The 60,948-nt window shown below is 40.8% G+C and overlaps 1 protein-coding gene across 2 annotated transcripts; it reads right to left on the reverse strand.

Annotated features, from left to right (window-relative positions):
• Positions 1 to 10,339: 10,339 nt before the first annotated feature.
• RALB (RAS like proto-oncogene B) lies at positions 10,340 to 60,165 on the reverse strand. Of its 2 annotated transcripts, none has more exons than XM_064451250.1 (5): positions 60,025 to 60,165; positions 18,643 to 18,799; positions 17,278 to 17,486; positions 14,306 to 14,483; positions 10,340 to 12,233 (listed from the first exon to the last, which is right to left on the reverse strand). In XM_064451250.1, exons 2-5 carry the CDS (start codon positions 18,754 to 18,756, stop codon positions 12,114 to 12,116), a joined length of 621 nt encoding a protein of 206 aa, XP_064307320.1. In that variant the 5' UTR covers positions 18,757 to 18,799; positions 60,025 to 60,165; the 3' UTR covers positions 10,340 to 12,113. The 2 variants fall into 2 exon arrangements, with proteins under 2 accessions (XP_064307320.1, XP_064307319.1); XM_064451249.1 differs by lacking the exon at positions 60,025 to 60,165 and adding an exon at positions 36,091 to 36,265.
• Positions 60,166 to 60,948: the final 783 nt, after the last annotated feature.

Genomic DNA, 60,948 nt, shown 5'->3' on the forward strand with positions numbered 1-60,948 from the left:
GCATGGGTACTAAAGCATCCTGATGCAGACCCAATTAGTTGTTTTATTCTCCACAGCTCCTCTTTACTGGAGGTTATTGTAAAGTGGTACTTGCTCTGAATCATGCACAAATTTTCCTTCCAGCAGAGGCTGTATTTGGCTGTTGCACATCCTTTGGGACCCTCTTCTGCAGGGCCACCTCTCCAAGAGCAGCGAAGGGCACTGAGACAGAGGAAATGCAAGGCTTGCAGCCACTTGGTCCCATCACACCCCAAAACAGGCCTCACTTTCCCTTTAGGGGAGCATAAGGCAGCAGCTGCTATCACGCAGCTGGACTTCTCTAAGACAACCTCATTTACTGTGGCCTTTTGGGGGAATGGGAAGGTAGTCATGGTCGAGAGTTCAAGGGGTCTCATCCTTCAGGGTGAGAGGTGCTAGGGCTGTATAAAGAATTAGCAATACATGGTATTTTAACAGCCACAGCTCTTTCCAGATGTCAGGGTTCAGGAAAATTTAAGATAATTATTTAGGCATCATAGTACTCCTATAACGGGGGCAGGAGTGTCTCATCATGACAAAAAACATTAGGTATGATGGCTCACACTGCATTTCTAAGGGTTCTTGCTTTGTTTTCTTAGGTGTCGCTTGGGTCAAAGCATTTCCCCTACCACAAAATGGACACTAGAGATGCCAATGGTGTACAGTCACAATGGAAAAGAATATTTTGTTTAATATCAACAGTATGATTGCATGCTATTTACTTGTATTTGTTGCTGGTTGGCAACAAAGTAAATCGACCACAGCATGATGAACTACTTAGACAAATCTCATGAGAAACGAGGCTGTCACTCAGTTTCCACTTTGGGGAAATGTTTGTTGTACGTCCACTCCCTGGCACTCCCAGTACAAACAGCGTTGTGCACACAGGTCAGGAAAAAGCTCAAAGAGACATAAGACACTGCTTTGCCTTATTCAACTTCTGCTAGTGCAACTTTAAATCTGTGAAATCTCTGGGTTTAACTGATGCTGAATTCCTCCTCCCATTAATTGACTTTATATGTTAAAATCACTTATGCCATAACAAAGTGCAAAGAAACCTCAGGCATCTGATGTGGTAGAGACTCGCACGATGATATATTCAAGATGCCCAGGTGCCTGTCACTGGCTCTAGTGGCAAGCCAAAAGCCTCTGAGCCTTGTAAAGCCTGAAGCATCCATCTCGGACTTCAGCCCCTTACAATGACTAGATGAACATCTCTGAGTTTCTTCCCTAAGGATGCAGTGCAGCAGGTGTTTTCAGTCTGCCCACCTTCCAGATCAGGTGTCCAAAAATGCAGCAATATATATAATTTTTTTCTTCCCTTTTTCTAAAAGAGCTCAAGGTGGGTGGAGAGGATGGGCATAGGCTATTTTTATTCATACCTTAATTTAGCCAGTAGTCCAACATTTCATGAAATAAGAGCTGGGCTCAGCCCACTTCCCTGCCTGACAGGAGTCCTGGGGAGCATGAGAGACAGGTCAGGTCTTCTCAGAAGGAGCAATGGGGCAATGCCAGGACAGGAGCACTTTCCAAGCCTCCAGCTGAGTCAGTGTGTGACTGACAGGAACATGATCCCACAGCTCTCGAGGTAGACAGTTCAGAGGCACAAGGCCAGGCCTCCCTGCTTCCCAAAACATCTGAAACTACCCAATTCATGAGACCAGCTTTAAGAGGACAGAGGCAGTACCCTCCCTGGCACAGAGCACACCCTGGTAAGTGCACTCTGCTGGGAGAAGAGACATACACACTCCCTGGGGCAGAAGGGAATTGAGCCATGTGAAATTCCCCATGTTCGGCACTAGCCTTTTGAGCGCCAAGCGTAGTGTATACAAAACACCGCCGTGTTGCCAACCACCCTGCCTTTCCCTTGCAAGAATGGACCCACACTCTATTCCAGGAAATGAGCCAAGAGAATGCCTAAATTGTGAAGCCTAAGGGATCCTCAGCCCCCAGGGAAGGCAGATTTAAGAGGCTGTGTTCCCCATCACTTCTGCAGGCAGCAAAGCAGCCTCTTGGTTTTGGTGGCTGCCATTTTGAGGTGGTACATGCCACAGGAACCTTTGCTATGAAAGGTAAAGGTCCAGAGTTTGTGGTGGCTTCTGAGAACAGGCGTTCCAACGCTCCGTGGTGATGCCCAAGAACTTTGTCTGCTTCCCACAAACTGAAACATCACTGCCATTGCCATACTAGCAGTCCACAAAGCAACAGCAGATGGAGCTCGCCCAGAGTCCAAACCATTGTGTGATAAACACTGTACAGATCCAGGTCTGCCCAGAGAGTGGGCATTACCGGAGAGCAGAGAGATGACAAGTTAAAGTTGCCAAGTGACTCTTCCCCCTCTCTAAGTGATAGGGCACAAACTTGCAGGATTCAGCCTGTAGCAAAATCGGTCCTGCTGTAACTTATGTTCTGCCTAGGCAACAGGGCTGAATTTAACAGTAGCCGTTAAAGAACAATAAAATAATACAGGTGTAAGTAAGGGTGGATTTAGACAAGGCAAACAACTGTATGTATTAAGACTTGAAAGTAAACACGTGAGTGATAGCAGTCAATAGAGACTGTTCTTACAGCAGAAGTGGAAGAGCTGCATGAATAGAAAAGTAAATGGATAGAAGCAGAGTATTTACCTGTAATATGACTGCAGCGGTGAGCTATTACTGGCATGAAACACAATGAGTAAACGGGTTCTCATCCCTATGGCTGGGATATTTTGTTATTCAGCAGAGACCACTCAGTACACAGAGAAGACTCTTCTCACTGTGGACTTCCAGGCTTTAGCGGTTATATTCTCGTTTGGGGCTTCTGACACACAAATACATGTAAAAGGCCTTCCTAAGAGGAAATGCCTAGCACCTTTAACTGGGAAGCCAAAATTAACAGTCTTGCTAAGACACCTTTCCTACCCTCACCCCTTGGGTTAGCTTTCAAAACAACAGGAGACACAAAGGAGCCCATGACAACCAGAAAGGAGAACCTGCCAGCAGCAGAAGGAAGCAGGGGTTGCTCCATGCATGCGTCACTTGCTGCAGCCTGTCTGGGGTGATGGTGTTAGCAGCAGCAAAGGGTTACAAGGAAAGTTGGGGCAGGTGGAAGTGGGCCTGGATGCTCCAGAGCTTTTCGCCTTTTGCTTCCTTAGCTTTTCCACAGCTAGGAAAAAGCCGAGAGCCCATTCCAATTTCTGTATTCAGGATAGGTCTTCATCAACTTGTTTAACTGAAAGTCCTGTTGTGTGGTGGGTGGTTCTTTTTTGGTGTTTTGTTGTGTGTTTTTTTGAAGAAAGGAAGGAAACAAAGTAAAGCATGTGTCCCTTTGTCATAGATTCACATTTCAAATGCTCCAAAGTTATTTAATACCTTGGACTTTTTGTCTTATAGGGATTTTTGTCTTATGGGGAAGACTGTTCCCCCGGAACCTATATTCCCATCTCTTTCCAAAAAATGAAGAACAAAAGATAAGTTTTAACTTGGTGTTGATGCAATATTCACCCCACCCAGAACACTGTAACCAACTTTGAAAGCTCATGTAAAAAACATGAAGAGTAATTTTTACTTAGCTCTTGTTATGAACAATCCAGAGATAAGAAACAAGGCAAGACACGTCTCAGCTGCAAGTGTGAACATGATCTCAACACTGCAACATTTTCCTTGCCTGGCTAGAGATGGGTTGGCAGCATGAGGTATATGAAGGTAGGTTACAGGTGACAACAATGTAAAAAGCCTGTTATTAAACTAGGTGTAAGCAGTCTTGAAGCTTCATTAGGGCCAGGAAATTCAGCCCTGGACATCGCACCTGATTATTCACTAGAAATTAACATTAAACAAATGCTGTAATTTTGAAGCTAAGTTGGAGAGAATTCAGGTGCAGCTTTTCCTGCCTTCTGACTGGGCAGCGGATGGAAAGCAGTCTGTATCATGGACAAATTCCACATGCTTTCCTCTTTCAGGAGGAAAGTGAAGTCTTCATGACAAGTTTTCACCAGGTGCAGAGGACAGGTCATTTGCTGTCCTTTAACTACAACTATAGATGAGGAGTGAACTGCCGAATGCACTGTGTTAAAGGTGCATTTGAGCACTGACCTATTTTTGTTCATCTGCCATGGGAGAGACATGTGGAAACATTGTGGTTTGATGGGTTTGATTAAAAATATGCTAATGAATAAAGAAAATTAAGTGTATCCCTTGGGCTCCTGGCAAGCTGCCAAGACAGACACTGGGACCACCAGCAGGGGGTCCTTATGCTTTAGCTTTTGCAATCCTTCAGATTCCTACTGAGGAAGATGGTGACCCAGTGGAAACAGGGTTTTGAGTGTTTTGTATGTCCTGCCTCCATTCCTCTACAAATGCCACAATATTTGTAAATTTATGCCCCAGGTGCTAGAATCAGCAAGCATAAGAACATCTTTGTTTTCACTGAAAAAAATACTTCTACCCATCATTGTTGAAGGAAAAGCTTGCAAACATGATGCAAGTGCACTCAAAAGGCTTGGAAACAAAGAGGCTGTGAAAGAGAACTCCAAGTTCATTTTCTAAAGCATCTCATTATTTCTAAACCAAATGTAGTTTTGGAGGCCTGACTTATGGTTTTCAAGCTCCTGAGGCAAAGCTGCAAATGTGGCCTTTATTCCCACGCAGGAGAAGCTCTGCCTGCCCTCCTCCCTCCATACTGTTCAGGGAGGGGAAGAAGGGAAAGGCAAATCAAAACAACTCTGAACAGGCACAGTGTTACCCTCTGCTCCACAACTGTATGCTACACTACCGTCATCACTTAAATGAATTTACTCAAGGTACCACATTAGAAAGCTCTAACCTGGCTGCTGGAATAGGTGAATCACTTGCTCTGCTGCTGTTCCTCAGGTAGGAAGCAGCTCTCATTAGCTAAGTCTGAAGTGTCCAGCTCTCCTAGTACTCATAACCCTTCCGTGGGTAGTTGTTTTTCCCATAGTCTGATTCACTCTCCATTGTCCTGCAGTCTTCAGAGCTGGAGTGGGGCTGCTGACCATAACTGGGAATGCAAGTGCCTGTCATCCAGTGGCACTGCTCAGTACTTAACTGGAGTACAGTCACCAGGAGTGAAAGGAAGGAAGGGCCTATGTTTACTTAAGCTGTCTGAACCTGAGTAGAACTGGGAAGATTTGAAACCCTAGGGGGAAAGATGAACATCTAAGTACAAAGAACTAAGCAGGCCTATAAAGAAATGAAAAAAGACCCCAGAGTGAAAGAGGATTTCCACAGCCATGTCCAGGGCACTAACTAGAAGAATAGCCATATTTAAAACCAAACACACAGTCCATCCACCCTGCAGGCATTTTTTCAGCAACCTAGCAGATTCTGGTTTTCATAGCTCCAACTCCCAAGCAGGAAACAAAGTTTTAACTTCTGATTTCTGAATCCTGTCACTCTGGGTAAGGATTGCTCTGTCAGGGAGGTCTGTGTCTGACCCGGACCATCTCTCCCAGGTTCTCATCTGGCTCTTCCATTTTAGAAGAGCTAACTTTTAGGAGCGAAACTGCAGGCTATATTGGGCAACGTTGCCATGATGGCTTTCATTTAGAAGCAAAACTGAGCTTGGCTATTTTTCAGATAATTACTCCTTCCCCCAGTCCACAGTTGTTTTCCTTGTTTACACCTATAGAAGCGTAATACCATTATTTTGTGGGGAGGGTAATCATGTTACAGAGCGCTCTTACAGACCACAGGTTGAGAAACACTCATCCAAACAGCAAGTTCAGTTTGTTGTATGTGTTTTCCTTTTAAAACCAAAACAGAACACTATTAAACAGTAGGGAGTAGCTTTCCTTGTCTCTCAATGCTACATGTATGCACAAGTTTGTCCTTGAATTCTGGTATTTGGCCTATGAAGCCAACATGCATAAAGCCTCCAATACCCTGAACACTAAGCTTTAAAAAACAAACTCTATAAACTCTGATTATATCAAAAACATGATTCTGCCTCAAAGCCAAGTAACAAAGCCCATTGAAAGGAACTTACTGTAAACTCTGAAGATTAATCAGCTTTATCAGGAAGGCAACTGCAGAACATATGGTCCCAGTCTCACCTCAGCACTTTACCTCCAACCCCTTTGGAGTTACAAGGCTTAAGAGGCCATTTGCTGGTATTTCCCTGGTATTCCCACAATAGACACTAACTAGTTTGTAGTTTGTGGGGGAAGAGAGACTGAGGGGCAGGGAAAAAAGATTTTTAAATAGGATATCCTCCCCCTCCCCCCATTAAGGCTTTATACTGCAAAGGAAAAACAGCATCTTTAGTCACCCTTAGAAACAAAATGTTTTGTGAAGTACTGCACAGTCCCATGGAACAATAAGTATTCTTTCTGGCATGCAAATCAGTGCTCAGTGAGCAGAACAAACTTACTCTTGCAGTGCAAACTGGTTTAATGCCATAGAAATCCTAAAGCCACCATCCTCATGAGAAATTGGGTGTTCTGCTGCACACTGGAATGTTTAAACAAGAATTAACATTAGCATTTGCATGCAAAAGGAAGATTTTAATTTAGAATGAGGTCTCCTACTGCATGAGAATCATACAGCAGAGCAACGAGACCAGAAGAATCCAGTTAGCACAGATTTCCGCATGTAATTCAGGTAAATTAATAGCAGCTACTTGCATACTCATCTGAGCATGTTGAACAGCCCCTCTCCATGGTAGAGCTTCTAACTCTTAAAGCCACAAGATGGAGCCAACAGTTCTCAGGAAGAGGTGCCTGTACCATCCCAGGAACCCGCAGAGCACTTAGCACACAGAAGAAACCATGCTAGTTTAGTGTTCTGGTTGGGGCAGAACACAGGCAAGTATGAAGGCAGAAGCCAAGCTACGTATGTACAATCATTCTCCAGTTTGATCCTGCCGCACCTTAAGGCAGGCATGTTCCTCACAAGCATCCACAGAGCATCTGAAGAAAAAGGTACCATTCTGGGCTTTGGGTACAGCTATATAGTACAGCTGTGCTCAGAACCCTCTTCCAGCTTCCTACACAACACTTTTCACATTACCCTTTCTCTGCTGCAGAACATTTTAAGAAATACTTCACTGGAAAGGAGAGCTACCTAAGACACCATGGCAATCTGAAACACAGGGCAAACACCAGGCATGCACTATGTAAACAAGATTATGTAAATTGCCGTAATCCTTGGCTATAAACCATCAGCAAGGAGATGTTCTGCTTCTAATTTGTATGGCAGTAGCAGCAGAAACCACACCCAAAGTTTACTGTGAATCCCATTTCTATGCCACTTGAAATTAAGTGGTATAACAGTGCAGCGAGTCTGTCCTGAACCATCCTGCCTCAGAGGCATCTCAGCTTCTCTGCTGCAGTTTCTTCATCGCGAACCAACACAGCATATGGACTCTGGCACACTCAGGAAACTAAGGATCAATATTTCCACATGATATTGCTTGTTCTATTATGTGAGCCACAAAACAGACTGAAGAAAGAAAGCAACTCTGTCATTTATACAGTTGATATAAGCTGTCTGATCCAGTTTGGTTGTAGAAAATTAACTACGAATTAATCAAACTACCATACCAGTTCAGTCCTGAAACTTATGCAGACCATTTCAAGAAAACAGATGATGTGGTCCTCAGTCACTCCTCCTCCCCTCCCTTCCCACAGTCTGTAACATAATCACATTACAGATTTGATACAAAGGTTAGCTCCAGACACTGGAAGTCAGCGGTTGCCTGGTTCAAGTATTTGGGGATCAGACATGCTTTTAGAATGCTGTAAGAACCAATAACAAATATTATGCCTGTTTTTCTTTTTATTATCAATAGTAATACAAATCAGTTGTATTAGCATGATAATGAAAAGTGACCAGTTTTATAGACATTAAAAATGTTTGTGCAAGTTAGAGACAAAGCTCTAAGGCTATAAGAAAAAATTTACATTGTATAGTGTAGCATACATAGTTTAGAGGCAATTATTAAATCTTGCAATCACAATCACTTCCTCTACACTAAGCCTTTTTCTTTGTGTTAGAGATAACACCTTCCCCTCTCAAGAGGAACACCTGCCATTCCCATGAAGTGTGGAGATTACAGTGAAAGTCATAGCTTTTTTGTTCCTCTTCCCTCCCTCTCCCAACTATAAAGTCAACAAGAGGTGAACATTGCAACATATGCTTTTAGCAATTAAAGCTTCTGTCTACACAGGCTTTGAGTTGAATTAATAAACAGTATCCTCTTTTTGAGCCAGAATTTATAGACCTGTCAGCCCCAAGGACTGGGTTAACGCTTTGGAAAGCTTTAAGAAACAACCTTTGTGAGCACTGAGTTAGACTCATTTCCCCCCACCTCATACTACATTCCAGACTGTAGCTTTGTGCCTGAATACAATGAAGTATTCTTAAGTGGAATTAGCCAGATAGGATTCAACTGGAACTTCAGAAGGCCATTAATATCTTACTGAAGTTTAATGTCCAGTAAATGTATGCATACATCTTTCTCTTCATCAATTGTTCACATAGAAATTGCAGTAAAGGTGTATTAGTCTGTATAGAACAGATGGCACAAGTCATTGAAGATGCATTTTGTGCTGCACCTGTACTCTCACTTAGAGAGATGCTCCTCTGAAAAAGTCAAGTCTGCCTCTCCACAGCTGGAGTGTAACCTGCTTTTTGAAGTGGCATTTCATATACTGACTTAGCCCCCATTATAATGGGGGCTTCTCATACATGTTTGCTCAAACCAGAAGGAAGACTGGAGCACTTGAACACCCACAACTAAGCCACATATGGAAGATTGCATACTGCAGTAAACAGCTCCCTGGTTATATTAAGCCATTACACAAGAATAATATTTGAATGCTTAAGTGCAAGTGCATAGTCAAGTCTTGCATGACCTCCAGCTTCAAATATTAGTTACTTGCCTAGAGCCATGCTCCAGAAAGATTTAAGAGCACATTACACTGTAGAAGAGAAGTCTTGGTCTTTAATTACCTAACATGCAAAGGCTGCCAGAATATATCAGCTTCAAGACAGCCTGCAGTTGCCTCAGCTGCACAGCATGGCTAGCAGGCAGCCACACCCCCCGCATCTTGTCAAAGTCCTCCTTGTTTGATGGACCTGATCTGCACCTACTCATTTAGAGTAGAAGCCAAAGCTCCTTTTACTCTGCTCACAGGAAACTCTCAAGTCCAAAGGAAGCATTTTTCTGTGCCTTTTTAATTCACTCTAGTCAACCCACCTGATGTTGATATCCACTGATGTCCAGTGAAGCACACCTGAAAGTCATTTAGGGAACTTCTAATTGTATCACCCCTATTTAAGAAGGGCATGCATTCAGACACTTCCACCATGAGGTGGGGGCAACAGGATTCCAAGCTGGGGAACAGTGTTATTGTCTTCCTGGTACAAGTTGGAATGCTTGTTGCCCACTGTTATGAAGTAAACAAGGCAGCTACCTTGGCTGTCATGTTTTCAGCTGTAACTGGAAAGTTAAACTGAAGTTTGCCACAAGTACAGAAGAGGAATACTGAAAAGCCGCTGTACTTAGTGTCCAGGCCTAGTCTTTCTAGAAAAGGTGACAAGCACAGAACACTAAAGAGATGCGGTATCAAACCATGAAACAGCAAGCACCTTCTTCCAAGTAAGTCCACCTCAGTGGCGGAGCTTTATCTGTTGAAAAAATAACCTGAGAACAGCACATGGACTGTAAGAACACCAGTGGCAGACTCACTGTTCTAAGCAGAAATTAATCTGTCCTATTGAATACTGTCAGGTACTTTAAAGAGATCAAAGGTCAAAGCATGCAAGTCTCTTGAGCCAATACAGCCGAGGTGCTCATTGTGAGCTTTGCCGAGTTCATCATATAGCAGGGAAAGCTCAGTTTTGTTAGACACATTTTACAGTCCACCTCAGAGGGGCTTGACCTAGATAAACAATAGCTGAGTTCACATTACAAGCTTATCCTTTAGGTTAATTCAGGACTTAACCTTAGGTTTGGTTTTAGTTGAGACCTAAAGTGAGTTGCCTTCCTCCAGAAGCAGACATTAATTTGCCATGTTCACAGTGTGCACTCAAAAGAGGACTTTATCCATGGAAGCTTAAGAGGAAACTTTGTTAGTGAAGCATTATAGCTCCAAGTGTCCCATTAGGTGCTTAGGCTTTAGTCACAGGCAATACAGCTCAAATGACAAGTTCTGTAAGCCAGCAGGCTCCCAGCCTCTGCTTCAAAATTGTATTGTCAAGTTGGCTTTGTAATACTAATTACACTGTTCAGAGATAAATATTGCCAGAACTGGTTATCCTTTCTTTCTGTTCATACAAGATAACATTAACAAAGAAGGAATTTAACTTGACAAGAATGAAGATTACAGCACCTTTTATTTAGTACAGTTTCCCCAATCCAATGAGTTGCCTGACAAGTTGAACTAGTTATGGAAGACAATGAGTTTGCAATAAGTCCCTGTGAAACCTCAGACCAACAGAGGTTTTAATATCTAACACATCTTTTTTTCAAAGTTCAGAAGTGGAATGCACAAGAGCAATCTAGTACATGTTAAAAAATGTTTTTCAACCTCAAATCACAATATTAAGTACTGAACAGTATTCCCTACTCCTTCACCTCAAAAAGAAACACTATGTTAACTTAGTGCTGCAGCGTGCTTCACTGAACAGCCACATAGCCTATTCCTTTCACCAAGTTTTAAGCATCCAGCTCACAAGCAAGATACAGTCACTAAGTGTCTCTACTCCTTCAAAATAGAAGATAGCCATAATTCATTAAGAGACTCCACAATCAGAAGAGTTACTTTCCACAACAGTGACAGAAGTATTTTTTGGCAACTGCACTTAAACCGCATCAGAAAGCTCAGTTCAGTAGGCTGACAAGAGGACTTGCTAAATACTGACTTTTCTTTCATTTCTAGGCTGTTTTTTGTTGATCAATGTGCCTACCATTGCATAACTGACAGGAAAACTCAACATGCATCTCCATGTGCTAGGTTGCTGTGCATCAGAAACAGTACATATAAAATTAGCAGTGACTAACAGACATGGCAACTGCTTAATTTTGTTTGCTTTTTGACACCATACAACTCACTAGCCAGCTAATCATTGAGAGGTAGCATGTATGCCTCACCTATACCAAGTCATGATTGTGCGATGTGACCCATCCTTACTCAAAGTTCTCATCTTTAGCAAGACAAGAGATACAGACGTTCCCACTTTTCCAACGTGATCACAAGTGTTCCAATATAAACAAAACTGATGAAGTCAACACTTTGATTTTCACTATTCCAGTACCAGGGAGGGGAAGGATGATGGATGTAGAGTGAGTGTAATTGAGTCTAACCACAATACATGGAAGAAACTCAGGACAGCCTTTCAAGGATATGTCAATACTACTATTCCTTTTGAAGAAAGGCTTACAGTCATTTTCTCACCCCCATACCACTAATTTAAGGATGAGAAGACAGACCAGTGGGGAATGCATCTAGCCAGTATTTAAATATAAATTTTTGCATTGCCTAAATAAGTTTGAATTGAGTCCACAGGCTTGATTCATGAATGCTGTATTGACTAAACAGAATATGGAAGAAAGTTTTTGAATTGACTCTCAAGTGTCAGTTGCTATTTCTTACATGGAGAGTGGGGAGAAAGCCAGCATATTTCATTGTAAGAAATATCAGTGACAACTAACAGAAGATGGAGACTCAAACCCTTTGCCAGATGTCATCTACCTTTCTGCAGTTTGCAACATCAAGGAGGGCAGTAACAGTGGAAAAAAATGTTTGAACCTGAACAGCTATGCTTGTTAAGGCCAGTAGAGGTTCAAGAGAAACATTGGAGTACACTAGGAAGTTAATATGAAAGTACTTTGTGTAACCAAGCAGGATTGTAGTTCTGAAACTGTTTCTAGTTTTGAAAGAAACTGGGAAGGCAGAGCCCGTTTAAGTAGGCGTAGGTTTTGTTGGATACCAGAAATGGTTTCAGAGTTCTGTTTTCACATTTTGAAGGTGTGATATGCAAAGCAAAAGATAAGGGAGTCAATACAGACTTCCTTTCATGAATCCAGCCCTATATCCTTAGTGGTATCTTATCCATGCCCCCTGTAGAGAGATATTTACAGTTCAAGCATCACAGTAAGCAGCATCTTTCTTTAAAGCTTTTCTTGTTCTTGCCACTTTTCTTGCCATTCTTGTCTTTGTTTTCTGACATTTTCTTTGCTCTGATTTCTCTCATTAAATCAAAGAATACCTAGGAGAGAAAAATAAAGATTGATTAAACAAGATCTGACACCAGAAAGCAGATAAAAACAACCATATTAAGCAGCAAATAAAGATGTACCACACTGTACCTAACACAGCAGAACTGAGTCTAGACATAGATCCCAGTGACACATTCAACATCAGAATTATGTAACATGTCAAAAGCAGTGGCAAGAAGTAGGACAATCTTACGTGGCCACCAAATCATTCAACAGCCCTGTTCTAAGAGCTTTTTATTGCATATAAGTCTTGCACAAGAGTAGTATTCAGACTTCATAACATTTGTCTGTGCTTAGCAAACATTTCCAGGCAAATCACTCTTGTTAATTAGGCAAAGCATTTAGTCCAGTCCCTTCCATGTAGTTACAAGCGCACTCTCTGCTGGGTAGTTGCTGTTTTATAATGAAAAAGCTGTGGCATTCAAGTAAGTGTCAGGCACAGAAAATTCTCAGAATGTGTTATAAGATCCAGATAAAGTTGTTACTCTCATGTCTTCTCCAGAATTCTGATTTCACCCCTGTAGACCTGATGTCTAGATACATACCACTTAAGATGCAACAACTGTTTTACTGTAGAGTTACTGGGAAAAGTGATTTTTTTTAGGATTACAGAACAAGAGCTTAGTGTCACTATAGTTAGGCTTCTTTTTAAAAAGGGAGGACTACACAGGTCTTCAATACTCAAAAACAGGACTATGCTGCTGATCAGAAATAGAATAGTTTCATTCAAAATTTTCAAGGGTTTTTCTGCTACAGTGTCAATGCACACAGTGGCTGATAACTTGCCTTAACATACACAAAACAGTGCTTATAGAGAGAATAACCAGTATGTCACACAAGCTAGCTAGAGAACACATATGAGAGCAATTCTAGAACACCATGCTAGTACATCCCAGACACAACTACACTGCTATTAATCCCAACTGGTCAGGAAACTAGTCTAAGTATAATAAGATCAGGCATTTGCTAGTCACATGAGACAGCTCATAGACAAAAGCAAGTCTAGGTATTCATGTTTTACTACATCACCCAGTTTACAAAGCTGACAGCCTGACTTTTAGTAACATTCCACAAGTCACAATGGTTCTTTACCAAATTACACCATATCCTTTACAACTAAACATTCTCAATTCAAGAGTTTCATATACACTGTTTTAACCAAGAATAAGAGAAACAGAGCTCCTACTGCACCAACAGCATTTCCATTAGTAAACTAATATAGACTGGAAGAACAGAAAGCTGTCTACACAAACTTGGAGTACAGCTAGCTGCAAGTGTTCTTTGTCCAAAGAAAACTGCTTACAATTTGTAATCTTTAAGGAAATACAAATTACCAAGTCACACATTTGGAGTCCTTATGGGCCCAACAGTAATTTCAGACCATCTTCTGTGGACTGATGAAATAAAGGCACCCTCTTCTTCAAGAAACCCCCACTATACACAGAGCAAAGGGGAGGCTTGAAACCGATTTTTTCCTTACTGGGCAAATGCCATAGCCATAATTCACCTCTTCTGGAAAAACCCACTACCAGTGTTTATTAAAAAAGCCAGCTGCAGAAACATGCTGAGAACAACTGCCCTAGACCAGCATTGACAAGTCAAAACAGGACAGGGACACAGCAAGAAGAGTTCTTATCACAATTCAGAGTGGTCTTGGCAGAAAACAAGAATGAGATCTTTAACAGTAGCCACACCATATTTAGCTTTTTAGAGAAGGGAGAACAATTTATAAGTGTCTATAGCTATTTATTGCTTTTATAATAAAGACCACAGCCTATAAACAAAACAGCATGTTTCAGGGCATCCTTAAACCCATTTACCCAATGTACTATGGGAAAGATATTGGTTCAGGTACAAACAGTTAAAACAATGGCATTAACTTGTACCAGGCCCCTGAATCCCCTAAGTATGTATATATTCTAGTAAGTGAATTTATTTTTGATAATCTAGGCTTTCAGAAGCCCAACTGTTTTTGATTTTGTCCCAGTAAGAGTCAAGGGTTAGTCACTTGGCTACTAAACAAGTAGTAACAATCTAATTGAGCAGACGTCATTTGTCTTACCTTATCTACATTCGCTCTAGTTTTGGCAGAGGTTTCTACGTACTGCACACCCCACTCCTCTGCCTTACTTCTAGCCTCTTCTACAGGCACTTGTCTGCGCTCTTCCAAGTCAGATTTGTTTCCCACTACCAGTAAAGGGATTTTATCCTCTTCAGCCTTCACACGCAGGATCTGCTCCCTAATGCATCAGGTTTTGAAAATAAAGATATCTGTGTTAGTAGTAGCAGCAAAACTCCACCTTTACCAGGAGTGGATCAAGTGGTCTGCATATTGCTAGTGTTTACAACAGTACACAGCCGAACAGTTGAATACACACTTCAAAATTATTCCAAGTTTAACATTTATACTAATAGATGCCTCATACTTCCAGGAGGGCAGTTGTACTATTTAGTTAGTAAGTTTACTATCTAGGCTCTGATAAAGAGGAACTGTGTGGCAGAAGGGCAACTCCCAACAGGAGTTCACATCTGAATCAGAAAAGGAGTACAAGTGCCATGTTCGCCAAGTTTCACCTCAGCATTCAGTCACCATCTTACCATCTTCAATTTCCAATCTACCTCCCACTTCAATACAGGTTGGGCAACATCAAGGCTTTGGCAAGACTGTAGGTTGGGAACAGCATAAGTAGCTGGCAGAGTTCATTCTTAATGGCTACCTAAGCTTTACACAGAGGCAAGAGTTACTAAATAGTGCTGAACTGAAATGCTAGTCACCTTCCTCCTTCAACGATTCCAGGAAAACATATGAACCATCAGCATTAACCTAGCTGTCTTTTGTCATCCTAGAAGGACCTATCAGCATCCAGGACAGGAGATGGAGCAATGCTGCAGGTCAGCCTCGAAGTCTGTGCTATTATTGGAGTAAAACATGGGTTGAAACCAGGCTGACACACACTGCTGTCCATCTAGGACTCTGAAGAACTGTACCAATCTACATTTATTTTTAGATTGCTTTATTTTGTTACAAGCGAGAGCCAAACTGGGCATGAGCAGGGTGCCTACAACCCCTCATCTCACTGAGCTACCATGCTACTTCAGATGCTTGCACTTTCCATCCACAAAATAACTAAATGTACGTAGAGTTCATGAGAACTGAAAATAGCATTAACACTGAAGTAGGCATTCCACTGTTGCATTCAACCATACCTTCACACATTTTCAGATTACTGAGGCACTTGAAGCAAACACTGAATGCATAGCATCAGCAGGAGAGCTAGGTTTTAAAGACAAGCCCATAGTTGATTCAGTATTCAACCTTCTCATAGTTTAAGAATTCTAGAAGTTACAGGATCAATAATACTAGTCTGGTTTAGCTTGTGATGCTGGTGATTCATACTACCCATTCTCCCCTCCCTCCTCCCAGGGAGGAGTTTTCCAAGGAGCTGGTTCTTACACATCAGCCTAACTAAATACTCCATTTAACTAGTTCCACCATTTATTTACTTCTGACCCATTGAAAATCAGAAGATTCTCCATCTCAGAGCTTTAGGTCCTTCTTACTCATCTTTAGGGCTAGCATTACTTTTTCATTGTTTTGTTGTGCTAAAATCTTGAACCAACACACAGTTAACCTAGTTACAGGAGTCTGACAAAAAACAAACTGCCAGGATAAACATTCCTACTCCTTTTCATCCAAAGCCTTAAGCCTTGGGTTTAACCTTGTATTTCACTTAGGCACACAAGCCAAAACCCAGGCTGGGTGCTTCCAAGTGCCTCATTTTCCTCCTGTTTTTTTTTTACTAGTATCTGACTTTTTGCTCCATCTTATACTAGGAACAGTCCAAGTACTCAGTTTTGCAATCCTGCAACAGTTCAACTGTTTAGGTCCTTTAGGTGCTCCAGTTAGAGCAAACTGAGTAGAACAGCTCTGCTTGTCTGCCCTGCAACTGTCAGCCTTCTGAAGTCTAGCAGAGTCACAGAATTATTGAGGAACAATATTTTTATATCTCTTAAAAGATTATGCAGTCTCCTACTACTGTTGGAACAGCATAATACGTTAAGAACCTGGACCAATGTCCTAGAGTGCAAGGGGCATTTGCCATAGCCTTAATAAAAGCCTAGAAGTAAGTGTCTGCCTTAGCACTAGCACTTGCGTTACCTATTAGTATCTGTTAACCCTGTACCACTGAAGCAAAGTGAACATAAGCCAGACTGAAAGAGCTTTTGTTCTGGCCAACATAAAGAACTCCTACACTTTCCCTACATTTTTGCAAGTTTTACTTCAAGTTGTACAGCTGTCCTAGGGAGTCCCTGGATTACCTTCTATACGGAGGCAACAACTATTATCAAATAAGAATTAGAAAATTTGCTCTGAAGAACCTGGCTAGATGAGTTCTGAGACCAGAACAATGGACTAAACTTCATTTTTCCTTTACACTACACAAGTGGTTTTGTGCTTGGTCTGGTGCTGATTTTCTACATTAAAACTGCTAATCCCAAGGACAAAAATGGAAGCGTTTATTACTATGGTGTCTCTTTCTAGGAATACATCTGCCTACAATGGTACTGCTCGGCTGCCAACCCTTGTTTGGCACCAATCCATACCTGAGAGTGGAGGCTAATCCTTCCTTTCCTTAGAGCACCTGCTTATAGCAGTAAGCAATACAGTATCTGAAACCTGGCCAAAAGGCAGACTTAATTCCAGAAGTACTGCTCTAAGATAATTAAACTTCACATCCACAAAGACTGAAAACTGGCTTTGATATGCATGTTTTATGAGTCCAAGAATCTGTTACTTGCCTGAAGTTGCTGCTGGCATAATGTGCTCATAAGCTGAGGGCACAAAGACAACTAGAGCCAGAGGCTGGATACTATGGTTTAAGTTACCAGTTACTGAGAGCAAAATGGTTGGGTTGCCACTTTCATTGACCTAATGATAATGGACAAAAGCGCTACAGCTCTTTATTCTAAGAGCAGCTGTCAGAGCAACATGGGAACCAGATACTTCCCCCTGCCTGGGAGAAAAATACTTACCGAAACTCTGCTGTTGCTGTAAAGGATTCATGCTCTGTTATTGAGAAGACTAGAAGAAACCCTTCCCCACTGCGGAAATAGTTATCTCTGATAGCTGCATAATCCTCCTGTCCTGCTGTGTCCAGAATGTCTATCTGAACTTCTTCACCATCCAACACTACTTTTTTTCTGTAGCTGTCAGCCTTGGTAGGTTCATAGTCTTCTACAAACTGAAGATAAGACAGGGATTAGTGTTTGGAATTACTGTCAAATGGTCTCAGAATTTGTACATATCCATGCTCTTTCACTTTAGTGACGTTTAAATTCCTAAAAACCTTCTCATAATTCAGTCAACTACTAAGTTCCACCACTTTTTAGTTTTTTTACAAAAAGCAAATTACTTAAGCACTTAATACAAAGAGCCAGTCTGCCTGGTCAAGAAGAAACAGTCTTGCTACATGAAACACTGTTCAGCAATTTCGGCACAATTTAAGGGTCAAAGATACAGTATAAACTACCAGCAACCTGGTAGCATTATATAGATGTCCCACTACAAGAAAAGTCATTTGAGTGTACTTCAGGTACAGCTATCTGAAGCTTCAACAGGTGTAGAGGACAGCATCCAGCTGCTGAACATGAAAAGCTGCTCCATAATTACACAGGCACATACTTTAGTCCATTCAATATTGATCAGACCCACAAAGCCATTGCCAGTTCAACTTGTAGTTTTGTGCTGACAGCACATGTCCCAACATCAGCTCTTTACTGTTCCACCTCATTTCTCTCAGCCTCGAAGTACAACAAAAGGCTGCACCATGAGCCTGATAAGCTAAGCTGACTGGCCTTCACTAATGCCTATGCCACCTGTTCAGATAGCCACATCACTACGGTTTTTGTGGACACCTGTAGATAAATGCTATCTTCTTAACTACAGGATCGTGTATTCCTTCACATACTAGTCTGGATTGTCTGATCTAGCTTCCCGTATACCAGTATGGAAGTATTCATGCTTTGAACAAGCCTACTTCATCATCCAGCTCAGAATGAGCTAGAATGCTTACTTCTGACTTCAACCTTAACTGGCCTGAAAGAAACTGCAACAAGTTTAAAGTTCAATGCCAATTGGTAACAGCCTCTGAACACTCAGACAAGCACATTCACATTGTACGGGTCTTTTGAAGACTGTTCTTTCACTAATAAGCTTTAATTTTGTCACCCTTAGCCAAAGATGTTCCCAGAGGGCAGCCTTCCCAGATTCCTACATTATTCTCCTGCCAATCAGGTCATCAGGTCTTTTGTTACTCTTTAGTTTCCCTGGCCCACTAGAGAAGTTTAGTAAGCTGTATCCATTGGTACTTTAGAGAAGCTGAACCAAACACTACTTACCTCATCATACATAAACTGAAGAGTGAGTGCAGATTTGCCCACACCTCCACTGCCAACCATAATTACTTTATGGAGGGCCAAGGAACTCTGGTTCTTGCTCTTGCTGGCAGCCATTGTCCTGCTTGCCACAGATGACGTGCCAGGCAACCAATCAGATCTGCAGGCAGAAGAAACACAGTCACCATCCACAGCCATGGTGACATCATGGTAGCATGCAGGTAAAGCATCTCACTAGTGCTGAAAGACCAGATTAAAACCCTGCCCAGCAAGCCTGAAGAATGGGCCATTTCAATGCACTGGCAAGCAAACCATGTCACTGATGTCTAAAGTATGAGCAGGAATGAGGTATTAGAATAAATACCCTTTATTAATGGTACTATTGTCACAAGTAGAAGTGCCAAAAGTTTCTCAGATCAGGTACTAGCTGAACAAGCTGTTATTTGTAAAGCCGTCCTACATGACTATCTAAAGCAGTTGCCAAAGGAAAAAAACACGCTAACAACATGAAGTTAAGTGTTTTTGTTGTTCTTGTTATTAGGTTTTACACTGTTCTAAAATATTCCTTTAATGTTGATGCAACTTAGTTTCAACCTGGAAGCAGAGCTATACTTTAGAACTGGTTATAGGTAGAAAGATGACTTTTGATCTCCTCTCTATGTAGGCTAAGAAAAAAAAAAAAAGAGATACGCAGTAAATTCTGGCAGGAAAAAGTTGTAAAAGTTTCCAGCAGAAAGTCTTATGACACGACATCAACATTTATTTTATATTCTTCCTGCCTTTTGATGCTGCAAATCTAATTTGCTTTTGGAAAAAAAAAGTTAAGACCTGCTTTACTGCAAGAAATTCTTGGTTCCTTTTCTTCGCCTGATGTTGCAAAGCCATGAAAGAGTAAGCTTCAGTAAACGAGTACTAGTTAATAAGCCTTTGTGTGCCACGCAAACTGAGTAATTGTTGGAGACCTCTTAAAAATAATACTTCCTTAAGAGTAGCTGGACGCAGTAGTTGTGACAGAAACACAAGCATCAGCTGCCACACACTGATCAGCACAGATCAGCAGCTCTAAGAACAGCACTCTAGGGACAAAAGCAGAAGTGACTGATACAGAGAGACATGTGTCACCAGTCAGGATACCCACAATGAAAAAAATTAAGAGATGTGTACTCTAGGTGCCTAATGGCTAAAGGGAGACACTAGCATAGTGACACTCGTGTCCTCACAGCAAGACAGCTAAGGTTCCCAGACATTCATATCCCAGCAGAGTGCTGCAAGGATATCAGCAGACCACTCAGGAAATTCTGCTATAGGAAGTGGCTGTACCAGCCTTGATTTATAGCAGCACCCATTATTCCAGAAGCACCAGGCCTACCAGAAGTCTCAAATTTGCCTACCACAGCTACTCCAGAGAGATACTGGAAGTGTCACACCAAGTTCTACTGGATGGAAATAAAAGACCTACAGTAGAAGTTAGAGCACTATATTGGAAAAAAACTTCAGTATCACTAGCTGCCCTAAACAAAGTTAACTTTACAGTTAACTAAGCTATACTATACTAAGTGTAACTAACAATAAGGGATTGTCAACCTACAAACACACCATAGGATTATTTAGCCTGGAAAGAACCTTTGGATGTTGTCCAGTCCAAGCTTCTCCCTTGAAGCAGTTTGCCCCAAGCAATCCAGTTTGAGCCCTGCGTTTTGAGGTTGACAATTCCGTGACTAGTCTGGGCAACCTGCCCTGGGGTATGCCCATTGTGAAGATTTTCCCCCGTCATGACTTGATGTTCTGAAAAGCAACAAATTAAACTAAGTTCTCATTGACTACTGCATACAAGAACAAACATGCCAACAATCAAGAATTTTCAAACATTTTCAAACATCTGAGCAGTAGTATTTTCCTATGCAGAGTATTTTACTCACACCTGTTTGCTATACACATTTGGTACAGTAATGCAAGTTAATAGTCTTTAAGCATTCATTCTGGGATAAACACTGGTAAGTGAAGACAGATATTTTCCTCTGGTAATCTATGTTATACATCAGCTCCCTCATCCAGGACACTCCTTAGTACAGACATGGCATGTGATAACTCCTACTTCTCAGATATTCTCCCCATAGAGCACAAATACATGTTTGTGTTGGGGACAGTAAATTCAGCCATTACCCCAAAGATTCCAAACCAGAAGAGGACTAGAAGCTTGATTTTTAATTCTTAGTCACCAGAGAGGCAAGAGGGGAAGAGAACAGAGCTTCCTGCCGGTGGAAAAACACAACAGGTAGCATCTGAACTCCAGAAATTGTTGCTGAAAGGCTTTCTTTGCTTGTAGTCCACACATTCTACAAGTTATAAAATAGAATTCAGCTTGCTTGGACATAGACATCCATTGCATAAGAGCTACACACTGACTACACAATGAGATAGCTTGGGGACTTTAAGTGTTCCAATAATACAGCTTGCTCAAGCTGTGGAGAAGCTTATTTTGTCCTAGTTCAAGAGTAGTCTGGATTTGACAGTCAGATAAGCTGCTTTCCGCAGAAGCCAAGTGGCCTGTAGCAACTTTTCAGCGTAATTGTGACTGGTTTTAATCTTTGAGCACTCCTTTAACAAGCATCTTAAGATTGTTGTAACTGGCAAGACAAACTTAATGCTGCTGCCTATTAAGTTGACATAAGTTCACTGTGCTATGGAACTGCAATAAAAAGATCATTTACTAACAGCTGATGGAGAAGATAGCAACTTTCTCCCTCCTGTCAATACAGATACCACCTCTTTCCCTGGTCATATTAAAGGAATAGCTGCCTTTTAGGCAAAAATACTGATCACCATCACCTTGATTCAGGACAAGCTCTTCATAGAGGTAAGTGGAAAGAATATTCAAGTCCTTCCCTCTCCATCCCACCTCAACACCAGCCAGCAGAAACTGCAAGGTCAGCCTTCATACACAGTATATTACCTGACTTGTAACCATAATATTAAACAAAACCCATCCAATAGCCTACAAATTTACAGTTTGATTGCACCTAAGGCTAGCCGAGCTCTTAATGGCCACAGTACTTTATTTTCCTGCAGAGCTGTTACAATTGCCGCTTGAATCTTTTAGAGTATCAACACTACATGAGCCCCCCCCCAAATACTGTGTTCAGTTTTGGGCCCCTCACTACAAGACAGACATGGAGCATGGCCAGAAGGGCAACGAAGCTGGTGAAGGGTCTAGAACACAAGTTTTATGAGGAGCAGCTGAGGGAACTGGGGTTGTTCAGGCTGGAGAAGAGAAGGCTGAGGGGAGACCTTATCACTTTCTACAACTACCTGAAGAGAGGTTGTAGCAAGGTGGGTGTTGGTCTCTTCTCCCAAGTAACAAGCAATAGGACAAGAGGAAATGGCCTCAAGTTGCACCAGGGGAGGTTTAGATTTAATACTAGGAAAAATTTCTTCACTGAAAGGACTGTCAAGCACTGGAACAGGCTGTCCAGGGAAGCAGTTGAGTCACCATCCTTGGAGGTATTTAAAAGGCATGTAGATGTGGCACTTGGGGACATCGTTTAGTGGTGGACTTGGCAGTTCTAGGTTGGTGGTTGGACTTGATCTTAAAGGTCTTTTCCAACCTAAACAATTCCATGAATGTGGGAGTCTTCTCACAACACAATCCCTACGTTGTACACCCTCAATGAAATACCAGAAGCTCCACACAAGGCATCTCTTCTTTGGTGGCAAAGGAGGAAGCATAGCCCCATCCAGCCCCAGAAGAGTCAGGCACTACAGAACAAGGCAAGGCTGAAGCAGTATGGCATAGGATTGACACAGGGCAGCATCAGTGCAGAAGTACCAGTGTTTACAAAACAGGCTAATAGCACCTCACTGGTTCAGAAAGGGGCATGGTGAGATTTTAATAGGAATACTCTAACAGAACAGGTGAAGCCACTGGAGCTATTTGTTTACTTGCATTTCCACCTCTGCAGCCCAAGAAACAGTTTACATACAATGGTTCTAAGCTCACATCTAGCAGTTCCTTGAGGTTAAAAAAATAATCAATTAACACAAGTGAAAGCTCTCTCCTCAGTCATCTCTGAGTAGGCAAGGCTGAATTTTCATTCTATTCTGTAGATTAAGCAACCCTGATGCAGTCAAGACACTGACATTAACTCATCTGTTCCTTATGGAAAAGTCAGTCTTGGGAAATCCAACTACTTCTCAAAAAAGTAGCAGTGTCTAGAAGAACCTGTGATGACTGCAGTTGCTTTTAAACTAACTGGAATTGAATGATGTTTTAAGGGAAACTTAAGGCAAGAGTCTTAACAGATCTGCTGAAAAGCCCACTCTGCATAAATGTCCAGACAAGTCACCTAATTCTGTGTAAGTATTCCCTCCTCTCCCACATTATTCTTTACTTGGTGGAAAGTAAACTACCCAAACAAGCAAGATTCACCCTCTTCTGACTGGGGAGGGGGGAGGAATGATCCAGTCAATGGCAGTCACTTCAAGAAAGGAACCCATTTTGCTACAGCCCATGTGTCATGGTTTTAGCTAAAACCATGACACCATGCAAATACATAGAAGAAAAAACACACAAGAAATTTCACTAAGTCTACCTGTTTTCCAGTAACTATTCTGTTACTGTAATTAAAAAAAAATTTAGACCCCTCCAAAGGCTTTAATTGGAACTGCTTCTAGTTCCCCCTATTCAGTTTGATATTTAAAACCAAACTAAGCTCTTAGCTCAAAATTGCTGAGATCAGCCCTTGTTTTCTCACTGTGCAGCTGATATCTTTGGACATTTCTTTTCATTGCTATCCTGCCACTGAAAGCAGCCATTCTTTGGATTTTAAAACAGGATTCTAGAAACCCTTAGCCCAATAGCTTCACAGAGGAGCTTTGTTAAACCTTTCATATACCTACTTTTAAAGTAAAATCTGGGTATTCAACTTAGACTTAACTATGATTTCATCAAAAGCAAGCACAGAAAGGACAAGGTTTTGCAACAGTATTTTAGTGATCCTCATTTATCAGAGTATGAATTAGATGATTTGAGGTTCTGAGATATGCCCGAAGAACATAATCACAGGAATTCCCTGGATCACAAAACTAATTAACAACCTCACTGAGCTATGAACTGTAAGAGCTCCTTAGCCGTTCTGAGGTTATCCAGAAAATATTTAAGTACTGAAATTCCATTAGCTTTCAATGGACTGTAAATGCTCCAACTGGTAATTCAACTATAAAAAATGGGTTCATTTAAGATTAAGTGGCATATTTAATGCTACTGAAAATTTTAGGATATGCAGGCTAAAAAAAAAAATGCTACTTTATCTTCTTTTGCTGTGCTAATATCTTACCTCTTGGCATGTCTCCAGTTATTGGTTTTCAGGCTAAACAGAAATTATGATGTGTTTGGCAGAAATTCCTGCTTGGGATATCCTTGTATCCTTCCCTATTGCTGAGTGTTTCTACCTTTCAGTTGTGGCTAAAGATTTTTCTGGGCTGTGCTTAATCAGATAGGAGAATTCATTCAGCTTGAGACATCTTGCAGAGCAGGCTCAGGCAGCAGTTTCACAGCCCCCATTTATATCACCCAATACTGCTATCATCACCCTCTCTCCCTCGCCCCTGGCTGTTCAAACACATCTCCTGCTCTAGGACAGACATTCAGCACAGCTGACTGGGGCTGCCAGTCAGATCAGCAAGGCCACATGCCTCAGTGCCAGTGCTGATGTGAGGGGAAAAAAAATAGTTTATACAACTGAGGCCAAAGAAGGTAGAACTACAGCAGCCAAAAGGTTATTATATTGCTCCAGAAACCAGGGATTTCCCTCATCCTGTTCACACTACGCTCCTTAGACATGTGTGCTGGTGCAGCCAGCACCCGCTGCAGAGTCCAGCCTGAGCACTAAGTGGAAATGAAGCCTGAGATTTGCTTCTGGTAATCAAGCATTTTTTCTGTGCAAGAGTAGACTTGTAGTTGCAAAGATAAGAGCACTAGACAAGAAACTAGAAATGCATTTTGAAAATGTAATGCTTTAACATCAGGAAGAAAAAAATTTAGGGCGAGGAACTACCTTACGGTGTACACACAAAGGTTATACTCTTTATAGACGAGATCCTTGTTGGGAAAAGTGGCAGCCATAACCCTCAATGTTACAAGAAAAACCACAGAATGAATACCTTTACTTGATACACTGAAAGTTACAAGCTTACATTACACTAGTTTCAATCAATAAGAATTAGTTACTAATCCCACCCAAAACCCAGACTTATATCTACATTTAAAGACACTGGCTGTCACATCTACTCTCCAGCAGCAGCTATAAATACACTGCTAGTTAAATGGACACAAGAAGTAAGCCCAAGACAAGTAAGTTCAATGTAGCAGCAGTTTAAGGTTAAACCAGAACCTAAAGCCAGACCATAATTATTCCCTGTCTTCTACAAGGCTGGGGGAAAGATAAGCACAGGTTGAGGAACAGTTTTAATTCAGCGAGTTATATTTCAAATTAATCTGATTGGAGTATTAGCTTCAGAAGAAGACTGCAGCCTGCATGATAAGGATTCTTTCCTGCAGCACAGGTTTAAGACTTGCTCTTCTGAAGCATACCATATGCAGTATAAAAACAGTATGTTTAGTTTACTTGTAATCAAGAGTCTTCCCTACATGCATGCACGAGGAAGCAAGAATTCCACACTAAGACCCAGAAATGACACTAAAAATATTCTAACACTATCAATAGCTTCAGACATCCAGCTGCTGAATGCTAGCCAGTTAAGATTAAGAATTCCTATTAGTGATCTTAAGTCTTCATACCATATCTTATTTTTCACTGTTCCACACATTTGCATGCAAAGTCATCTTCAGCTCTCCTCTTAGCTTAAAGCTGTTAAATAGGATAAAGTGATCTTTAGAAGTGGCCTTATTATACAAAGACTTCCAGTGCTATTCTATGAAACAGCACGTGTCAGAAGGTCACTAAGAACAGGAGACTCCCTGATGCACTGCTACTTTAACTGACCATTACCCTAGCAACCTACAAAGTCTAGCACACTGTTCTTTGCAACAGGTTATAGCTAGACTTGGACAACCCCACCTTTTAAGGCTATCTTCAGATCTGGGTCACCAGGCTAGTGATCTATTTTAAATATAAAACACCTGTATATACTCAGCACATTGCCCCCCACCACCCTTGCCAAGCACAGCCCAACTTCCCTTAGGAGTTTTCAGAGATATGCATCATTATAGCTTAGAAAGTAATTTACTTGCTAGATGTATTAAGAATAATCACTCAGTAGAGGACCATTCTAGATTACAAACACATAGACAGTATCTTACATGTTAGCAGTAATTTCAAGGTAATACTCTTGCTTAGAATAATCCTGATATCCAACAAAAACTGTAACTAAGTCCTATCCAAGTCTGCAGCAAGGTTACTTATATCCCTGTTCCTAAGGAGTTTAAATATCTGGGGGTTTTAGTTTTTTGAAATTGTGGGTTGGTTTTGGTTTGGTTTTTTTAACACAATTCCCTTAGAGTACAAGAAAAATAGCCAAGTAACTTATTTCTGATCAGTATCTAACTGAAGACTACCCTTAAATAGTATTTTAAAAACACTAGAGCACTCCAGAAAAATCACTTATATCTATGTTTGACTAAATAAGGTTGCAAAGGTCATGATAAAGTTAATACTCAACAGCCAGGCAACAATTGCATCAAGATATTATCATTGCATGTAAGCATCCCAACACAGTACTGTTTTGCAATACTGCAGTCACATGCAGGCCATAAGGCCTTGCAAATCACCTCAATTAGAGCTTGAATAAAGACACTAGAATGCAAGCCTTATTTCTGCTCCTTCATTTTGGTCTTGGGGCATCTTTACACATCTGTATAAAATGCCCATTTCATTACAATTACTCTATTTTTGTCACAGGCACAGAGTATTTAGGTAGGCATCTCCATTTCCCAGCCCAATAAATCAGTGCCTGTTTTTCTCCCCCTCTTAGTCTTTATAAATACAAAGATCATTCAACCAAAGAGGAATCATGGAAGGCAGCATTAAACAGACTATTACAATAAGAAGGCAGAGTTACACAAAAGCCTTTCTAATTTACTACCAGGCTAAGACTATGCTATGATACCAAGTTGATTCCTGCTTAAAAAACCACACAGCTCATCTCAAAATGGAGCCCAGCGGGTGGAAAGGCAGCTACTTGGTTGTGCAGTAATGCATTTGTACAACCACAAACCGCTAGTCACCTATGTATGTGGTTCTAAGTGGATAGATGACACTAATCCAAGTATATTTGTACTAAATTCATGTATACTGAATGCATACAAAGCACTGTAAATACATGTAAGAACAGAAGCTAATGGTTGTCTCCACTGCTGTTCTATTTCATCTGCTGAACCATACTATTCACAATGTGAACTCCCCTAGGATATGATGCATGAAAATAGCCTACAGAGTGCTATACCCTACAGTCATTAGGCAAGTCATCTCTACCCAGACTTACTCACAGAGGAAGGAGATAAACTGGTAGTTTCCCCTGCAGGACTCTTTAGATCCTAATGGGGATCACACAAAAAAAAAGAGACAATGTAACAGTGAGAAAACTGCCAATACTCCAGCATGCATCAACTTCCCAGGGAAGAGCACCATAAAAATATGTGTCAAGTAGTCAACTGTGAGATTGCTCAATTTATATTCATGCTGCTACAATGTCAGAAAATGCAACTTATGACTCTACCAAGGCACAGAGACCTAACATGATAGTGTGCCTCTGCCTTCAGATCATCACTATCTGGAAGCTGGAATTTCTGTCCTGGATGCAGCATCAGCTCCAGTGACAGATAAACACATGAGGGAGATGACAATAACAAGGCAGAGAGATCTAGAATTAACCCCCTTGATAAGTACCCAAGCCATTTGGTCCCCATGACATTGCTGATAACAGTCATCCTTTTAGAGCAGTGAGAAACTTGCACAACAGGCATCTTTGATGATTAAGAGGCTACCACACTGGAGAATCTTTGCAAAACAACTTAAAGCACTGTTTATAGAATACTCTGCCTTTTAGAGCTGGGTTACTCCATTTACTTTTGCACTCTGAATTAATCAATGTTAAAGTGTCTTTAAGTCCACAGAAGATGTGCAGCAGCTAGGGCCATGTTTAGTAGGTTGCTTACCTGTTTCAGTCTTTAAAGGCTTCTGACTTTTTTTTTTCTTTTTACACACAGATGGTGTGCTCCTTTGATATTAGCAGTATGGTAGAATTGCAGTTGTAATGTTATACCCATCCTTCTAGATGCTAATAGTAGCTTTGCACCCTGCTTGCTTCATTGGGTGCAATCTACCAGCTCTGCCATATTACTGTAGCATCCTGTCACACAGGTATCAGTCCCATGTCAGTGATGAACTCAACCAGCCACAGAACATGCTGCTTCCCCTCCCTAATTAGCAGCATCACTTCTCTTCACCAGAAGAGATATCAAGTGCATCAGGATCACAAGCATTACACACCCTCCCACTGGGGGCAGTGAAGTTCCTCCTGAGAAGTGAGGTCCCTCAGCAAAGGACTCACAGTGCCCTTAAACTCTTGCACAAAAGGTTTATTATTTAGATAAAGGTAGTTACAGGTCAATGCAATAGTTATTAATACTTTACATTGCCTGTCTCACAGACAGCATACAGAAGCATCATAGTTTATAGAGAGCTTGGGGGAGGTGGGGGTGGGAATAAGAAGCCACAATCCCATTTCCATATTACTCAGTGGTGAGCAACAAGCAGATTGCACACAGCACCAGTGGAATATACTCTGTTTCAACAAGATAGTGTTACCTGAAGTGGATGTCATAAGACACCAGTGCCATTACAGCTAAATAAACCCACTTCTGTAGTTAGATACCCAGCCAGAACTCTCCAGGTACTTTCAAGGAAGCCTCCACAACTAGTGTTAATACCCAGAAGACACACTGCAGACAGACTATAGGAGAAAAGTATCTCCACACTGCTCTTATCCTCCCAAAAACTTGGTAGAAAACCTGACAGAAATCTTCTACCTGCACAAAGACTGAGTCAATACCATTAATCAGTATTACTAGGCTAACACTTTGTCACTGTGGTGGTAGCTATCTAGTTGTCTAATTACTCATTGTGAACTATGACACCATTTCTCACACTAGTCAATTAGGCTTATACCAGGAAAAATTACACTCAGGCAGAGTTGTACAACAGCCTCACTCCCACTGACTTGCGAAGCATATCTCAACTATGTTTTCTTTGAAAACTCATGCATGCAGCACCATGCTTGCCTTCAATACACATATACAGATATGATGCTTCCAATGGTTAATCTAATACAAATTTTTAATCAGATCTCTGGGAGTATAACAAATACAGACAAGTCAAGTATCTCAGCTTATACAATGTCTCAAGTGGCACACTAGACTTCAAAATAACCTAAGATTCAAATCCTACATCAGTACAAGGTTACAACGTGGTTGCTGTTCTTACTTCAGTGGATAACCTGCAGCTGTAAAATCCACAAGGAAATTGCTACCAACATCACTCTAACAAATTCCAATAAATACCAATTCAGCCATAAGCATGCTATGGAGTTGCAGGATTTAATTCTTCAGCTCTCATGACAAGTTTCCTCCCATCATCCCCCAGAGTCCTTGAGCTGTCAGAGCTAGCCCACCAGTCTTGCAAATATGGCACAAAACACTGCAGACAGACAGGCCACTAGCTGCTACTGGTGCTCCCACAGAAGATGAGTCTCAATAGCTCATGCTGTCTTCAGTTTCCCCAGTGAACTGGATGTCTGGAATAAGTTAGAAGCCCAAACAGTGTTTAGTTTGGCCTAGGTACTAGCAGCAGAAGCAACTGTCTCTGCCCATACAATTACACTCCTTGCTCTTAAACTGAAGTTACTATCTCACATTCATATCTCCATTTGCACAAATGTAAGCCACTGTTGTGATCACATTTGATGCAGGCAGGTAACTAAAACCCCTACTCTGACCTTGCTCCTAGCCATGGAGTCCCAGCTCCCCAGGGGCACTGGGGAATCATCTCCCTGTAGCCCCTGAAACTCCCTCCACTATTTTATGCACTTAACTGAAGGGTTCACAGATGTATACTATGAGTCACCAAGCTCCCTCAACCAGGCCCACCACAAAAGTGCCAAGCACCAAACCTTTTCCCCATCTTTCAATCAATTCACTTGCATTACTTTGCATCAAAGCAACAATAGTGCCATTTAGCACTTCATATAATTACTAGTTATCCATAATTCAGCTCCTGCATTAAGTCACCTTTAAACAGATTTCTTCATTCTGGCTTCCCCAGCCAGCAAGAGTGAATACCACACCAAGGTATTGAGCACATACAAGAAGCTACCTTTCTACAGGACTAAGAACAGATGTTTTACATAACAGAAAGGCATGTGGTTTTCCAGTCTGCTATATTCATATACTTTATCTCACAGCCAAAAGCAGTATTTCTGTCTTTAAATATAAACTGGATTACTACACCAGTACAGGGGTCACATGCAATTTTGGTATCCCTACTCTAAGTGTAAAATAAAACTAATAAACACTAAAAAGCTGTGGAGAGCTTCCCTTATGGGAGAAGTGTTAATCCTTGGTCTCCCTCATGGCAAATGCTCTGCCTACCATTACAAAAGCATTTGCAGCCAAACCTGTGCTCTCCAACCACAGAACCACCAGAGTGCTGTAGAAGGAAGAGTGGCACAATATAACATGCTTGTTGATAACTCTGGTTTTGGGTGGCAGACTTAACTCAGAACCACTTGACTTCAACATAGAGAAATTAGGACACATTTAGTTTGGGACACTTCCCTTTATGACCTAGCAAGCAGCAGATCACATGAAAACACAGAACCAATGCAGAATATAAAGTACACGTTTATTCTTGCGTGCTCTTTTGAGACATTTCCTCTCTCCACAGAGCACATTACCAGAATAAAAAGCCCGCTATTATTCTGAGACACAGCCAGCTTGTCTCATAGCTCTCATGCTTTTCCAGGGAAGTCAGGGTGTTTCTATACACTAATGAATGCAGCACTGGGAGCAAACAGGAGACGTCTGGTGTCTGTGCTTAGCTGCAAGGATCATAACTTCACTGGGATCTCAGGGATAAATTGGGATAGCTCTCATGGCTAGAATGCTGCAGTGGATGGCTACAGGCTTTTTAGGACAAACAGGCCAGGACAGCAAAGCAGGAGAGTTGCCCTTCCAATGAGAATAGGAGGAATGCATGAAGTTCTACCTAGGGATAGATGAGCCAGTTTATGTGTGAGGATTAATGCAGTTAGCAGGAGGGCTGGACAAGACAGTCTCCAGGAGTGCCCTCCAACCTCAGTAACTCTATAATTCAAGTCTGTGCCCCAGCAATAGAGTTGCTATAAATCTTATTTGTGGGGAGTGTTGGAAGTGGAAGGCCTATTTGACAACTTACACAAGTTGTCAAGCAGCAGAGCTAAAAAAAAGCCACTTACAGCAAGTCCTTCATGACCAACTCTTAATTAGAAATCTTAGCTCATATTTACATGATTATAACAGAAGACATGTTCAGAGGACAGCTACTGTTAAAAGACAGTTGTGAATACTTAAGGAACGGGAGTTGGGCAAGATCACTGCTTGATCCCTATTTTTTTTACAAACTAAATTAAGATAAAGATGTACTGTACCACCAGTCAGCCTACTTATGCCTAATAATTTTTTGAATTAGTTTCCTTCCATTATAGCTTCAGAGCAGATTCAACCCATAAAGCCTACTTTGATTTTGGTTTGCCTTTAAGACAAACTTAAAAGTTCTCAATGCACTTGCAGAATCGTTTAAAAATTAAATTGCTTCCTAAAATTGTGTTTTGAAAATGAGAAAGTAGAATGAGAAATAGCACCACTTTCAAGCACACATTCCTGTCTTTTGAAAGACCATTTCCTTAAATTGCTTGGCTAGTCTATTTTATGATATGGTAGATGGAAGCAGAGGGCTGCCATAAAAGTCAGTGAGACTTCTTGGTGACTACACTAATGAGAATTCCTTACCTACCCAAAATGGGACCTCACAGTAAGCCAAGAACACTGAATAGCAGAAGAGTACCATCATGGGGAAGAGTTTCTTACCGCAGCAAATGGAAAGGCTGTATGGGAGATCACTACATACTGTAGAATTAGTTCATTCTAATCAGGGAGCAGCTTCCCCAATTAGCAAAACCGCCTCTTTTCTGGAAGGCTGAGGCAACTGGCATGCAGCTTGATCTAAAAAACATTTCACTTGTTAAATGTCTGCTTTAGAGCTGTACCCAAGACAGTACCCTACTGAGCAGGGTAGCACTAACCTTATAAACCAACTCCTTTAAAAAAGCCACTTAAGCCACTTTAGTGTTCCACAACATGTGACCCAGAGTACAGGTAGCTCCTACAGTTGAATGTTTAAAGTGCTTTGGCATGTTTTGGGTATAATCCTGTAATGCAGTACTCTAATAAACTTACCCACAAAATGGGTTTTCTTTTTTTTAAACCTGTGATTTAAGCCATTAGCTTGCAAAAATTTGTCATCATTATTAAATCTATATTGGAAATATTCTTTAACATGGCCACCTACAGGAACAAAACCATGCCCAAAGCTGGGGCTAAGTCTAGGTCTCTAATACTCTTCTGAAGATTTATCTTTTTCACTACAGGTAAGGTACATACAGTAAGAGCTAGAAACCAGAGAAATCACAGCACCTGCTTAGCTCAGCGTGTTTTCAGCTTTCCAGTTCTATACTTTGACTTCAGATTAGTTCTGCCACATTCCAAATTTAGTAAGAACACATTCAAAACTCCAGTTTCATTGCACTTTTAGTGGCCTGAAATATTTCATACTAATCACACCAACTGACAGCAACACTAATTCACAAAGTAACAGTTGACAGGATTAAGGCTTTAACAAATGCTTGTAATCCCAGGACCGATTTTTCAGTCTTCAACTTGTGATCATGCAAAGATTCTTAGTCAGGACTGCATTTGCATTAAGTCTCATATTCCTGTAATCAACCATTATTTGCTCCTTTCTCAATCACTTCAGCAAGCATTGGGAAGGCTATGGGATCTTGAGTGTTTGAATTTGAGTTGAATGTACTAGCTTAGAGCAGTCACTTTGTCACCGTAAAGATTCAAGCAGCTACTTACACAGCAGCCTGAATAACATTCTCACATTACATGACTTCATGACTCTCATTTTGACAGGTCTTGAAAAACACATTTGCACATCTCAAGCACAAGAGACAAAACAGATCCTCTAATATTACTATTAAAGCAGCATTTGGAAGAACATGAAGAGACAAAGCATGAGTTATATAGACTTATCTTGTTTAAATGACAAGACAACTTGATATTTCTGGGGCAGGAATGGATGAAAGTTGCTTAGTCCTGTTTAATGGGCTAAAAGGAGCTATCAGTGTGATTGCTTTTTGGCAGCTATTAACAAGTACTTTTAAAACATCTGCTCCATAGCCTCTTATCAAGGGGCAAGTACCAGTTGTATCATAGAACAAAAGCAAGAAAATTTATTATCACTAGGAGAGTGAAACAGCCAAGATTGTTTGCTGACCTTGCCACTCCATGCAATAGAGGGTAACAGGCAATGGAACCTTATCACCACTGCTTGACAGTGGTGCAGAAGTTAGACACATAGGGGTGGAAGAAGAGAGAAAACCTAAAGAATTAAAGGTTTTTATCAGCAGGATAGTACTTCCAAGTCAAGACAGAGAGTTTGAGAATACAGTTGTTATCTAACCTGGTTGATAATTAGGATCAGCACCTTTCATAAGTCAATTGTTACTTGAAGTCAGGCACACAGGGTGTGAAAAGCAGCAAGCACAAGACCCACGTTCATCTACTTCTGTGGCCTCCCCAGCCACAGCCTTTCCCTCAAATCCCAGAAACCACTACTCCTATCAAGTTGGTTGCTCCAGGCACAAGATAGCAACCAGCTTTAGGCACTGTTTGTCTTGACACCACTATGCACTTGCATCCCCATGAGTGCTTACTGCCTGCACAGCTGTCATGAGTAACAGGCTCCTTCAGTGCCTCTGCTAAGAGAGGCCATTCAGATTAATTCACTGTGTCATAGAAAGCAATTCACTTACATTTCTAGTAAGTCACATGCCATTTGAGCCTAGTTAATACAAAAATTATCAAGTTAACTTGCATTTTAAGGTATCTACTGCATGGAACGTGAACAGATTTTACAAAGCAACAGGACATGAACAAACTACAAACCAGATTCCCAAATCATGATGTTAGGGCATGTTCTGCTATATCACTTGGTCATTTCTGCTCTGTCCACAGGACAGAGCTGTTGCTTGTGAAGCCTGGACCCCAACACTTCCCAGGGAAGCAAGCCGTTTTATCCAGTATTTGGTCAAATAACAGTTGGTGCTTAATCAATTAAGTTGCAGCTGAAAAAACTTAAAGCCTGAAAGAGGCATTAGATTGCAGAATCTATATAACATTCAGAATTTCAGTGTACACACCTGAGCTGTCTAGGCAGCATCCCATCATTACTGCCTTGATTTGATCAAAGTGCCTCCACTGTTGTTCTATCCAGGTACCCAGTACCACTGCACTGACAATTAGAGCAAGTTTGAGAGTTTTAAAGGCTGACCAAGACATGGTATTGTCTGGTCAAATTAAGCTTTCAGTTAAGAGGTTTTTTGTAAAGCATTACAGCTAAATCTTTAAACTAGACATTTCTCTGCAGCATATACATAACACCAGTGAAAATAGGTCAGCTTCACTTTTCTCCAGGCATGCAAAACAGAACCAAGTTGGCCTACTCCAAAAGATGTGCACAACAGACAATTTACTACTAAAAATCTAATACAGGAAACTTATTTACAGGAGTAGTCTGAAAGTTTTTCTATTCTTTAAATAAAATATTTAATGCAGGAAGTAAATGCAAAAGCTTCTACCGTGGTAAGTTGATATTACCCAATCATAAGCAAAAATCTAAGTTCAGTGTACAGGGGACGAAAGTGATTAAAGCAGTAGATAAGATTACTTTAACAAGTCTGCTATAAGTGAATAGCTGTAGAGATGCTCTTACCAAGTAAGATTGAGCTGTTGCTATTGAATTATCTACAATAAAGTTATTTTCAGCCTTCAAGCTTGCAAGAGCCACAAGTCTGTTTCTCAGTTGTTAGTTCCTTCTCTCAGATTTGATAACTTCAGCCTGGAGTGGGGGGAGTGTAAGGCATCAAAAAAAGGACAGCTTTTCCTAAAAATCACAGCCTTTGAACTGATGGGCTCTTTCCTCCCCCTCACAAGAGAAACAAGGATCTCAGAACTAGAGAAGTAATGTTTGGACAGTTCAACAAGCAAAAAGCTACCTAGACCACAGACTTAAACTTTGAAAAAGGCAAGGCTGGTCCTACTGCACATAGTCTCCCTGCTCCCTTTCCCCCATGAAAATACCCAGGGCAGTGAAGACTAAGTCTCCTGCCCTAGGATCACAATTGATTCAAGACGACTCCAGCAGTAAGACCAATTCAGGCCTCCAGCAACTGTTCAAGAAGCATGACCCGGTTGCTTTGTCTCAGAACCACTCTCCCTGCCCTTCTCCAGGTAAGGGCATCTCAGGCACCACCTTTCTCCTCCTCCAAGGTCTGCACCAGTAAGGCTGAAGGGAGAATAAACAACAGCAGAGAGAGAACCTGGCCAGATAAAACAACATTCCTCCCAAACTTCTGGTTCAGCTGAGAGCAAGAGCATATCAAACCCTCCATTTATCTCGCACAGATGAAACGTTATCACTTATCCCAGGGCAACCAAGGGAAGACAGAGAAGCCTGCACAGCAGGAAGCCGCCAGAGAAACTAAGGCTTAAGGCCAGCTTCTCCTCGCCCGTTCCCTGCCCCGAGCCCCACGTGTAGACACAAGCCAGAGCAGCCGGCCAGCTTCGACGGCTCCACCGCAGCCCCGACGCCGCCGGGACGTCGCAGAAGTCGCCGAACCCAGGAGAGCGCGGCCGCAGCGCAGCGGAGCCTCCCCTCCCCTCCCTTCCCCTCCCCGCTCCCACGCAGGCCCAGGGAACACGGGCTACACGCGAGGCGCTGCTTCCCCCGCACCCCCAAGGCTTTCCGAGGGCCGAGGAGCCGCGCCCCAGGGCAGGAGCCGCTGCCGGACTCTCCTCGCCCCACGCACCCGGGAGGAAGGGGCTGCCCCGCACCCCCGGCGACACCTCCCCTCCCTCTCCACAGAAACGGGGGCGGGGGGGAAAAGGTGGAGGCCCAGCCGCACGCCCAGGCCAGCTCAGGCCGCGGCCAAGACCCGGCGGCTGCTGCCCCACCTCGCCGAGGGAGCGGGGCCGGGGCAGCTGAACTCCCCGCCACCCCGAACCGGGGCGGGGGGGAGGGAGCCAGGGTCGCTCCGAGACACGCCGCCTCCCCTCACCTGGAGACTAAGACCCGACTCCGCGCTGCGGCTCCAACCCGGCGCCCGGCTCTGCTTTAACCGCCGCCGCCGCCGCCCCCCGCGCGCTCATTGGGGTGCCGCCGCCCGCGCGCCCCCGCCGCGCACTTCCGCCCTCGTCTCACCAGCGGGGCCGGCTCCCCGCGGGCGCGCGCCCGCCCCGGCACCGCCTCCTCCTCCTCCCCCCGCCCGGTCTGCGGTCACGTGGCTCTCTCGGGCCAATCGGCTCGGGAGGCGGAGGGGGCGGGGCGGAGGGCGGCGGTTGCTGCTGAGGGGAGGGGCGCGGCCGGTGCCGTGGGGCTGCTGAGGGGGAGTTCGCGCCGGGTCTGGCTCCGTTAACGGGAGCAGCCAAGGAGCAGCAGGAAAGGGCTGCCCGCCCCGCTGCTGCTTCTGTCTGTGAGGGAAAGGGGCCCGGGGGGGAGCTGCTGTCGGCTTGGTTCCCCTCAGAGTCCAGCAGGGAGCCCTGCTGGGAGGCCGACAAACCCCACAGCCTCTCTTTTGACCCAAAAGCAGACTCTGTCTTAAATACGTCACATATTTTAGTGCGAATTCTATTGATGGCTGCAGAAATTAATAATTCTGAGATCAGAAGGCAAAGGAACGGAAATGTCCATGCTTCTCTGTAACCAGTGTTAAGGGTGCTGAGTGTTCTATTTTATTAAATCATTTTATTGCAATACTGCAGTGTGTGCATGCAGCACAGAGCAGTTTTAACTGCTCAGGGAAAAAAAGGAATAAATCTATTGCTCTATTTACTGCAGTTCTTTTCTTCAAATCTTTATCAGTCCCCACATACAAATTCTCACTGGCCAAGTCTAATGTTACCAGTCACAGAGTTGGACATAGCTGTCTCGCCAGTCACAAAGGAAAAGATACCTTTACTCTCTGCTTTAATTTGGTTAATTTTTCTAGATTTAAATGTTGGCGTATTTAAATTCCACACACTGAAGTTAGAGTGAATATGTCGGGCAAAATTCTTCCTTCAAGGAAAACAGCGCTTTGCATGAGAACACCTGCTTTGGGAAGCGATGGAAGTCATTATTACCACTGATCTCGGAGGTTTCAGGTACTCTAGGACAGAATCATAGAATCGTTAAGGTTGGAAAAGACCCTTAAGATCATCGAGACCAGTCACTAACCTGTCATTCCTGCTTTCATACTGGGCCTCTTTGTAGCCTCCTACAGAGCGGAAAGTGAAAGAATTAATTACCTTCTACCACTATCTATTGATGGCTGGGTGAAATTGTATTTTGAAATTTGAGAGCATAAAAAGGGCCTCTCACTTAAAGTAGATGGAAAGGGGATAAAAAGCAATCCAGCTTTATAAAAGTGATAGGTGAAACAATGGCCCAGCGCCAAAACAAAATAAAATGGGGGAGGAGGAACTGGAAAGAGATTTACTATAATCTGTAATTTCAGGGTTGGCGAAAAATGCCAGGAATTGGAAGAAAAAGAAGTTACAGAGGCAGAAGGAAGTAGGTGTGTGGCTCTGAGAAACGGCTAAGTACTTCAGGAGAGCATAAAAAGGAAATATCTTCTGAATTTCTCCTGTCTTGAAGGAAACCAAATTTTCTACATTGTTAGTAAGTAAACAGGATTGACGTCATCCTTGCATCATCATCAGTTTCTCCTCCTAACTCAAACAACTGCAAAACACCAGATTTTAGTTAACCCCTCAGGTAGAAAAGTGACTTTCTCTTTTCGTGTTTGTTTACTGGGAAGGGTCCCAATTCCAGTAATTCTTCCCCTCTGCATTATAGGTTGTATCAGATCAAGAACAGCATCAATGCTCAACTTGCATTAGAAGCTGGCAGACTGAGAGCTATTTACTATTTGATGCCATCCATGCACAGAAGGAATAAGCAGAGAAAGAAATATTGCTAAATGTGAAGGAATGTTGTTTTATAGCCAACACTTAAATTACCCAAATCTTGGTATTTCTAGGATTATGCATTAATTGTTTTTAAGATAGACTTTTTGCATTTGTATGTACTCCTAAAAAAAAAAAAGTAAAACTTGATTAGAACTATTTCCTGTTTATTCTGTAAGTCCATGGCCATCTTTCGTGCCCTGCAGGCAGTGTGGTAGGACCGGTTGCTCTGATGTGACTATTCACAGAAGATAAATATTTTCAGCAAATCATATCTATGAGATGAAACTACCAAGAACCTGGGAAGCCAGGTCTTTTCAAACCGAACACAATATTAGTCGCTGCCCATACCACAGTGCTGACACTTCCCTTCCCCCTTGCAAAAAAGAGGGTTGAGAAACTAACCACATTGATCCTGCTTCTGCAAATTGTTTAGGGGAAACCTACTTCTTTGCAGTAATCAGTCATGACAAAGAACATTTGTCAGATGCCACATTCCGAATCATTATGCATGTTGCCTCCTATAGTCTCCATGGTTACCATAGGTGTTACAGATATATTTTTGCTTCAGTACTTTAGGAAGAAAAATTCTATAGAACAATTTAGGGGAGAAAATTCCTTTTCATTGTCATTTATATTACATTTATTTTATTTTAAGTTCTTTGCAGACAATAAATGTTCACTTTCTAAACAAGTAAGATTTCAGGAGAAATTGAAAAATTTATCCCTGCTGTTGCTTTATTGCGCCATAATATGATTTAAACTGCAAATTCTTAGAGGTAGGGACAGTACTTTTGATGCATGCATTTAGTTTCTAGCCCACTAAGAATGTAACAGGGCACTCTGTGTCACTGCTAGAGTCATGAACAACAGTAAGTGTGGTGGGATGGCTGAGCAGCAAATATCTTTTTTCAAAGATTAAGACTCATACTTCCCTTCTGGGCAGTTCTATTTTATAAGTAGAAATGTATTCTAGAAAGATGGCTGAAGTAAGAGTTAGCTTAAATTAGTTGTAGGCACTAATGGGATGGGATGGGATGGAATGGCAAAGATGTAATACCCAGATATATAGCGCTCTGATTTTTTTAAAATAAACCTTTTTTTATTGTGGAAGTAATTGACAAAGAACATCAAGGAGATGTATATGAGGAATTAAATGGAAAAGATGGTAGTAGACCCATTCCTAGTAGGATGGGTGGTAGACCTCCAAACATAGCCCGAGTGCTGCAGGGATCTCTTGATCAGATCCCAAGGATTACCATATCCACAACTGCTGAGGGGAGAGAGGCTAACATTATTATCTCCCTCTCCTCTCTGATAACTTCATGCTAGATGGGACTGGTAGTTGCCTTGGCCTCCAGGTTTGCCTTTTACGCCTGTACAGTGTTTGTGTAAAACCACCATCTGCACACCCAGTTCTCCAGCCTTTTTTAACAAGTGACTACATACAGGAGGAACAAGGTAAGGAGCCAGTTAGGAAGAATGTATTTGAAGAACTGTAAGGTCCAGCAGGCTGCAAATGATGGGCAGAAGGGATTCCCTGTTCCTGCAGGGAGCCTGTAGAAGTAATCTTGGGGATAAAACCAAAGGAATATAAACTGATGACCAACATGGAAGGACAATCTTGAATTGCAAGGGAATCCGTGCTACCTAGGAAGTCGGGTCTTTGCAGATCTAGTGATGTCCTTTGCAGTCGCTGGCAGTAACAGAAATCAGAGGCAGATTCTTTTCTCTGCTGACATCTGAATGCTGAAGAGGGACAGCTGCAGGACAGGTACCTGGTTCACAACTTTTACCCCAGCCTCAGTTTACAAGAGGTGGAGACAGGAACTGTTGCCAGTAGTAACCACAAAGAAGTCAGGGGTCAGTGGAGAAAGAAGTGATCCTGACACATGTCCAGCACTGAGGCTGAGCCAGGAGCATAAGAACAGGTTAAAGCAGCAGGGAGGTTTTGTCCCTCTCTGAAGGAATTCCTAGTTACACACAGCCAGTCCCTTGTAGCACCTGTGCAGCACAAAGCAATTGTTCAGTGAAGGTAACCAGACCCTTAAGTTTTCATTAATTTATTCAATCCAAAGCTACTGTATTTTATTATTCTTCTTTTTAAACCATTTTTCAATCAAAATGAATGCTAGTGTAAGATTGGGGAGAACAGAAGAAAGCTAATTGGGGAACGCAGAGAAAAACCCTGCTGGATTATCCAGAATGCTGTGATTCCTTTTTGTTCTCAAAATACAACATTTTTTGTATGTGCAGAGTTCAGCTGTCAGAGTTAATCTAGGCTCAGATAACTTGTCAGAAGAGGTACACGCACATAGTGTGCACTCAGAGTTTGTTCTAAAATAAAAATAATTTAGTCAAACATGATTTTCTCTTTGGGCATGGATAACCTGACAAGAACTACATTATACAGATTATTTGTATACTTAAGAGAATGAAGCTGACCTTGCCATGATTTATGAATTTCAGCATTCAAAACCGTAAGGCAGTAAAATAAAATATATCAGAAACAAACAATAATAAATGAAATATGACTGTGGTTTTGGCCTTGTAGGAGTTTACGGCGTTTTGACTATATCATGCACTTTATTTTTATTGCAGACAGCAGGAAGTCACCACACCAAAATAAAGTTTGCTATCAAATCACCTTTCCATTTCAGGTACAGCTGGGATTTGTCAGGATCATATCACAAGGTCACTTTTAAGGAGATTCTCACTGGCATTTTGTGAGGTAAGGGATTTCACATTCCAGTTTTACAAGCGTTACGCTTTGGTCACGATTATCAACAGCGTGACAGATTTAGGGCCTGATCTTGGAGCCTTTACAGAGGGAGCTAACTTTATTGTAAATATCTTGATAGCCAAGAATCAAAATAAAATAAAGGTCTAGAGAGAGTCATAAGACGTCAGGTAGTCTTATTCCGTGGCACAAAGGCAAGATCAGTTAAACATACATAGTTTTTGGTGTGTATTTTTCTTAATGTAATTAAGATTGCAGTATCATCATAGCAGTTTATTTAAAATATTGGATTACTTTATAATGAAAAAAACAACAACATTTACCTTAAATGTCACGTACTGTGGTTTAAGCAAATTAATTAGTTGCATACTGGACATAGCAATCAGACCTTTTTTTTCCTTTTTGCATCAATCTGCTAAATATTCAAAAATCATTATTTTTTCACTCCTCAGAATTTTCTTCCTTCAGATAACACCTGTTTTCTCAGTTGTTTTTTATAGGTCATGTTTCCTAATTGCCAGTCGCTCTCTCTCTTCTTTGGACTCCCTCCAGCTGGCCCACGTTTCCTCAAGTGCACTGCTGAAGCAGATATATTAACTAAAGATTTACCAGTTACATGTAGGGTAGAAAGCATACTTTAGTGTCTTACAGATAAAGTTGAATGTGATTATCATTACCACACCAAAGCCAGTTGTGTAAAGACTGGAATTATTCCGGAAATAGATAAGGCAGGGGATTTCTCCAGAATAATAAGACAGCTAACATTATAAAGAATTTAGCTCACTGTGTTGAACAGTGCTACCTTGCTGAACAGGTGCTGTTGGAGAGTGATTTGAGCACACTTGGAATAATCTCACGTTAACAGACCTTGTGTCCCTTATTTTTGAATCAAATTTTCCAGATGAAATTACTGACAAATATATTAAATTAGTAATGAAAATTACTGGCTTTGATAGCAACCAGATTTCTAGCAGGATGGGATCAATAAATCAGAAAGAAGATTTGTCAACTAAAATTATATAAATTTTAAGTACCTACTTCTGTCTGCAGTCTCTAATTAAGTTGAAGTAACTTAGAATAAGGTTAAAAAGTCCTTCTGCAAATGAAAATAGAGCATTTTTTATGCAAACATATTCTTATGCCATAAAAGCCCTTCATATTTAGTCTGCTATCTTTACTGTTATCAGTGTGGTCTTCCCTTTTGAGTGTTGAAGTGCACCATCTACTGCAAACTTCTGGGAGCTTTGATGCCCCTTTACTGTTGAAGTGGCAATAGAATTTTTTTTTTCCCCAAGCACCTCATAATTAATAAGAGTGATCTTGGGACCTGAATTCTGTAATAAAGTTAGTTATTGTTATGATAGTACTTTACCTATGCCTCAGTGGCACACCTTCTAGAATTAACTCTGATATGACTCAGTGGCTAAAAAAATCAGATTTTTCTTGCACCTGTAACATAACTTTACACTATCATGCTGGCAAATGTCAAATTAAAGAAGGACTAAATGTGAATTTGAATGGAAAATCACTTCTGGAAATCCAAGTTCTGTATGAAGTTGTTTGGTTGGTGAAGCAAATGGCTACAAATTTTGCCTACCAAAATTCCTCTTCAGCTGCACTTTGCTACAGATTCTTTACTCCCTAAGCTTACATAATATAACAATTCATTGTTCATTAGTTGCTGTATTTTAACCCAGAGGGGAAAGCCTCAAAAAAGTGGGTAAAGTGGGTGTTGTAGGAGATGTGTAGGAACTTGTTCCACCTGCGAACTTTATGAGGAAGTTTGTGTGTCTATGAATATGCTAATGTAAGTATCATATTGTAATGACATTACTTGATTCCGAATTGTAGAGCTTGCTAAGAACATAATACAGTCATGTGATAATATTGATGCATTTGAGAAAATTTTTACTATTGCACTGAACGTTCATATGTTAGTTTACACAGCATTCTTCTCTAGAAAACATGTTACTTGTGGTTGATAACCTATTTCGGTCTATAAACAGCCTCTTCTGGTTTTTTTTCTTGTAAAATCAATAAGGGTACAATATGTTTTACATTAGAGGATTAAGAAAAGTAATTTAAAGCTAAGCATGCATGGTATTGCATAACGTTCTGGCTTCTGTATTGTCTTTTATCTTTCCAGTGAACAGTAGCAGTAGGATTTGTTAAAATTGCCAGGGATTAACTTTTTTGAAAAGACTATTTGCTAGAATCTAATTATGTCAGTAGTAGCAATTTACTATTCAACATATTAATAATTAATTAATATTAAATCTGTTGACTCCTTAATAAATAAATTGTAAATAAAAAATTTAAACCAAAAATAAATATCTTCTATCGTCTCATGCAGTTTACATTAAGCATCATATTCCTTTGAAAAATCTTGGGAGGAGCTGTGCTGTTTGTGGGGTCCTCGGTCTGCAAAAGGAATGTACCTTGGCCAAAGTGAAGTTTGGGACCCCATCAGACACTGCAAGCCCACAGCCCAAGCTTCTCTCCAATCCCCAGGTTTTGTGATTTCATCTATCAGGGCTTAGAGGTGCTGCCTTTCAAAGGGGTTTTTGAAAACCTGGCAGGAGCTGGCCAGGACAAAGTGGACAAAGAAGACACTTCTGTGACTTTCATGGACTTTGACACCAAACCCAAGAAAGCAACAGAAATAATTGAAAATATTTCTGTGGATCTTCACTCATGTCTCCCTTTATCCACAGTTCCTATAATTAACACATCAAATGCAATGGTAATAATGTTTGAGAAACTGAAAATTTTCATCAAACATCAGACAATATTTGTGAAAAACAGGGTTTGCAATGTTAATGTGCCTAGGTGTTCTCTTCCAGGTCGGGAATAGAAAGAAGGCTTTGTGATTCGTGTGTCTGACCAAAATTTACCAAACCAGTAGAAACAAAATACATGCACATACAATTCATGGGCAAAGAATCCTTTTCAGCAACAATTCAGCTAATAGGTGTGAAGAATGAGTCAGCTTCAGAAAATCAGAAATTGTTTGGGATAATCTGAATGAGAATGGAGGATGCATAATACAGTACTGCATTTGAGAAGAGCTCTGACAAAATACGGGCCTTGAAATTTGGAGGTAGAGAGAGTGAACTTGCTTCATCTGTTACTGAAGAGAAATAGAAAACAAGCCAGCCTTTATGCTTAAGGAGACCTCATGCCATTTTACATGATTTCATTGTGGTTAATTTCTGGGAAACCATAAAAATAAAACAGAAGCACCACATTAAAATAAAAACTGGAATAATTTCCAGGAGCCAGAAAGCTCTGAGTTGAGACTTCTGATATTGTAGATAATGTGAGCAAGCAAAGACGCAATATAAGGAGAAAAGAATCTTTGAGTAGATATATATATATTTATGCAGATATATGTGTACACATATATTTTTAATTTAAAAGTTGAAGCCACTGTGATTCGACACAACTAAAATCTATGTTTAAGGGTCAGAAATGCTTTTTCCCAAATTTAATTGGAGCTACACTGATTTACAGCAGAGAACTGCATTATACACTCACAAGCAAATCCACCCATTCTTCTACTTAAACTAATCTCCCCAAAATAAATGATTGAAATCCTAAATTCATCTGGTGTTTGTGGCATAAAAGAAGCTGCTGGACAGCAGTGAACATTTGCTTTAATTTGGTCTTGTCTTTGTTATTAGACCTTGCAAACTGTGTTACAGATTTTCTGCCCCAGAGCAGAATGTCCAAAGAATGGCAGGTTTTTTGACATTTTCTGATCAACTACAGTTTATTGAACAGTCTTGTGTCTTGGCTTTCTCAAATCTTATTCACTTGATTTGACGCTGTCATAGATGAAAGCAGAATCTGAGTATATACCATATAATGCAGATCTGCACCGGTACTACTGCTGTGTGTCTGTAATGCAAATGTTGAACAAATTAATTTAAGAAGTTCCATCTAGTCAGAATTAAAAAATAAAATTTACAGTAAATAAGAAATAACCCCAAGCTGTCTCTGTATCTTCTAAGAGTCTGTCAGAACTGTGATTGCCCTTAATCATACGAACTGCCTTAGTGTAACTTTGAGATCATTAGTAAGAAGCTTTACACAACCTTTCAGAGAACAGTAAATCAAACTTTGACTGTTCAAAATTGCTTCTCTGCATTCAGGCATGAATTTCATCCTCAATCTGGATTTCTTGAAGGGCAACATCAGACCTTTAGCTTCATTTTTCTGATCAGACTTTCAGTAGCAGAAAATGAATTGGTTTGGTCTGGCTCACCAGAATCAATATGTTTATTCCCCCTATAACTCTGTCCTTTTTTAAGGCTTTCCTTTTTCTGTGCAGTAGTTCTCTAACGTTTTAAATGGAATTACAACCAGGTCATAACACATACAAGGCCTGCTTTTCCCCTACCTTTTTTCTTCCATGCTGATTACTATCTGTGAAAACATCTGCAAAATGCTAAATGGCAATCGATACAGACACTACAGGAATGGTCAGATAATGGAGAAGGTGGCCCCTAATATAATCCTTCAGTTCTCTGGAAGCAGTGCACAATGCATCAAAATTAATGTGGATTATTTCAAAACAGAAAATGGAGAATTAGCCCAGAAACTAGTGGTCTGGTTCTCAGCAGCACCATCTGAGACATTGCTGTCTCTGAGCACTGGATTTTATGGTGTTTTTTTAATGCTGTTTTCAGCGTCACTTTATTATTTTCTCTTTGCTCTTAGCATTGGACATTAACAGTTATATTATTGGAATGAGATAAGGGATGAAAACTGGTTAGTTAGGGAGGCTACTCTGGAAACTTTTACTGCCAGTTGAGAAATCTGAGTTGCCCTAAGGGAGGTGTTTGGTGGTGTATGCCAAGTTAATTGTTGGTTTCAGGACTGTATGTATAGTGTAAAAATCAACTTCATATTGAAGCATTGTGATCATCATTATTTGAGCTGAACAGAAAAAGGAAGTAAACTCCCTTCCAGAACTGGTTTCTGCAGATAACAAGTAGTATCTCCATATATACAATATAAGGGAAAAAATAATGGGGTTTCCCTCCTGCAGATTGATAGAAGACTTCAGTCTGCAAACTTCAAACTTAAACTCTTGTGTGGGTCACTGTAAGTTAATTGATAAGTTAAAAACTGGCATTGGTCATTCATACTGTGCCTGGCTCATAGAAATAAATGGATCATGCCAAGCAGATAATATAAGCCTGCCCACAGAAGGTAGAACTGTAAAGGCACAGATGCCACCAGTGTAGTCAATATAAATTATGACATCTTTATGTGAACAAGGACTGTTCCATGTGTGCTGCAACCGTTAGATAACACAGACCACTCTTGCTTGTACTGTCTGTGGTTTAGTGAATAGCATTCCATGTAAAATGGATCAGCTTCAGCAAGGACTAACCACACCCCTTGCCTAGCATAGGATAGTCTTCGGGTTGCTATTTGGGCACTTTCCTACTAGATGTGAGCTCAAATCACCTCAGAAGAGGAGGAAGTTGATGGCTGATTTACTACATGCTAGATAGATGCTGTATTCCCTAAAATTTTGCATACAAAGGATGCATCTTCTTCCCATGATTTGGAAGAAAATACTGCTATTCTCTTCTTCCTTCCCTCTTTCAATTTATGGAGAAGGGCAGGACTAACAAGAACCCTTTTCCTAAGTCATTTCCTATCAGATTCCCACTGAACTTGTTGGCTTGCATAGATTACATTCAGAGAAGGGATCTGAGAGTGTTACTGAATCTTACTGTAATGGCTCACGATGCTACTTTCTCCAGAGACTGGCCAGTCCTTTTGCCAAAGGTCTTAAGAGAGTAGTAGTTGATAATGTTTGTGATCTTAGCTCTTCCATTTAGCAGTTGTAATTAATTTAGGATGCAAGACGCTTAGGACAGGTAAGAAGCAGGTACGTAGCTGGAAATGGGCAAAGTAAATGGAAAATCCAAAATATTTAGCAATTTCTCTTGACAAATGCTTTAAACCAACAAGTTATTTTCTTGTAAATTTAGAAAAGATCTTTAAATAGAGCAAGCCTGAGATATTATTCTAGTCTTGTGCCAGCTGCCACTTCCTTCTAAGAAAGGGCAGTCCTTCATGCTCTTTGGAAAGCAAAAATGCTATGGATTTGGCCATTGTGGCTGAAGATATCCATTATGTCAAATGCAAAATGCAATAGTCATGTCACGTCCATGCTAGATTCAGCTTGATGTAGTTCTGCCTTTTCAGTTTCTTTTCACAGAGCCTAAGCAATGTGGCCACCTGCTGAATCTCTCTTTTGATTAGCATGTAAAGAATCCTTTGTTTGGATCAGCTGGGCTCCTTTGACTTCTCAGCACTGAAGGCTCAGCAACAGTTTCCTTGTGGCTTTCCTTAAACCTCTCCAGAGGTTTTCTGGGGATAATTTGGGAAGCTTTCAATTCAGGAAAAGATGGCAAAACTCAGTTCCTTTTCCGCTTAGCTGATTTGTACTTTCTTACTTTGTTGTGTGATATTAACGGAGATAGGTCTAAGCTGCCATTTCTAAATACAGTCTGAATCATGGCAGAAGGAGTTGCAGTGCTAGCCTGCCGGTGGAGTTCAAATTCCCTTAAACTTCAGGGCTCCTCTTTAATGATTGGCTAAAAATGAGCTCATCTTTACAATTCTTCTAGAATTTCTTGCCCAGAGAGAGCTGTGATTCTTACAAAAATTTTCAGTGCCCTAAGCCATAACTAGGTTTTCTGTCATTAAGGTTCTATGCATCTTCATGGAAGTTTTGTTTCTTAGTCCTTGTCATGCAAACAATGCAGTTAAAATGTAGAAGCAGGTAAAGATTGCAGCATGAAAGAAATTCAAAACCTCTGATGGGGCACTATTTTGCAAATAGAAGTAAAAGGTTCACCTAGGACCTTTACCTGTGTTAGAAGAATTGATTATCTGCATGAAAAAATAGGAATCATCATCATATGATTCCAGAGGGCCTCAGATACATAAGTTTATTCTTGTTAAAAGAAAATGAGATTTATTCAATGGCTGTGGGATGCACACTGTCTCACCCGCAGAATTTTGCAGCTTGGTTTAATTTTCCACCCCTCACGGGGTGACTCCACACACACATTGATTCTGCCTTGTAGTTTAACTGTTAGCTTTTGACACAGCTGTTGCATGACACAGGTGAACTACCTGATAATTATCAGGTCTTCCTTCTCAGAAAGAGGTATAAATCAAAAGTAATCTTTCCTGTCAGTTCCCAAAAGCTGCAAGTGTAAAAACAACTAGGTGTGATTGCCATGCTTTGGCCTTGGTTGCTGCACCTACAGCATCAATTTCACCATCAAATTTCATCTCCCTTTTAAACGCTTATAATAAGAGGGCTGCTCCCCTTACCCCATTAGTTGTAATAAATCTGCAGCTGTCATAAAGGAGGACACTGCATGATTTTAAAGTCCTCAAGGTCACATATCAGCAATGAAAAAGGCTGTGGAATTTATTTCTCAAAAAAGATGGCTTCCGTATCCCTTAAGCTAAATATATGTTCCTTTTGGCTATGGAAGAAGTAAGGCTTTTTATGCTTTTCCGGCCAGCTAATGGAGGACCATGCTCACCTATCCCTGTTAGAGACTTCATTCAGTAGAAAGCCGTAATTAACAGGAAGACCAGCCTGTAAAGCTGACCAATAAAATGTCTGTCAGCTTTTTTTCTAGACACACATTTCTACTTCAACTAGCAAATTTCCAAAAACCAAGCTTGGAACCCAGGTTTGGATCCTGGGGAGACTCTTAAGTTGCAGCTAGAAGAGGTATGAAAACACGCTAGTACATATGAGGAAGTGCTGACCAGCAGACAGAGCTACAATGCATTAGATGGCATCAGACTTGGGGCTACTCCTGGTCTTACTTTACATCCACACCACAGAACTATGTGTATTTTGGTCCACGTGCACTGTTAGCTCCCTGAGAAGCATGCTTTGTGTTCCAGCATGAGAATTTGAGTCAATTTTTATTCCTATTGACCAACACTAATTCTAGCTCCATTTTTGTTATAATCCAAACTTTCAACTATTCATTTGTCAGTAGAGTGTCAATGGCTTGTTGCTCCAGGACATAACTCATTTGTACTCTCGACTCACCAAAGCAGCCTTTTTCAGCATGCCAGAGACATGGCTCCAGTTAATTAGGCAGTGAGAGCTTTCATTCAAATCCTAGGTTTGAGCTTAAGCTTTTTCCCATAAGCTCCTGATGATTTGCAAATCCACCAAACTGGTTTGCTGGCAGCCTTATTTTAGTTATATAAAACTGTTTTAGTTCCAGTTCTTATTCTGTTCCATGTACAAACATTTCATTCTAATTCTGCCAAAACTTTGCCACTCTTGTTCTAGTTCCTGTTAATAAAATGCATAGCTTCCTGGTCTGGATCCTGTTAGTGCTGACACAGGCTCCTAATATCCAGTGTAGGTTCATCCCTCCCAGGACAGGAAACGTTCTGCTTTGCTGATTCAAATCTGACCGGAAATAATGTGGACTAAGTTTTAAGAGGGAAAGTTTAGCTCAGAACATGAGAGTTAAGAATGTAACAGTTGGTGTTATAAATGCAAAGGGGAGAAATATCAGAACTGGCTTGGAAGTCCTTGATAAATGGTATCAGTAATAGTAATGAAACACAGCCTGAGAATTCAGCCTAACATCAGCATTCATCTTTGTATGGTTTTCCTTGCTAAGGTTTTTATTGGGTTTTTGCTTGGGGTTTTTTTATGTATTCTGGTCTGTATGACTTGTTATTTATATTGGTTTTAGAACCTTTGTTAAAGAATATAAATTGAAATTGGTATATGCTTAAAGTGTTTTTGCAATCTAATGTTGCTGATAATAACTTGTTTGTGGAGGGACCCCCCACGAGGATGACAGTTTTTAATTTGTCATTTAAGCTGCCATTTGTGTCAATTTGTCTCAATGCTGTTTGCGGTTAACAGTGGTTGGTTCATGAAAACATTAGTAATACAAAAACTACCTGTGGAAATGGCAACTTCTAGACAAGAAGCGAAGGGCTGCTAGGGCATGAGAGACTGAACTCTGATGTCCCTTTCCAGGTCAGAATCGAAATGCCTTGGCTTAGGGGATATGTCAGTTTTATGTATCAAGACAGGCCATTGTTCTTCAAACTCTGCTATTTAGTCACACTAAATATATTTGAAATTCACAAATTAACAAATGGTATGCCGTAGTTGCACTGCTGAAAGGATGAAGGTTCTCAGCTGAGGATTTTAATGGGATGTGGCATAAAATATTTAAGTTGAGGCATAGCATAAAAAGGTAAAAACTGACCCAGTGTGCTTGATAAAGGGAGACAAAACAAAGACAGGCAAGTCGTCAGGTTATGAATTTTACAGCTTCCTTGAGCAAATTTGGAAGTCACAGTACAGGAGAGTGAAGTTTAATTGGCGCTTTGCACACCCATGTACAAAATCATGGCTTCTCTTTCCTAACCAAACCTGAATATCCTTCTGCTTGGACAAGGATGGGTAAGGGATTTGCTGTGTTGATAGGGACTCTCGCTGATTTAGCATGACTAGACAGGATGCTCTCCTTCCTCTGAGTTTGCTAATGAGTATCAGGAAGTATTGCTTTCCTTCCCTGCTCCCAGCTTACTGCCTCTACAACATCCCCTGCCTTTACTGGCAGGGCTTCCTTGCTAGATTCCAGCACAGACACGCATACACTGTTAAAAAAAAGGGGGTCCAGCCATTTCTGATGGGTGTAATGTTCTTACTTCTTTCTTCTCATCTGTTGTATATCATGCATAAATAACTGCCGTGTTTTACCTAGTGGTGAGTGTATTTTGGCTGTGAAGGACTGATCTATAATTAACATTGTTATGATAATTATTATAGCAACATAATATTTTGGACATACAGATTAATTACAATTTTGGAAAGCAACGGTGTTGACACCTTTGGTCTTGAAATATGCTGTATCAACAGATTTGAACATGTTCACAGTTGTAGGGTTTTTTCCAATTCTAGCTGTCATGTACACGTTTCACCCCTGTAATAATGGACTCTTCCTAGTGATGACTCAGAGGAAATAGTCTCTCCACCCAGTCTTTCACAGAGTAAAACACAGCAGTTCCCCATTTTTTTCACTGCAAAAAAATGGCTATTGTAGAGCAAGAATTTAATGCAACCCCAAATACTAGCATAAATATGTGATCAAATTGAATTTCATGTAGCTTGTGACCTTGTTTGAAACTGTTGTGACCTCACTAGTTATAACAGTGCCTGGTTTGGGAGCAACTGTTTTATACACTGTTAAATAGCAGGTGTGCATTTCTGAGTTATATTAGCAGCCTACAGCACAAGGCAGCATAGGGTCATAGCATGTCCTGAAGAGAAGCCATGGGTTATTTAATGTTTGCATAGTCTAAGATAATGGGAATGGATCTATTAGATGTGGCACTACTGGCCTCCTCTCCCCTTCAGTCTTCTTTGTGTCAAGAGCTATGACTATTTTCCATTCCAGTGACTTCAGCACCAAATCTGGATTTACATTGAGATGACAGAGTAGAATTTGACTGATATTCGAGGTGAAGCTAATTTGTATTGTAAAATTACTTCTTGTTTCCTTCTTGATCTTCACTAATTTGCATAAAGTTACAGACATATATGATGCCTTAAAGGTGCATTAAGACAAACACCCTTTCCCTGTAGAGATTACAATCAACAATAAGAAATAAAAACACAATATAAACAACTACTGCCAGGAGGCAACAGATTCTTTCCATGGACTACAGGTTTTCTATCGGACATGCGTGTGCTTAGTAAATCCTAATCTATGATCAGTTCGGGTTAAGTACTTTGTTTCTTTTCAAGATGTAAATAGCAACGCCTAGTGGATTAGCATAGAAACACTTTATGGAAGAAACACATCTTAGGAAGGTTTTGAGTGAAGATAGCATTGTAATTTCTTTCAAAAGACTTATCTGAAAAGAATTTACAGCAGAGAAGAATAGCTCCTGCCTTTTCATCACAGTTACTTTCTGAAAACACGTACTGAACAGAGATAAGGAAACTTTTTTGTAGACTATTTCTGTTATCAAATAGCAACTCCACTCCACCCTTCCCTTGTATTTGGCTTCTTACAGAGTGCCTGGAGCTGCAGTTCTGTTCCAAGACTACTCTCAGAAAAATCCCCTGCCATTATCAGACATGCTAGCAAAAGAAAGAAACGTATACTTCTTCCAAAGAGGAAAAATATAATTAACTGCCATCTATCAAAATCAGGAGAGGTACTCCTTTAGCCTGACTGAAAGTTAATGTAGCTTTCCCCTGTACTGTAACTGGCTGCGTGTGCTGCAGCTGAGCTATGGACATATCCAGTAGCACTTTTCCTCAAGCAGGAGTTTCAGCTGAGATTTACATCCATCTCAATTGCTTAGAGATTCTCCCTGAAGATGAAGTAATTGTTTCAACTTGTATTTAACTGAGAGTGCTCAGTTGTGGTAATTCATACTTAGATTATGTTAAAATTAAGCTGATATTGTAATTCTTTCTATTGGCTTTTAATCTTTATATTAGCTCAGAATGGTGTCTGTTCGCACTAGCCAGAGAGCTTTGCTATCGACTCCAAGGACAGCAACTTCCTTTCAGTCCCCATCAGCACTATGCTTCCTGTACTGGAGGAGGATAGGACCCAGAACCCACTGAATGTATTCACTCAAATAAAAAGCCTGCAAAATAGTTTGTTTATCCTTGTATGCATACAGAATTCACACTTACTTACTGAAACGATTTCCATAATTACAAGAAAATAATAATTCCTGCAGTTGTGCAGGGAAATTAAGCCATGCATCACATGTAGATGGCCAAAGACAAGAGAGACATAAATACAATACAAAGAATACAAATGTAAAGATATGTATTGTCATACATTCCTTCTCAGTGAGTGATACCTACGGCAGCATTAAGTATATTAATAGGATAGTCAAATGCCAGTGGCTGAGTCAGATCCCAGTTTAAGGACAGGCCATTGACAATCAATAGGAGCTCATTCAGACAAGCACAGCAACAGCTCATCTGTTCTCAGGGTGCTGTTCTTGCCCACCTCTTAGAAGCACAAGCAAGAAGCATCCTCCCTCCGTTCCTTCTCTTTGGGATTAGGCAGCAGCTTGCTCCTTGGAATTTCCATGGAAAAAGTGGTTCAGGCCAGACAGAAGATCCTGCAGACCAGATTTGGCCAGTGAGCTGCATGTTGAACCATGCTAGTGGTTTTCAGAAGTAATCCGTGTCAGCCTGACTACATCCACTGACTGTGCTGTGAGTTTGGCCAATGCTAAGAGCTTTTGGAGATCACCATCTATATCTGGACATAGAATCTTACTCTATCCTCAGTCTTTGTGCAAACATTCTCTTTGTGACAGGACACTCTCTGCTTGTAGCAGGCCTATACAATCCTATCTCTATAATCTCAGGCACTGGGCAACATTATAAAGGAAATTGTCATCACCCAAGATCTTAACACATGGCTTATGGCTTTTGAAGTCATCAGTCCTTACCAGAAACAGAGCCCAGTATGAACAAGCCGAAGAATTTTGTTGAACTCATAATCCTGAAGGTATAGCCAGTTTTATTTTTCCTTGGTTACCTACTTTGTTGTCATGACTCTCCATTCTGGAACAGAAACCCATTGGACAAAGCATGGGATTAGGAATTTAGTAATTTAACTGCAGCCTTAACACTAGTCCCTACGTACTGTGCCAATGTGGAGACGGTTGCACAGTATTATGAAGGGAAGAGTTCTGCATCACAGTGCTGAGGTGGGAAAAGCACTGTTTATGATTGTGATAGATACTGTGTTGCTACGGTGTAGTTTTAGTAGAAAAATGCTGTAACCTAAATGTTTCTGTCAGTTGGGAACACACCTTGTTTGTAAGACTACAAGAGCAGAAGGAATGTCCATCACTCAAGTTTAAAAGGCACCTTTTGACTAAAAACAGGATCTTGGCTGGCTGAGACTGAGACAACCAGGACTGAAGGAGGTTGGCATTTAGATCACAGTAGTAGCAAAAGTAGATGACAAAGCAGAGCTTTTAATAGTCTCTCAGATGGAAAGGTTTGGGCCTGAAAGGAAGTGAGAGGAATGGATGGTGCTGCTTACTAAGGGGAGGAAATAGGAAACAATGATGCTATTGTGTCAGTGGAGCTGATGAAGGCCAGAGAAGATAAGCTCTAATTTACATGTTTTCACAACACACATACGAAGTTGGTGATTTTTTTAGTGAAAGATTAGGGCCAAGGGACATCGTGGCCAGGGAGTTTGCTGTATTGATATGAATTGTAGTCTACAGTGCTTCAGTTTTTCAAGCTAAAAACAATGCCTTCAGCAAGTTTATGCAAAGGGTATCTGTTTTGCATTAGACTTGCCATATGCCTCCTGAAGAATTAGCTATAAACCTGAAGATCTGCACTTTACAGGAAGCTCTGGGAAGAGTCTGTCCAAGCTATGGTATCTGGAGAAGTCACTGCTGGACATGGAACAGGCAACAAGGCTGTCAGGTTTAGCTCTCAGGAAAAGATACTAAACAGAATATTTCCACCTTGAATATGTGCTTTTGTGACCCCCAGTTGAAGAACTGTGCCCAGTCTTTAACCATACATGAGGGACAAGAGTCCAAAGGGCATGGGACCATAGCTGGGTCTTGTGAAATTGATGGGGGGGAGCCCTACAGGGTGAACCATGTTAAGTTTCTTTTGCAGAAGTTGCTGATACAAACCTATCTCCTAGGAAACAGTATTTGTCTACATTATCATTCCTTACCTAGTACTAGATATATAGAATGTGCCTAGGTTCACTGCTGTTTAGATTTCCCTCCTTTAGCAATCCTATAGCTTGCCAGAATGTCTGCTTCTGCAGAAACAAAGGTTAATTAAACACATCCGCCCATTAGAGCAAGGAGCGAACATTACAATCTGGCCCACAGCTACCTTCTTCAGCTGTCAGCACTGAAAGACACTTGGAACCACAAATTAGTTCCTCAAGCAAAACTAGTTTCAGCAGAAACTGTTTGTTTTATTGAACAGAGAAGTCCTTCCCCATATTTACAGTTTCAGCTTGTACTTGCCTCGCTGAACCTAGTTCCAGCAAGAAACATTCTAGTGGTATTTTGCAAGTTGCACGATCCAAGACTTTTGGATATTTACAGTGCCACGATTAACACATAATAAGGAATGTTGGAAAAAATGTGCCTTGCCTGCATTGCTAACTCCACCTTTTCTAATTAATATAATTTAAGGCAACTGATAGTGGATTTTTTTCGTTACTTGTGGCATTCCTTACCTTTGTACCTCTCACTGTGCTTGCATGATGGAACTAAATTGGCCAACTCCCTCATTATGCATTTCTTTTCACTTTCTTTTCCATTTCAGTTTCTGACTGTAATGTATAAGCACCTTATTACCACAAATGCTTTCTCAATTCCGTGAGTCAAATCTAAATAATAATATATTCATTACCTTAACTCTTCAGAGTAGCACTATGGCTGTACCTCAGTTTCCCTCTCACTGTTGTACGGGGAACGAAGGCAGGCAGCACATACCTTTCACAAACTTGTGCTGTTACCATGCCTATAATCCCCACTGCTTGAAGAACTGACATTCCTGAAATGTTTTCTTTCTGTGCTGAATCAACACAACAAGGCTGCAATAGACCTATTAAAGAGCAGTGACTAGTAACGAGATTACTAAGGTAGGCAGGACACACTGCAGTTTTGCTGAAAGTAGGACCTTAAATAAAGTTTATTATGTAAAATGGCATGAGGTCTCCTTAAGCATAAAGGCTGGCTTGTTTTCTATTTCTCTTCAGTAATAGATGAAGCAAGTTCACTCTCTCTACCTCCAAATATCAAGGCCCGTATTTTGTCAGAGCTCTTCTCAAATGCAGTACTGTATTATGCATCCTCCATTCTCATTCAGATTATCCCAAACAATTTCTGATTTTCTGAAGCTGACTCATTCTTCACACCTATTAGCTGAATTGTTGCTGAAAAGGATTCTTTGCCCATGAATTGTATGTGCATGTATTTTGTTTCTACTGGTTTGGTAAATTTTGGTCAGACACACGAATCACAAAGCCTTCTTTCTATTCCCGACCTGGAAGAGAACACCTAGGCACATTAACATTGCAAACCCTGTTTTTCACAAATATTGTCTGATGTTTGATGAAAATTTTCAGTTTCTCAAACATTATTACCATTGCATTTGATGTGTTAATTATAGGAACTGTGGATAAAGGGAGACATGAGTGAATATCCACAGAAATATTTTCAATTATTTCTGTTGCTTTCTTGGGTTTGGTGTCAAAGTCCATGAAAGTCACAGAAGTGTCTTCTTTGTCCACTTTGTCCTGGCCAGCTCCTGCCAGGTTTTCAAAAACCCCTTTGAAAGGCAGCACCTCTAAGCCCTGATAGATGGGCACAGACACAGTGCTGTCTTGCAAACTGCTCATCACTTGGCATCAGGCCATTTTCTGAAGTCTGTGAGAAAAACACCTTAGTCTCTAACAGAAACTGAAAGAGAAGCTGGAGCAGTACTGTGACCGATATTGGACAGTCAATCACTGATGACAAAGCCCTAGTGGCAAAGCTTAAAATATGCTCATAGTTAACATTTTAAAGAGAAGATAAACCCAGAAGGAAAACAACATGGTAAATTAGAAGTATTGACCCCAGAGAGGAAACAGAATGGTCTTATTGGAACATCTCTCCTTGGCTTGTTACCTGGAACCTTTGGTCTAGCCCCCAGTTCAGTAGGCAGGATGTGATTATCTTCTTCTTTGCAAGTACAATGTGTTAAATTACTTTTGAGTTGTTTCCATAAATACAACATGCCAATTCTTGCTGACTGATCTTACCACCTAGGAGCTTTATTTGCATTCAGCAATGAAGCAGCTGAATTTCTAAGGTATTTTGTTGTTAAATTGCAATTAAGTTGGAAGGCTGCTTACACAGCAATGCCCTATTCGGTACCTACGGCAAAAGTCGTTATAAAAATCTTGAGGCTGACCACAGCCTTGTGCTTCTTGTCTCACACACACCAAAAGTACTATATGATACAAAGGATTCTATAAGGCTGTGTAAGAGACAGCTGTGTCCACACCCAGGTTCGGGAGGGAGCAAGCCACCCTAATATTTCTTCATTCCATCTACTGAGACTCTTTCTGTCTTATGCCTATGTACACATTTTCTGGGCCATTTATTCTCTCCTGTACTGAAGAACACTATCAAACAGGTAAGATAGTGAGGACTGGAAAAAATTATATATGCCCTATCAGCATAAACAAACATGTGGACTATACTCAGTAAAGCTATAAAGCTGCTGGAGCATTAGCCTGAACTCATGTACTATTCATTGAAACGTATTTTCAAGGACCACACCTCCATGTACCAGTCTGTTCAGAGGCTACACGGCATATAGTTCAGAGCTGCACTTCTAAGCAGGTATTTCTTAAGACACATCTTCTCTTTTGTGCTTCAGGCTACATTTTCATCTAGCCATGACAGCATAACCAGCAGTCTATCTTTTGCTTTCTGTGGGGCAATAACTATGCTCCATTAATTAAAGCTATGATTATTATTAAGTGGAACTGCTGTTGGGAGTATGAAAAAGAGCATTGCTACACTGACAGCAGAGAGATTGCTGTGATTGTTAAGAGCAGACCCTTTTTTTTTTTTTTTTTTTTTTCAAAGAGCTGCTTAAGTGTATTTTCAAAGTTCAGGATTACTGTAAACAAAACGTATTCAGCTGATATCTGAAGCAATGTCTGAACAAGAAAGACTAAAAAAGTCCTAAGCAAAGGAAACGTTTGCAAGTGTTTCAGCTGCTTAGGTGCTAAACATAATACTCCAACATGAAACTGAGAACAACTATTTTAATAATTTAAAGAGTTTGTTCAACTTTAGAGTTAAGTCTGGTTTGATGATTAAAATGCAGGACAAGGAACCAGAAGATATAAACTCTATTTTCAGCGTTAGCACTGACTCACTGTGTGATATTAAGCAAGACACTTACATTAACAGTCTCACTCTCTGTCTCACCTGTAAAATGAGGGAACCTACCTCACAAGTTCTTTGTGAGATTAATTAATTAAACATTTTCTGCACACCTAACATTTCTTGGATGTAAGGTGGTGGCAAAATTATTATTAAACACATATATAAACAGGACACAAGAGCAGAGCTGGGTGGTTTCTATAAGGGAAACTCACATCTCTTTAATCTTTAGATTTTTTAAGCATGACAACGAAATAATTAACTACAGGAAAAACTGTAGGTGAAGTCCTTGAAAAGAGTTCATAAATTGAAAAAAAGCATAGCCACAAACTAGACAGACCAAACTATAACTAAGAAAAAAAATACATTGTTATTCTTCAGTAGAGCACAAAAATAAAAGCTAAGGTGAGTTTTCTCTGCTATGATGTGGAAGCAAATTTACATCTAATGGACGTGAAAGGCAGCAGATTTAAATCTGAAGAAAGGAAATAGTACTGTTTCTTTAAAAACCCACATTTTTTTACTGAACTCATTGCCACACAACATTGTTGGAACAGTGGATCACAGATCTCAGTGAATTCAAGAAGTGAACATTTATATGGAAATGTGAGTATCCACTGTGATATTTTATGAGATGAAAGAGTTAACCAAGTCAACTAATAGCTGATAGGCATTAAAAAAAAAATCTCCTGTGAAGGCTATTTGCAAATGATCCCTCTGGACTTACTTACAACTGTATCAGAAGCACCTAGTACAGGTTGCTGTCGGGAGGCAGAACCCTGGAGTAGGTGCACTAATAGCTGTCTCTAGTACAACCACCTCGATGCTACTGAGGCTAGACTGAGCACCACATGAGCACATCTTTAGCATTCTTCTACTCTTAGCATAACATGTTGTAGAAAATAGCAGGCTTGTTCTATCATAAAATTAACTACATCAGTAACAGGAGAGGGTCCAGCGTCCTTTAACTGAAGACGAGTTTTTACCTCACAATGCAGTTTAGCAGATAACAAAAAGCAATGATTTTTACTAACATTGTGCTGTGACCCTACAAACAAGCTGATCAAAACCCCAGTGAGCAAAGAAAAAATGGATGAAGTAGTGTGATCAATGACGTGTTCAAATGTTATGTGTTTCCTGTACAGTTGCTTGCCTCTCTAAAGACTGTTTGGGGAAAGGACGCAACTTATTTGCACTTTTCTGAAGCCAGTTATTGTTATCTTAAAAAATAACAAAAAGATCACTACTGCTTTCTGTTTGTTCCATTCAAAATAGAGTGATGCCTTTATGTAAAGCATGGCCATAAGTATTTTACAACTTTGGAATGAAGTTGGTGTTTGGTACTCTACCAGTGCGACACATGCAGGAAAATTCAGATTTTCTGTCCTTCTAAAAGCAACTTTCTAAGTTAATAAATAACTTCTACAATATCGTTTGGTAGATATAAAAGCAAGCCGATTATTTACTTTCAGTGTACCATTTTTTACGCTGCAAATTCTGGATCATAGCAAGTTATTCATACACTATAAATAAAACTTTAACTGTATTATTGATACATTTAACAAGTTTCTACTATAATTAGCACCGCAGAGACATCTAGACAAAACCTTAGGCCCTCCACCAAGAATGGCAGAGCCTTTAGCTCTGCTTTTTAGAGCTAAAGACCACGACCGAGAAGCGCAGGAGTAGCAACAACAACAATATGGGTTATGTAGTTCTACTGAAAAGAACTGATGACTCACTGTTAATGTTTACTTGGCCTGTATGCTTTAGGGATGAGTGGAGATTAGTGCAGAAAACTAGTTCTTTTATTCTCCTTTTATTTTGCTTATTACTAGCTAGTACTACTGCATTCATTAAGTCAAGCAAGATTAAGAATAAACAAGAGGTGCTTGTCATCCAGCAGTAATACAATGCCATGTGCTCACGCACAGCTGCTTGCTTATACATTTTAGCAGCTGTTTTTTCCTGTCTGTCCACAGTGAAGGGGTATGTTGCCTTGCCAAGTACGCGTACCTTGGCTGCTTCCTACAGCTAGCCCACACCTTTAATCCAGCCTCTGCAGCCCAAGAGCCTTCCACATTGCTGCTATCCCTGTTCTCACCCCAGCTGGGCCAGGAATCTCCTTTCTCCTCTCACTTCAGTGACGGAAAATGACAGCGAGTTCTCCCTTCACTTGTATTTGTGTTCCTAACTGCACACACATGTAAAATCATAGAGAAATGACCATTCTCTGATGCAGCTTTACAAGCTAGATAGATTGTTTGCTTTATTAGCTGATACTCACTGTGCTTAAAGGGTCGTTTGTCCTAGAGCAGCAATGTCTTAAGGAGTATGACTAAGGCAGCAGGCGGATGATGGCAGAAGCAGCTCCACTACAGTATTACAGACCAATTCATACGATGACTGTAGCTGGACTCCTCCTAGTGCCTCAGAAAGCTGCAGTAAAAGGGAAGGGCTCAGGATATGATATCATGCACTCATTCTAAAAACAAGGAAACTATTGTAGATGATTGAAAAAATAACAGCTTAAAAATTCCTGAATGGCCAATAACAGAAAATTACTTTGCTGCTTTACCTTCCCCACCCTCTCCAGTGAAAAGTTTCAATGAATAAAAATGACAAACTTAGAAAACAATATTTATATCACTATTAGGACTAGCCTAAAAGGTGTGTAACAGCTGAGCCGCCTCGGAGCATTGCTTAGCGTTGCCTGGCATTGTCTGTTGTCTGTGCTTATGTCAGGTCTTAAGCTTTGAGGTTGTTATGGGGTCTCTTCAGGCAAATACACCAATCCCCAGCAGCGCTGGCTCTGCAGCCACAGTTGGGCTTGCGTAAGCAACAAGGACCCATGTGTATTCACTCCTTGGCAGTACCTTGACTTGTTTATTGCCCTTTTCAGTGAAAGTAAAATCTTCTAAAGCACCTCAGTGACTTAGGAATCCAATTAATATTTTCTAAAGCAATGTAAGCAAACAAGATTGTAAATCTCATGGAAAGCCAATGTGATTTTGTGCAGATTTGCTGGGGTAAGTTTTACTCCTTAGATCCCTTTCTAATTGCAAGCCTGCTTTAGAAATAATAATCCATTTACAGGGCTATATCATTATAAATTGATTTCCCAGGTCATCATTTACAGTCTTTAAAAAAGAAATTAATAAACATTTGAAGCATAGCAGATGTCCTAACTCAGCACAATTGTTCTTAACCT

The sequence above is a fragment of the Phalacrocorax carbo genome, chromosome 5 (genome assembly GCF_963921805.1).
Source record: "Phalacrocorax carbo chromosome 5, bPhaCar2.1, whole genome shotgun sequence".
Classification (NCBI taxonomy): Eukaryota; Metazoa; Chordata; class Aves; order Suliformes; family Phalacrocoracidae; genus Phalacrocorax; species Phalacrocorax carbo.

Coding starts and splice junctions, on each gene's coding strand:
- RALB (XM_064451250.1), bottom strand. CDS start 18,756: ATGGCTGCCAGCAAGAGCAAGAACCAGAGTTCCTTGGCCCTCCATAAA. Junction 17,487..18,642: donor TTCAGTTTATGTATGATGAG/GTAAGTAGTGTT, acceptor TCTTATCTTCAG/TTTGTAGAAGACTATGAACC. Junction 14,484..17,277: donor ACAGCAACAGCAGAGTTTCG/GTAAGTATTTTT, acceptor CTGATGCATTAG/GGAGCAGATCCTGCGTGTGA.